The sequence below is a fragment of the Poromitra crassiceps genome (assembly GCF_964638095.1).
Source record: "Poromitra crassiceps genome assembly, chromosome: 10".
In the NCBI taxonomy this organism is placed as follows: Eukaryota; Metazoa; Chordata; class Actinopteri; order Beryciformes; family Melamphaidae; genus Poromitra; species Poromitra crassiceps.
The window spans coordinates 13,607,161-13,679,249 of record NC_139631.1 but is presented as its reverse complement, the minus strand read 5'-3'; the positions used below and the strand labels follow the sequence as shown (position 1 = coordinate 13,679,249).

The following is a 72,089-nucleotide window of genomic DNA, read 5'->3' as shown; positions in this document are numbered from 1 at the left end:
ATGCGTGTTCTTTACCCTGCAAAGAAAACACTGCGGTGGATCCATGCACATACAAATAGGCTAAATCCATACAAAATATATTTGAGATTGTCACTGAATTGTCTGTTTGGCCTTGGCCTTTTTTTTCCCTCACCCCCCCGAAAGGTGATTAGATTATTAATACATTCTCTAATCAGGATACTTTCTAGTGAATAAATTATATTTGCATTCAACTATTCCTCCTTTCGAACCCTGCTTGTAGAACCACTGATCTCTGCATTGCCATCATTGTGGTATTTTGATTATATGATTAATATTCTATTTATGCTTACACTGTATTACCACCTGAGTAAATTGGCTATAGCAAGTGTAAGCAAGAACTCACACTTCATTCATCCCTGCACTTGTAATATTTCACCAAATAGTACATTTGATAATGGAGTATCAGTTGAGTAGTGCAGCTTCAACACCAAATAAAGGAAATGTGACAAACCTTAAGATAGTGGTTCCCAACCTTGGGGTCACAACCTGGAATTCAAATAGGGTCACCTGATTTAAAAAATAAATAAATTACACCACAATTTAAAACAACCAAAGAGGATTAGGGCCACTTGTTTTTTTCTCTCTTTTTTTAAAAGTTTAAATCTGATTCTGAGAATAAAGTCAGAATTCTGAAAATAAAGTTAGAATTCTGAGTTTAATGTCAGAATATTCTGAAAAAAAGTCCGAATTCTGGGGGGGGGGGGATCTGAATTCTGAGATTATTGTCAGAATTCTGAATAAAAAGTCAGCATATACATGTGACATCGCTGATGATGTCACTGATGATATTGCTGATGTTGGAATTTGAATGTCTGACGTCGCTAGATTTTTGTGACGTCAAAGTGGGGTCACAAGCCAAAAAAGGTTGGGAACCCCCTCCCTGCCTTAGACTACTGCACACTGAAAGAATGAACACCATTAAGGGTTGGGAGATGACACCGATTGGTTGGGTTCGTGTTACGCCCAAAACACACCAATTAATACAGCCCATTTGGACCGTGCACCCTTGTTTGCGCTCAGATTGTGCATCGCTAAACTGTACTGCATCATTAACGGTGTTCTGGCTCAATACCATCACACACAAAAAGAAAAAATTTCAAATTATGATGCCATACCAATTACAATTAGCCTGGTAAACCAGCTGGTCACGTGACCGGCTGGTTTACCAGGCTTAAATTACAATGCCATACCAAACTACAATAATGCAATAAAATAAGCATTTATACACAATAATTTGTTGCAAAGTCTGTATTGTAATATAAAATATATATATTCTGGAGAAGAAGAAAATAATTTTACATGAACAGCAATATTTGATATATTACATTTCAAAAAGTGATGTTTTACCATACACAAATTATACATAATACTCTAGTCTAGTGTCTACTTTAGAGTCTATCAAGACTATTGTTTGATTTGGGGAGGGAGGTTGTTGATTGTAGATAGGGCTCAGAATAATGATAAGAGCTTGCTATTGTGTGCCTTCTATGGAATATCCACAATTTACCTTTTCCACAGCAGCCATTTTGTTTCTAAAAGGCAGGGTAAAAACACAGGTGCAACCAAAACATTAGTGAGGGTTTCCAACTTCCAATCCATTTAGGTGTTTGAGTGCTGGGGCCCTCATTAATGTTTTGGTTGCGCCTGTGGTTACCCTGCTTTTTAGACACATAATGGCTGCTGTGAAAAAGGCCTATTAAATAAAGTTTTTTTTTAAATTACCTCTCCGAATGAAGAGTGGCTTAAAGCTTTCATTGACAATGTATTGGTAGAGTAGCCTACATTGTGCATTTTGTACTACTGTACTAGTGGAGACTCGAGATGATGCGCCATGGATACAGTTATGGAAATCGCCCGCTCCGTGTGCTCCCAAAATCGTGACAGATAGACAGACACCGCCCACCCACCTAGGCACCATCGTGCAACTGTGCGCCACCGGCTCATACTATCACAGTTGCTCGAGTGACATCACTGGTGACATCACAACTGCCTGAGTGACATCCCAATTGCTCGAGTGACATCACTGATGACATCACAATTGCTCAAGTGACATCACTTCCGTCACAAATCGTGACTCACACCACCACAGACACCACAGCCAATTTGAACTAAGAAGATTAATAGGCTACTGAAGTTGAACTAACTTATATAGTCCCTTGTACACAAATGCAGCCAAGTTTTAAATAGTGCTAATAAATATATTTTAGCAGACAGGAAAACATTTTACATGTAGGCATTTTATAGCAAACAAACAGTAGAAGGGTTTGTTATCTTGAAGAGAACAAAATCAGTCGAAAAGTTATTCAAAAAGGCCATGGTCCCATGTCAAATTATTGAAAATGTCTCTTAATCATAACATCCTCAACTAATAAATAGCCTAGCAGCATATTCACACAGCTTAGGAAACTGCAGTTCAAGTGATTCCATCAGAAATGTTCAATGAGCTTTTCGAACAAGTTGAGGAAGCGTTCCTTCCTGTCCACCAGCTCAGAGGGTTTTATGTTGCAGATGTCTTCACCCCACTCTGTAACCTCCTCTGTCTTTCCCTTGGCTGCTGCCAGTCTGGCTCTCTCTTGGTCCACAGCCAGCCGGTCCCTGCCCACTGCATCTCTGTCCTTCTCCACGATGGCCTTCTCTCTCTCCATCACTGCCTTCTCCCTCTCCATGATGGCCCTCTCTCTCTCCAGCGAGGCGCGGTCTCGGTCCAGAGCGGCCAGCTCCCTGTCCAGCGCCGCTCTCTCCCTCTGTAGCACCTGCCTCTCCCTTTCCATCACCTGCTTCTCCTTGTCCATCTCCTGTCTTTCGCTCTCCATCATGGTCCTCTCGCTCTCCAGCTCTCTCCTCTCGTTCTCCACCTCTTGCATGATGCGCTCTATCTCCCTGCTTCCTCCCTGCTGCCATTCCTCCGCCTCCCCCTCCCCCTCCTCGCCGTCGTTGAGCGAGACCTCGATTTCCGGCCTGGCTGCCGTCAAAACTGAAGGCGTGGATTCCATCATGGAAATCTTCCTCTTCTTGGATCTGGAGCTGGGTAAGAAATCGGCGTCGTCTTCGTCGTTGTGGAAGGCCTTAATGATGGGGGCGCTGCCCTGCAGCCGGCCCTCCATGGCATCGTCCATTAGGGTGAAATGACGCCACATTGCTGGGAACACTTGCACCCCTTCTGGGGGGTTCTTCAGCTCCTGGAGAGACAGAGAAAGCACCAACAGTCAGGACTTACTGGAATAAAATCTCTCGCAATACTCGATGAATCCAAGTGGGATAAAACGGAGTACCTTGTATTTCTTCTTCATGTTTTCCCATTTTCTGGCTGCCTGAATGTGTGTCATCTTGTGGTGCAAGCCCATATGTTTCAGGATGGCCCTATAATCAGCAGAGTGGTTTAGAAATGCAATTCAGTAGAACAACAATACTGTACCCCATCTTCCCTGTGGTAATGAATTCCTTATAGTATTTATCACCATCAATCAAAGGTAAGGTCTTTCCAGGTTAACAAAAATGTATTAATAAGATATTTATTTTCATAAGATAGAAGTAAGCTCCACAATAGATTACAGCAAAGACAAAGTGAATATAAACATGAATAAAGCAGTAGAACTCAACTCAATGAGAAAATAAAACTTTCGATTCTATTACTGCACCAGTCTGCTAAAAAAAAAACATAATTCATGTTCATACATCTTTGAGAATTTTAATTTGCTGACTTACCTCCATGCCCACATGGAGGAATTTCTCTTGCCAGAGAAGAGGTAATTATTTGAAACCTTCAGCTTCACAAAGTCTTCAATCTCCTTGGGACTCCCTGAGAGAAAAGAAAATATTGCATGGGAGCTGTTGTATAAAGATATTGTTATAAAACGGACCTGGTCTTCAGTGTTTGGCGGAATCTGCTGTAAAATACCCAATAAAGCATACTAATATCTGAATGGGACATGATTGAGTGAAAGGTGGGTTAAATTCCTACGCGTTAGTGTGTAGGGTCCTTTCACCATGAAGGCCACTTGCTAGGCAGCCTAGCTAAACGGTGTCAACTCAAGATGTGTCGAATATGGCATTTCCTCTCGCCTATACTTACATTTATATGTGAATTCCACGGGGTTCATCGTAATTTTATCACAAGTGGTGCACGTATAAGCGTGATCCATGTTCTCTATCTTGTTTGTTTGTTTTAGCACTTCAGTCAACCTAGATTGTATGAAAGTACACTAGGAAAATACCGCTTCGCTTGTTCCTCCTTCAGAGGGACCCTACCTTTTTCTTCTTGTCCTGAACGAGCGAAGAGAAACGCTCAATATCGCCATCTACTGTATGGAGGTTCCATCACGTTTCACCACAGTTCAGCATAATAATCACAATCATCGTCATCATAATTTAGTTTAGTGATCAAAATGCATTGTGCTGCTGCTGTTGTTGAAAACGTTGGAATATCTTGCTTGATATGTGCTTGCTTGTCTTGTCTTGTAAAGATGTTTTTGCTCATTAAAAAAGACAAGCCGGCAGGGGAAGGACCCGCCCTACTCCTCTGATTGGGTTGGGTAGGCACGCGTCAGGCACACGGCTCATACGTCATCACCGTGTGCCTGTGTTTACAGCAGATACTCGTCCCATACACGAGCGTCAAATGAGCAGGAATTTCACTTCCGGCCAGCAGGAATTTCACTCGGGTTTAATGATTTTGCCTTCAAAGTAAAAGCATGATAAAGTTCGTTTTTTTTAACCATAAAAATTGAAGTAGAAATGTAACTATGTCCAATATAATGAACATACGAACACTAAGATAAACCTCTAGTTTAATGTTTGAATGAAAATAGACATACTGTACAAAGGAGACCGTGTGTTATTTCTTGAAAGGCTTAACAGGGTGTGTCGATAGCTCACACTGGTCAATAGAGGCTAGGCCTACCTCTCACCTGATTATGGCCTCTATAGGGAAGACATCAATAGAAGAGATTATCAAGCTATAGGCTAGGCTAGGTGACCCATTATGCAAAGCATGAACAATGTGGTCTTGTGAGAAGTAGGTAGCCTATTAAATGTTCTTTGTATCCTTCTTGGGACCACAGTGAAAATCAGTTGAACAACTGTCTGTGTTCTTTATCCTTGTACTACTTTTTGTCACATACTTTATGTAATACTATTGTACTAAATATAAATCAATCAATCAATCTATCATAGGGAAGTCATCTTGAGGCTGGATGGGTGTCAATGTTTGTGTTTTGGACATGTATGTACAGTGTCAAGTGAGCAGGAATTTTATAGCTGTCCGCTCCCATTCAGAACACAATGAAAACGCTCCGATTTTGAATAAAGATTAAAAATCTAAAGTCAATTGTGCCAGGGCAAACTCACTTGATCCATGTAGAGACATAGCCCAGCTATCATAAGGAAGTCATCTTGAGGCTGGATGGGTGTCAATTTTTCTGTTTTGGACATGTATGTACAGTGTCAAGTGAGCAGGAATTTTATAGCTGTCCGCTCCCATTCAGAACACAATGAAAACGCTCCGATTTCGAATAAAGATTAAAAATCTAAAGTCAATTGTACCAGGGCAAACTCACTTGATCCATGTAGAGACATAGCCCAGCTATCATAGCAAAGTCATCTTGAGGCTGGATGGGTGTCAATTTTTCTGTTTTGGACATGTATGTACAGTGTCAAGTGAGCAGGAATTTTATAGCTGTCCGCTCCCATTCAGAACACAATGAAAACGCTCCGATTTTGAATAAAGATTAAAAATCTAAAGTCAATTGTTCCAGGGCAAACTCACTTGATCCATGTAGAGACATAGCCCAGCTATCATAAGGAAGTCATCTTGAGGCTGGATGGGTGTCAATTTTTCTGTTTTGGACATGTATGTACAGTGTCAAGTGAGCAGGAATTTTATAGCTGTCCGCTCCCATTCAGAACACAATGAAAACGCTCCGATTTCGAATAAAGATTAAAAATCTAAAGTCAATTGTACCAGGGCAAACTCACTTGATCCATGTAGAGACATAGCCCAGCTATCATAGCAAAGTCATCTTGAGGCTGGATGGGTGTCAATTTTTCTGTTTTGGACATGTATGTACAGTGTCAAGTGAGCAGGAATTTTATAGCTGTCCACTCCCATTCAGAACACAATGAAAACGCTCCGATTTCGAATAAAGATTAAAAATCTAAAGTCAATTGTTCCAGGGCAAACTCACTTGATCCATGTAGAGACATAGCCCAGCTATCATAAGGAAGTCATCTTGAGGCTGGATGGGTGTCAATTTTTCTGTTTTGGACATGTATGTACAGTGTCAAGTGAGCAGGAATTTTATAGCTGTCCGCTCCCATTCAGAACACAATGAAAACGCTCCGATTTCGAATAAAGATTAAAAATCTAAAGTCAATTGTACCAGGGCAAACTCACTTGATCCATGTAGAGACATAGCCCAGCTATCATAGCAAAGTCATCTTGAGGCTGGGTGGGTGTCAATTTTTCTGTTTTGGACATGTATGTACAGTGTCAAGTGAGCAGGAATTTTATAGCTGTCCGCTCCCATTCAGAACACAATGAAAACGCTCCGATTTCGAATAAAGATTAAAAATCTAAAGTCAATTGTACCAGGGCAAACTCACTTGATCCATGTAGAGACATAGCCCAGCTATCATAGCAAAGTCATCTTGAGGCTGGTTGGGTGTCAATTTTTCTGTTTTGGACATGTATGTACAGTGTCAAGTGAGCAGGAATTTTATAGCTGTCCGCTCCCATTCAGAACACAATGAAAACGCTCCGATTTTGAATAAAGATTAAAAATCTAAAGTCAATTGTTCCAGGGCAAACTCACTTGATCCATGTAGAGACATAGCCCAGCTATCATAAGGAAGTCATCTTGAGGCTGGATGGGTGTCAATTTTTCTGTTTTGGACATGTATGTACAGTGTCAAGTGAGCAGGAATTTTATAGCTGTCCACTCCCATTCAGAACACAATGAAAACGCTCCGATTTCGAATAAAGATTAAAAATCTAAAGTCAATTGTTCCAGGGCAAACTCACTTGATCCATGTAGAGACATAGCCCAGCTATCATAGCAAAGTCATCTTGAGGCTGGATGGGTGTCAATTTTTCTGTTTTGGACATGTATGTACAGTGTCAAGTGAGCAGGAATTTTATAGCTGTCCGCTCCCATTCAGAACACAATGAAAACGCTCCGATTTCGAATAAAGATTAAAAATCTAAAGTCAATTGTACCAGGGCAAACTCACTTGATCCATGTAGAGACATAGCCCAGCTATCATAGCAAAGTCATCTTGAGGCTGGTTGGGTGTCAATTTTTCTGTTTTGGACATGTATGTACAGTGTCAAGTGAGCAGGAATTTTATAGCTGTCCGCTCCCATTCAGAACACAATGAAAACGCTCCGATTTTGAATAAAGATTAAAAATCTAAAGTCAATTGTTCCAGGGCAAACTCACTTGATCCATGTAGAGACATAGCCCAGCTATCATAAGGAAGTCATCTTGAGGCTGGATGGGTGTCAATTTTTCTGTTTTGGACTTGTATGTACAGTGTCAAGTGAGCAGGAATTTTATAGCTGTCCGCTCCCATTCAGAACACAATGAAAACGCTCCGATTTCGAATAAAGATTAAAAATCTAAAGTCAATTGTTCTAGGGCAAACTCACTTGATCCATGTAGAGACATAGCCCAGCTATCATAAGGAAGTCATCTTGAGGCTGGATGGGTGTCAATTTTTCTGTTTTGGACATGTATGTACAGTGTCAAGTGAGCAGGAATTTTATAGCTGTCCACTCCCATTCAGAACACAATGAAAACGCTCCGATTTCGAATAAAGATTAAAAATCTAAAGTACTAGGTGTGCTTTTATTTTACTTTTATCCTGTGTTTACTTGATCCATTTTCTGCTGGAAAACTGCTGCCATGCTCCATGTTTGTTTTAATTTGTTGATGTTTTGTTTTTTCATGTATTCGCTATGCTTTTTATATCTGCTTGCACACAAATTGCCCTTCTGGGACAAATAATAAACTTGAATCTTGAATCTTGAATCTTGAATCTTGTATGTACAGTGTCAAGTGAGCGCACGTTTCATTTTTTTTACACTATATATAACATGTAGTATGAACATACGAACACTAAGATAAACCTCTAGTTTAATGTTTGAATGAAAATAGACATACTGTACAAAGGAGACCGTGTGTTATTTCTTGAAAGGCTTAACAGGGTGTGTCGATAGCTCACACTGGTCAATAGAGGCTAGGCCTACCTCTCACCTGATTATGGCCTCTATAGGGAAGACATCAATAGAAGAGATTATCAAGCTATAGGCTAGGCTAGGTGACCCATTATGCAAAGCATGAACAATGTGGTCTTGTGAGAAGTAGGTAGCCTATTAAATGTTCTTTGTATCCTTCTTGGGACCACAGTGAAAATCAGTTGAACAACTGTCTGTGTTCTTTATCCTTGTACTACTTTTTGTCACATAATTTATGTAATACTATTGTACTAAATATAAATCAATCAATCAATCAATCTATCATAAGGAAGTCATCTTGAGGCTGGATGGGTGTCAATGTTTGTGTTTCGGACAGTGTTGTCCATGGGCAACCAGTAGACTTGGTGACCAATTATAAATATCTTGGCACTATTTTTGACAGCAAGTTGAAGTTCGATCTAAACTGTGAAATGCTGTGCAAAAAAGGTCAACAACGTCTCTTTTGCCTAAGGAAGCTTGCCAGATTCCAGGTTGACAGGACTCTGATGAAACTGTTTTATTGTGCCTATATCGAGTCTGTAATCTCATTCTCTATTATCTGTTGGTATGGAAACCTTGGTATTCAAGGGAGGAACTCTCTCGGGAGGATTGTGAGAGCGGCATCTAAAATAGCCGGAGTAAATTTGAGTAGCCTGGACCACATTTTTAACAAACAGGTGCTTAAAAAGGCCATGTCCATTCGCATGGACGATACTCATCCTCTCTGCCCAGAGTATGTGCTGCTCCCTTCGGGCCTTCGGCTAAAAGTTCAGAGGGCTACGAAAAACAGATATAAATTGTCTTTCGTTCCTGTTTCCATCACAGCTTTAAATGCTGCTGAGAGGAGGAGATAGTGCACTCTCTCTCTCTCTCTCTCTCTCTGTCTCGCTCCCTTTTCTCTGTCTCTCATGCAGCTTAAACGCTGCTGGGCGGAGGAGATGATGCACTCTCTCTCTCTGTCTCTCTTTAGGTATTGCTGCTACAAATATTCTTTATATATTTTATATTCGAGATATATCTTTATTTATTTTTTACCTACCTATTTATGCGAGCTCAAATAGTCCTGGACTCTTATTACTTTTAAGTTCATGTACGTGTCTTTTACTACTTTTAAGTACATTGTACGTGTCTTTATTACTTTTAAGTACATTGTACAGATCCCTTGAGGTGTGTTTTTATTTTACTTTTATCCTGTGTTTACTTGATCCATTTTCTGCTGGAAAACTGCTGCCATGCTCCATGTTTGTTTTAATTTGTTCATGTTTTGTTTTGTCATGTATTCGCTATGCTTTTTATATCTGCTTGCACACAAATTGCCCTTCTGGGACAAATAATAAACTTGAATCTTGAATCTTGAATCTTGTATGTACAGTGTCAAGTGAGCGCACGTTTCATTTTTTTTACACTATATATAACATGTAGTATGAACATACGAACACTAAGATAAACCTCTAGTTTAATGTTTGAATGAAAATAGACAAAGGAGATGTCTCTCAAATAATAACTTGCTCACCCTATAGTGAAGTAGTTGGTAGCTTCCTAAACTATGCTTTTAAAGTAGTTTCCCCAACACTGCTCATTATGCAAAATGATGTGATCTTGTGAAAGGTAGGTACTTCACGTGTGTGAATGGGCAATTTTATATCTTTCCTCTGATTGGCCACCTGTATTGAGGAGGCCTGGTCATCTCTGAGCATAAAGCCTCACCTGAGACCCCACAGATCACACTAACTGGAAACAAGGAAAAGCACATCTTGGAAACCAGAGGTCATCTCTCCACTGACTCTTCATGGAAAAAGTGAGTTTGACATTGATCTTGGTTTTGGTCTTTTATTTCTTGTTAGACATGTATCCCATGGATACATGGATTATGATCACAAACGCCTCAGTTTTCTGGATTTATGGAAAATCAGAGAGAATAATTACTTTTATACAGATCTATTCAGGGAACCTAATAAAAAATAAATGCAATCCGTGACAGAAAAAAGAATAAGATTGATTGTTTATTCACTGGCCCCTGGCCTCTTGTCATTTTACAAAAGTGGCCCTGGGGCAAAGCAAGACCCCAATTAGTTGGCATTCTATGCACACAAAATGTTCTGGTTTATCTGCACTGTTTGCACTGTGTTTTGTGAAATGGCGGTAGCCTACTATACTGATTTGTTTTTCTTTTTGAACAGCCACGTCATGGAAAACGACATACACCTCAAGCATGGCTGTCGTCACCCCACTCTGGGCGGTCTCATCGGACTGTTCTTCCATCTATGGGTTTTCATTGTGTTCTGAATGGGAGTGGACAGCTATAAAATTCCTGCTCACTTGACACTGTACATACATGTCCAAAACAGAAAAATTGACACCCATCCAGCCTCAAGATGACTTCCTTATGATAGCTGGGCTATGTCTCTACATGGATCAAGTGAGTTTGCCCTGGAACAATTGACTTTAGATTTTTAATCTTTATTCGAAATCGGAGCGTTTTCATTGTGTTCTGAATGGGAGCGGACAGCTATAAAATTCCTGCTCACTTGACACTGTACATACATGTCCAAAACAGAAAAATTGACACCCATCCAGCCTCAAGATGACTTCCTTATGATAGCTGGGCTATGTCTCTACATGGATCAAGTGAGTTTGCCCTGGTACAATTGACTTTAGATTTTTAATCTTTATTCGAAATCGGAGCGTTTTCATTGTGTTCTGAATGGGAGCGGACAGCTATAAAATTCCTGCTCACTTGACACTGTACATACATGTCCAAAACAGAAAAATTGACACCCATCCAGCCTCAAGATGACTTCCTTATGATAGCTGGGCTATGTCTCTACATGGATCAAGTGAGTTTGCCCTGGAACAATTGACTTTAGATTTTTAATCTTTATTCAAAATCGGAGCGTTTTCATTGTGTTCTGAATGGGAGCGGACAGCTATAAAATTCCTGCTCACTTGACACTGTACATACATGTCCAAAACAGAAAAATTGACACCCAACCAGCCTCAAGATGACTTTGCTATGATAGCTGGGCTATGTCTCTACATGGATCAAGTGAGTTTGCCCTGGTACAATTGACTTTAGATTTTTAATCTTTATTCGAAATCGGAGCGTTTTCATTGTGTTCTGAATGGGAGCGGACAGCTATAAAATTCCTGCTCACTTGACACTGTACATACATGTCCAAAACAGAAAAATTGACACCCACCCAGCCTCAAGATGACTTTGCTATGATAGCTGGGCTATGTCTCTACATGGATCAAGTGAGTTTGCCCTGGAACAATTGACTTTAGATTTTTAATCTTTATTCGAAATCGGAGCGTTTTCATTGTGTTCTGAATGGGAGCGGACAGCTATAAAATTCCTGCTCACTTGACACTGTACATACATGTCCAAAACAGAAAAATTGACACCCATCCAGCCTCAAGATGACTTCCTTATGATAGCTGGGCTATGTCTCTACATGGATCAAGTGAGTTTGCCCTGGAACAATTGACTTTAGATTTTTAATCTTTATTCAAAATCGGAGCGTTTTCATTGTGTTCTGAATGGGAGCGGACAGCTATAAAATTCCTGCTCACTTGACACTGTACATACATGTCCAAAACAGAAAAATTGACACCCAACCAGCCTCAAGATGACTTTGCTATGATAGCTGGGCTATGTCTCTACATGGATCAAGTGAGTTTGCCCTGGTACAATTGACTTTAGATTTTTAATCTTTATTTGGAATCGGAGCGTTTTCATTGTGTTCTGAATGGGAGCGGACAGCTATAAAATTCCTGCTCACTTGACACTGTACATACATGTCCAAAACAGAAAAATTGACACCCATCCAGCCTCAAGATGACTTCGCTATGATAGCTGGGCTATGTCTCTACATGGATCAAGTGAGTTTGCCCTGGAACAATTGACTTTAGATTTTTAATCTTTATTCAAAATCGGAGCGTTTTCATTGTGTTCTGAATGGGAGCGGACAGCTATAAAATTCCTGCTCACTTGACACTGTACATACATGTCCAAAACAGAAAAATTGACACCCAACCAGCCTCAAGATGACTTTGCTATGATAGCTGGGCTATGTCTCTACATGGATCAAGTGAGTTTGCCCTGGTACAATTGACTTTAGATTTTTAATCTTTATTCGAAATCGGAGCGTTTTCATTGTGTTCTGAATGGGAGCGGACAGCTATAAAATTCCTGCTCACTTGACACTGTACATACATGTCCAAAACAGAAAAATTGACACCCACCCAGCCTCAAGATGACTTTGCTATGATAGCTGGGCTATGTCTCTACATGGATCAAGTGAGTTTGCCCTGGAACAATTGACTTTAGATTTTTAATCTTTATTCGAAATCGGAGCGTTTTCATTGTGTTCTGAATGGGAGCGGACAGCTATAAAATTCCTGCTCACTTGACACTGTACATACATGTCCAAAACAGAAAAATTGACACCCATCCAGCCTCAAGATGACTTCCTTATGATAGCTGGGCTATGTCTCTACATGGATCAAGTGAGTTTGCCCTGGAACAATTGACTTTAGATTTTTAATCTTTATTCAAAATCGGAGCGTTTTCATTGTGTTCTGAATGGGAGCGGACAGCTATAAAATTCCTGCTCACTTGACACTGTACATACATGTCCAAAACAGAAAAATTGACACCCAACCAGCCTCAAGATGACTTTGCTATGATAGCTGGGCTATGTCTCTACATGGATCAAGTGAGTTTGCCCTGGTACAATTGACTTTAGATTTTTAATCTTTATTCGAAATCGGAGCGTTTTCATTGTGTTCTGAATGGGAGCGGACAGCTATAAAATTCCTGCTCACTTGACACTGTACATACATGTCCAAAACAGAAAAATTGACACCCATCCAGCCTCAAGATGACTTTGCTATGATAGCTGGGCTATGTCTCTACATGGATCAAGTGAGTTTGCCCTGGTACAATTGACTTTAGATTTTTAATCTTTATTCGAAATCGGAGCGTTTTCATTGTGTTCTGAATGGGAGCGGACAGCTATAAAATTCCTGCTCACTTGACACTGTACATACATGTCCAAAACAGAAAAATTGACACCCAACCAGCCTCAAGATGACTTTGCTATGATAGCTGGGCTATGTCTCTACATGGATCAAGTGAGTTTGCCCTGGTACAATTGACTTTAGATTTTTAATCTTTATTCGAAATCGGAGCGTTTTCATTGTGTTCTGAATGGGAGCGGACAGCTATAAAATTCCTGCTCACTTGACACTGTACATACATGTCCAAAACAGAAAAATTGACACCCATCCAGCCTCAAGATGACTTCCTTATGATAGCTGGGCTATGTCTCTACATGGATCAAGTGAGTTTGCCCTGGAACAATTGACTTTAGATTTTTAATCTTTATTCAAAATCGGAGCGTTTTCATTGTGTTCTGAATGGGAGCGGACAGCTATAAAATTCCTGCTCACTTGACACTGTACATACATGTCCAAAACAGAAAAATTGACACCCATCCAGCCTCAAGATGACTTCCTTATGATAGCTGGGCTATGTCTCTACATGGATCAAGTGAGTTTGCCCTGGTACAATTGACTTTAGATTTTTAATCTTTATTCGAAATCGGAGCGTTTTCATTGTGTTCTGAATGGGAGCGGACAGCTATAAAATTCCTGCTCACTTGACACTGTACATACATGTCCAAAACAGAAAAATTGACACCCATCCAGCCTCAAGATGACTTTGCTATGATAGCTGGGCTATGTCTCTACATGGATCAAGTGAGTTTGCCCTGGTACAATTGACTTTAGATTTTTAATCTTTATTCGAAATCGGAGCGTTTTCATTGTGTTCTGAATGGGAGCGGACAGCTATAAAATTCCTGCTCACTTGACACTGTACATACATGTCCAAAACAGAAAAATTGACACCCATCCAGCCTCAAGATGACTTCCTTATGATAGCTGGGCTATGTCTCTACATGGATCAAGTGAGTTTGCCCTGGAACAATTGACTTTAGATTTTTAATCTTTATTCAAAATCGGAGCGTTTTCATTGTGTTCTGAATGGGAGCGGACAGCTATAAAATTCCTGCTCACTTGACACTGTACATACATGTCCAAAACAGAAAAATTGACACCCAACCAGCCTCAAGATGACTTTGCTATGATAGCTGGGCTATGTCTCTACATGGATCAAGTGAGTTTGCCCTGGTACAATTGACTTTAGATTTTTAATCTTTATTCGAAATCGGAGCGTTTTCATTGTGTTCTGAATGGGAGCGGACAGCTATAAAATTCCTGCTCACTTGACACTGTACATACATGTCCAAAACAGAAAAATTGACACCCACCCAGCCTCAAGATGACTTCCTTATGATAGCTGGGCTATGTCTCTACATGGATCAAGTGAGTTTGCCCTGGACCAATTGACTTTAGATTTTTAATCTTTATTCAAAATCGGAGCGTTTTCATTGTGTTCTGACTGATTGGAGCAAGCTTAATATAATAATATAGAAGTAGTTAGTACTACAATACCAAAGGATATATAGATCTAAATGGAATATAACCTTTTCCATGTGTATTGTTATTCAATTTGTGTGATATCACTTAAATTTGTGTATTTTATCGAGTTTGAATGATCGCTTTTATTCTGAAAAATCCTGACCGGAAGTAAGAAATTCCTGCTCAGAAATTCAGCTGTGTTCTATGAACAAAAATAAGACTTCCGCTTTACTTCCGGTTTGCGGAGCTAGCAAATATAAGACTTCCGGTTACCTTCAGAGTAAAAGCGGCGTAATTCATGTTTTTATAAGCCATAGAAAAATGGTTAGTTCGCAGATTAAAACAATAAAAAAAGCATCTAAACGAAGGTATACAATACAAATTATGTTTCTGTTTAACACCAACTGTTTTAATAACATTGAGAAAGCTCTTCTCAGTATGTAAATGGCTAAAACCTGTTCACTGGAGTGCTAGCCTTTACAAATTGGACACTGGACAGGTTTGTGTTCAGAGTGGGAGCTTCCCAAACATATGCACGTGCTCAGGAAGACCTCCTCTATGAGATCCCACTCTCCGCTAAGGCCATTATGAGTTAAAAAAAATATGGCGGCCCATCAAACCCACCCAAACACACTACGGTGACATTTCTGGACAGCTTTTGGACAGTGGACACCCCTGTGTCCAAGATGTCGGCACAAACTATATATGCACGCGCTCAGGAAGACCTCCTCTATGACATCCCACCCTCCGCTAAGGCCATTAGGAGTAAAAACAAATATGGCGGCCCATCAAACCCCATCAAACACACTACGGTGACATTTCTGGACAGCTTTTGGACAGTGGACACCCCTGTGTCCAAGATGTCGGCACAAACTATATATGCACGCGCTCAGGAAGACCTCCTCTATGACATCCCACCCTCCGCTAAGGCCATTAGGAGTAAAAACAAATATGGCGGCCCATCAAACCCCATCAAACACACTACGGTGACATTTCTGGACAGCTTTTGGACAGTGGACACCCCCGTGTCCAAGATGTCGGCACAAACTATATATGCACGCGCTCAGGAAGACCTCCTCTATGACATCCCACCCTCCGCTAAGGCCATTAGGAGTAAAAACAAATATGGCGGCCCATCAAACCCCATCAAACACACTACGGTGACATTTCTGGACAGCTTTTGAACAGTGGACACCCCCGTGTCCAAGATGTCGCCACAAACCATATGTGCACGCACTCAGGGAGACCTCCTCTATGACATCCCACCCTCCGCTAAGGCCATTAGGAGTAAAAACAAATATGGCGGCCCATCAAACCCCATCAAACACACTACGGTGACATTTCTAGACAGCTTTTGAACAGTGGACACCCCCGTGTCCAAGATGTCGCCACAAACCATATGTGCACGCGCTCAGGGAGACCTCCTCTATGACATCCCACCCTCCGCTAAGGCCATTAGGAGTAAAAAAAAATATGGCGGCCCATCAAACCCCATCAAACACACTACGGTGACATTTCTGGACAGCTTTTGACACAGTGGACACCCCCGTGTCCAAGATGTCGCCACAAACCATATGTGCACGCGCTCAGGGAGACCTCCTCTATGACATCCCACCCTCCGCTAAGGCCATTAGGAGTAAAAACAAATATGGCGGCCCATCAAACCCCATCAAACACACTACGGTGACATTTCTGGACAGCTTTTGAACAGTGGACACCCCCGTGTCCAAGATGTCGCCACAAACCATATGTGCACGCGCTCAGGGAGACCTCCTCTATGACATCCCACCCTCCGCTAAGGCCATTAGGAGTAAAAAAAAATGGCGGCATTAAAGCCTGGCAGGATAAGAAGGTTGGAAGAATTATAGAGAGACAATTATCCTCTCTCTCACCAATATGGGTAACATAGACTTCCCTCCTTGTCAGTTTTTCAGATTGGATGGATCATTTTCAGATTGGATGTTCATCATTCAAAATAAATGGTGAGAACCGGTCCACAAAACTTAACAACTGGGTGTGATTTTTTTATGTTACCCTAACCTTGACTGAACTGTTTTACTCATGCAACTTGTTTATCTTTTAAACTTTTAACTGTTTTGCTTGACTGGCCTAAGCCCTTAAACTCAAATGTTTTTACTTTACATTTCCCCTTAAGTATCTTCATAGTTGTTTAACTAAATAAATAAATATGTTCAATTGTGTACAACACTGTCACGTCCAGATTGTGTCTGCTGGTTGCAGCTCCAGTGACTATTTCACTCAAGCTACTTAAAAGTTAATCAAGACTTTATTCTTACACATAAGAACCTAAATCATAATTCCTCTCACCACGGCTCTGACAATGGCTCTGAAGACGGACCTGATGTCACCCATGTTGCTGTAAGTATAGTGTACATTTTATGTTTATTAAGGTTTTGTCTTAAGAACCAACAATGTTGCATCTTGGTAAATTTGGTCACATGCAGATTTGTAGACTATGTGCTGGTATTTATTTTGTGTAGATGAAAAACAAAGTAGCCTTTTCTTGTGTGAATGTGTGCGATGAAGTGAAACTGCTTTATTTGAAAATTTGTTGATCATTGTTCTCACAAAACAACTTGATGGTTAATGATAATAATGATAATATTTCTGATCAGAATTTGCTTTTTATTTTCTCCCTATTACAGAGCCTGGATGCTGACTGTGGTGATTCTATACCCAGATATCCAACATCCCCACTCTTATTTGAGGATGAACTTTCCACAGAGAGTGAACTTCACTTCAATGATCAACCTAATTGTAGCCCGAGTCACAAAATACCGGTAACTTCGTTCCTGATGACAGTGTTGGCATCGGTGTGTTAGAATCAAGGCAGTCTTTTACGGACTCTGACTCTGAATCCATTATTGGCAGTGGAGAACAACTTCCCCTTGTATATGACAGTCCTGATGAGTCAGTAAATGAGGAATCACATTTGGGAGAAGTCGGTCATGAAAAGTTTCCTCTGGGAAATGAAGACCCACTTTACACTGGTTCACGACTAACCCAAGCTCAGAATTTTTTACTTATACTTTCATTTGTTTTGAGACAAGGATGTTATTACAACAGAGGACTTAAAAAGATGTGAAAAACTCGTCGTAGATTTTGTCAAACAATTCGAAACACTGTATGGAAAGCAAAATGTGTCATTTAATGTACATTTATGTCTCCATTTGCCAGAATCTGTAAAGAATTGGGGACCTTTGTGGGCTCATTCTGGGTGCACGGTGGCTCAGTGGTAGAGCTGTCGCCTCACAGTCAGAAGGTCCTGAGTTCGATTCTCGCCTGGGACACTGTGGGCGCTGTGGTTGTGTTCCCCCCCATATCTTCAGTACCTACTGCCCAGGTGGGGTATCTCGTCGTAAGGGCCTTTCTCTCTGTGTGGAGTTTGCATGTTCTCCCCGTGCTCCCCCAGGGGGTTCCTCCGTATATAACCCCCCCCACTAAAAACATGCAGAAGATCAGATCGTCATCGTCATCCGACCAGTGACGACAACACCCGAAGTTGGTCCCCGGGCGCTGTACGAGAAAGCGACCACTGCTCCTGGCCTGCCCCCCGGAGGAAAGGACATGCCTGGATGGGTTAAATGCAGAGGACACTTTTCACCGGCCACCGTCAGCATGAGTGTGTTGTGGCCGCATGCATGTGTTGTGGTGTTCGTGTGACAATAAAAGACTTGTAAAAGGCTTGTCCCGTTACGAGAGTTTTTTTTTATATATTTGAGTCATTTAATGGAGAAATACTAAAAATGTTTCATGGCACTCAATGTGTTCCTTTACAGATAATGAAAGAATTCACATATCGGCAAGTATTGCCTCTTTTGAGGAATGATGCACTGAGAAATGCTGTGCCTGAATGCATCCAACTGTATAAAAACTTAACTGGTCAAAAAAGACTGAAGCAGTTTGAAAGAGTAGGCGATCAGGTTATTACCCTTGGTTTGCATTATTCACGAAAACTTAGTAGTGAAGAGACACTGGTCATGAGCAACTTCCAGTCACCGCGGATACAGTTGTGAAAATATTCAGTAGACTTCTAGTCAGCGGAGAACTGTATTACTCACAGGAGTTCACAAGAGTAGTGAAAAGGAACAGCTTCACTGTTTTGTTGCTGAATGGACACATAATCACTGTATACTATTACGTTGTAGTAGAGCAACATGGTAACAGGAAATGCTTTGCTCTTGGAAGAGAGTATGATATATCACACAGTACATTGATTAATGTTGAAAATGTAGTTGGTCTGAAAAGGGTTTTGCAGGGCAGGAAACAGATATTTGATGTGACAATGTTCAAAAGAAAATGTATGCTAATTGATCTGCCACAATATGCAAGCCTCTATGCATGCATTCCTCCAAGATCCAGTGTGGAGGATTGAACAGTGAAGGGCAAAGTAAATGTCTATTGGAAAAACTAATAGCATAATAGTATCCTATTGACACTAATAAGGCGGCCCACAGCACACATTTGCTTGAGTGACATCACTGATGACATCACAATTGCTGAAGTGACATCTCTGACTTCAGCCAGAGAAACTGAGCGTGCAAAGCTAAATCACACCCCAAAAAAGTGCACCCATGACACATCCTCTCTAGTCTCCACGCACAGATTTCTAGTACTAGAAGGGGTTAGGGTTAGGCTCACCCGCTGTGCGGATTCGCATTCACATCACTGATGACATCTCTCACTGATGACATCGCAATTGCTCAAGGTGACATCACTCAGCGCACAATTGCTCAACTTTGCATGTCATAGACATTGTGACATCAGTGAAACAATTGTTTTTTTTCCTCATTCCTGGTTAATCCTTGTCACATTCATGTTCTTACTATGCAAGGATATTATAACAGTTAAAAATATATGAAAAACTGATTGTATATTTTGTCAAACAATTTGAAACACTATGGAAAAAATGTCATTGTACAATTTGTCTTTTTATTTGCCAGAATCTGTAAAGAATTACAGACCTTTGTGGTCACATTGAGGATATATCTTTGAATAATTTAATGGGGAAATACTCAACTGTTTCATAAACAGTCTGAAAATGAGAACTCTATTAAGGTCTTTTCCTCCCACCATGTTGCCAACATGACGAACAAGGCATACAATTGTGTCCAATTGAGTATTGGTTTCAGTAAACACATTTTTTCATTTTGATATATGAAATGTGTAACTGCAAAGAATAAACATGTCTGTATATTAATATCTGTAAAGTTATGTCTTAACTCAAAGAAAAATCAATTGTTTCAATAAAACTATTACACGTAAACATGTTATGCAGTTTTTTGTCTTCATTACAATATCTTTTTTATAGCCTATGTATCAATATAAGCATGGATCCATGCTTAATTATGTTTATTGGAAAATATACAAGGTAAAAATGTGCAGTTCTTTATCCCAATATATTTTTTATATATGTTGCAATATATATCCATACATGTATGTACATGCATATATTGCAAAATATAAAGACAAACTATTACATGAAAAAATATAGTGCAGTTTTTGGTCTTCATTGCAATATATCTTTTTATATGTATCAATATATAGCCATGCATGGTCTATGCATATATTGCAGTATATTGGAAAATATAAACAGTATTTTCCATATATGGGAATGTATTATCTAATATATCCCATGATATTTTCCAATATACTGCAATATATTTTTGTTCCATAAGGGAGTGCCCAGTATAGTATTATATGTTCTAATACTAGATTTACTACGTGTGTATGAGCATGTACTGTGGCTTACCTTGGACAAATTACATAAAAGGCTATCTATGTTGTAGGAGAATGTCGCAAATGGAGCGACCTGAAATGTCACGATGCGTGTGTTTGGGTGGGTTTGATGGGCCGCCATATTTGTTTTTACTCCTAATGGCCTTAGCGGAGAGTGGGATGTCATAGAGGAGGTCTCCCCGAGCGCGTGCATATATGGTTTGTGCCGACATCTTGGACACGGGGGTGTCCACTGTGTCAAAAGCTGTCCAGAAATGTCACCGTAGTGTGTTTGATGGGGTTTGATGGGCCGCCATATTTGTTTTTACTCCTAATGGCCTTAGCGGAGGGTGGGATGTCATAGAGGAGGGTTCCCTGAGCGCGTGCACATATGGTTTGTGGCGACATCTTGGACACGGGGGTGTCCACTGTTCAAAAGCTGTCCAGAAATGTCACCGTAGTGTGTTTGATGGGGTTTGATGGGCCGCCATATTTGTTTTTACTCCTAATGGCCTTAGCGGAGGGTGGGATGTCATAGAGGAGGGTTCCCTGAGCGCGTGCACATATGGTTTGTGGCGACATCTTGGACACGGGGGTGTCCACTGTTCAAAAGCTGTCCAGAAATGTCACCGTAGTGTGTTTGATGGGGTTTGATGGGCCGCCATATTTGTTTTTACTCCTAATGGCCTTAGCGGAGGGTGGGATGTCATAGGGGAGGTCTCCCTGAGCGCGTGCACATATGGTTTGTGGCGACATCTTGGACACGGGGGTGTCCACTGTTCAAAAGCTGTCCAGAAATGTCACTGTAGTGTGTTTGATGGGGTTTGATGGGCAGCCATATTTGTTTTTACTCCTAATGGCCTTAGCGGAGGGTGGGATGTCATAGAGGAGGGTTCCCTGAGCGCGTGCACATATGGTTTGTGGCGACATCTTGGACACGGGGGTGTCCACTGTTCAAAAGCTGTCCAGAAATGTCACCGTAGTGTGTTTGATGGGGTTTGATGGGCCGCCATATTTGTTTTTACTCCTAATGGCCTTAGCGGAGGGTGGGATGTCATAGGGGAGGTCTCCCTGAGCGCGTGCACATATGGTTTGTGGCGACATCTTGGACACGGGGGTGTCCACTGTTCAAAAGCTGTCCAGAAATGTCACTGTAGTGTGTTTGATGGGGTTTGATGGGCCGCCATATTTGTTTTTACTCCTAATGGCCTTAGCGGAGGGTGGGATGTCATAGAGGAGGTCTCCCTGAGCGCGTGCACATATGGTTTGTGGCGACATCTTGGACACGGGGGTGTCCACTGTGTCAAAAGCTGTCCAGAAATGTCACGATGCGTGTGTTTGGGTGGGTTTGATGGGCCGCCATATTTGTTTTTACTCCTAATGGCCTTAGCGGAGGGTGGGATGTCATAGAGGAGGTCTCCCTGAGCGTGTGCACATATGGTTTGTGGCGACATCTTGGACACGGGGGTGTCCACTGTTCAAAAGCTGTCCAGAAATGTCACCGTAGTGTGTTTGATGGGGTTTGATGGGCCGCCATATTTGTTTTTACTCCTAATGGCCTTAGCGGAGGGTGGGATGTCATAGAGGAGGCCTCCCTGAGCGCGTGCACATATGGTTTGTGGCGACATCTTGGACACGGGGGTGTCCACTGTTCAAAAGCTGTCCAGAAATGTCACCGTAGTGTGTTTGATGGGGTTTGATGGGCCGCCATATTTGTTTTTACTCCTAATGGCCTTAGCGGAGGGTGGGATGTCATAGAGGAGGTCTCCCTGAGCGCGTGCACATATGGTTTGTGGCGACATCTTGGACACGGGGGTGTCCACTGTTCAAAAGCTGTCCAGAAATGTCACCGTAGTGTGTTTGATGGGGTTTGATGGGCCGCCATATTTGTTTTTACTCCTAATGGCCTTAGCGGAGGGTGGGATGTCATAGGGGAGGTCTCCCTGAGCGCGTGCACATATGGTTTGTGGCGATATCTTGGACACGGGGGTGTCCACTGTGTCAAAAGCTGTCCAGAAATGTCACGATGCGTGTGTTTGGGTGGGTTTGATGGGCCGCCATATTTGTTTTTACTCCAAATGGCCTTAGCAGAGGGTGGGATGTCATAGAGGAGGTCTCCCTGAGCGTGTGCACATATGGTTTGTGGCGACATCTTGGACACGGGGGTGTCCACTGTTCAAAAGCTGTCCAGAAATGTCACCGTAGTGTGTTTGATGGGGTTTGATGGGCCGCCATATTTGTTTTTACTCCTAATGGCCTTAGCGGAGGGTGGGATGTCATAGAGGAGGTCTCCCTGAGCGCGTGCACATATGGTTTGTGGCGACATCTTGGACACGGGGGTGTCCACTGTGTCAAAAGCTGTCCAGAAATGTCACCGTAGTGTGTTTGATGGGGTTTGATGGGCCGCCATATTTGTTTTTACTCCTAATGGCCTTAGCGGAGGGTGGGATGTCATAGAGGAGGTCTCCCTGAGCGCGTGCACATATGGTTTGTGGCGACATCTTGGACACGGGGGTGTCCACTGTTCAAAAGCTGTCCAGAAATGTCACCGTAGTGTGTTTGGGTGGGTTTGATGGGCCGCCGTATTTGTTTTTACTCCTAATGGCCTTAGCTGAGAGTGGGATGTCATAGAGGAGGTCTACCCGAGTGTGTGCATATGTTTGGCAAACTCCCATTTTGAACACAAACCTGTCCAGTGTCCAATTTGTAAAGGCTATGCACTCCAGTGAACAGCTTTTATCTATTAAGATACTGAGAAGAAAGTTCTCAATGTTATTGAAACAGTTATTGTCATACAGAAACATCATTTGTATTGTATAGCTTCATTTAAATGCTTAGTTTATTAGTTTAATGTGGAAAATAATCATTTTTCATTCGCCCCTGTCTGCTCTATAATTGTGCAGAATCGTTCTTTTACTTTGAAATTTTTTGAAAAATCTCACTGGAACTTCTTATATTTGCTAGCTCTTATATTTGCTCATAGAACGCAGCTCAGAAATTCCTGCTCATTTGACACTGGCGTCCCATACCACGCTTGCTTGCATCATGGAGACGTCGGTTTCAAGATAAGACTTTCTGTGAAGTTACTTTCTTATTTTGGAGGGGGACATGAGCATGGACGTGACTTTCCTCGGGACCGGCTCCGCCTACCCGTCGCCTCACCGCGGCGCCTCGGCGGTCGTGCTGCGGACGGAGGGGGAGTGCTGGCTGTTTGACTGCGGAGAGGGAACCCAGACCCAGCTGATGAGGAGCCCGCTGAGAGCCAGTGAGTTACACAGGGTCCCCACCCCACAAAAGTTAAATAAAGCCTTGGCTGGGAGTTCTTGAAAACGATTGGTTGGCCTTGATGGTGCGTTCTTGTTTTTCTAACAGGGAATATGGTGATGATATAATGAGACTATTAAAGCTAGCTAGATATGACTATAGTTGTTGGATATGGTAATATGCTGATATGAGACTGTTTTAGGTCTTAGGGACTTGTGTCGAACACGGCACAAGTCCCTAAAGGGGCTAGGTCTTAGATGTTGATATGGTGATATGAGACTAGATACTGTCTTAGAATAGATGATACTGTAACGTGTTTGGGTAATCCAGGTATTACCTGTATGTGATGTGCAACCTAAGTGTCTGGATCGCAGCTAGGAACTGATGTGTGTGGGTGTGTTCCTAGGGGGAAGGGGATGTATGTGACCAGCGGCCGGGGCGGAGGCCAGTCAGGCCAGGGTGGGCGAGCTGACCGGGTGGTTTAGAGCTAGCAGCGAAGCTAGCTGCTAGGAGCGTGTATTGTGAAGACAAGAATAAAGAGCCTGTACCAACTTCAAGTCTCCAGTTCCTTGGACGAATACCTACTTCGTTACATTGGTGCCAGACAGTAAAGCGGTAACGCCTCTGATTCGGCCGAGAGGGGAGAGGGTGAGAAGGAACGGCAAAAGAGACGGGTGGTGCGGCTTTTTGGCTCTAGAAACTAGCGCTAGTAAGTTAGCTACCAGGGGTGCTAACTGCTAACTGCTAGCTGCAACCACGTGCGATGGTGCGCGGAGAATCAAGTATCTCCGGAGAATGGCCATCGGTGAACGGGAGGAAAGGAGAGCTGACGGCGGGGATCAGCTCGATGCTGGCGGGCATGGAGGCCCGTGTGTTGAGAGAGGTCGGACGGCTGGTGCAAGAGACTCCTGCCTGGGCAGTGGAGGTGATGCGGGCGCTGCGAGAAGTCATGCAGCGGGTGGACTTGATGAGCGCGGAGGTAATGCAGCGGGGAGAGCGGCCGGAAGAGCCACGAAAGAGACTGTGTTGGACCTGCAGAGAGCCGGGCCACGTGGCGAGGTGGTGCCGATGCGGTTCCGGGAGACGGACCGGGTATGCGGGACAACGACATGGACAGCAGGGAGCCTGCTGGACATGTAGCGAGATTGGACATCTAGCCAGAGAGTGTCCAAAGGCTGTCGGAGATCGGGGGACAGCGGGAGAAGAGAGACGTGCAGGCGGCAGACAGGTGAGACTCTGCTGGACTTGCCAGTCACCGGAGCACTTGGCCAGGGACTGCACTGAGAGTGTGGAGGCCGGAGGTGAGACGCAGGCTGGGAAGAGCGTGAACAGCCAGAGGGAAGAGAGGGACATCGTCTGCAGCGTTGTTACAGTCGGGAGAGCGACGCTCGTGTCTCCGAGTGAGCGAGAGGGGTTACCGGCGGGGGAACCGGCCCAGCCTAACCGCTATACACCCCCTAACGTTGCACTGCGGAGAGCCGAGGGGAAGATCGACGCCGGTGGTGTTCGCTCTGCTGTCCTCAACCCTGGAGGAGGGGGACGGAAAAACGAGCGAGTGCGAGGCCGGGAGGACGACGCCAGGGTCAGCTGGAGAGTCGACGGGCGCGAGTGGAGACCGGAGGACGAGGATGTCGATCCGGTGCTCGTTCGTGCATTTGCTACTGGAACAAGCAAAAAGGGGGGACCGAAAAGAGTGCTTCAGGGGAATTGGTGAAGCTGGGAAAAGGGGGGATGGAAATGGGGTTTAAAAGAAAAGCTAAGGAAAATGTGGGGGGCTTGTGTTTGAATTGAAATGTGTGAAAAAGAAGGAAATAATGAAAAACTAGACATTATGGAGTGCCTAATGGGAAACTAGACAGTATGGGGGTACCTAATGGAAAACTAGACATTACGGAGTACCTAATGAAAAACTGGACATTATGACGGGGGTGCTGAAAAGAAAAGACTGGTTGTTGGGGAATTATAATTTGATGTGGTGATGGGAAAAATGTTGTGTTGGTGTGTTTTGGTACAGGGGGATATGTGTGGGTTGTGGGTGTCGACGTGGGCGTCGAGCTAATGTTGGGTGAGGAGTATGTAACGTGTTTGGGTAATCCAGGTATTACCTGTATGTGATGTGCAACCTAAGTGTCTGGATCGCAGCTAGGAACTGATGTGTGTGGGTGTGTTCCTAGGGGGAAGGGGATGTATGTGACCAGCGGCCGGGGCGGAGGCCAGTCAGGCCAGGGTGGGCGAGCTGACCGGGTGGTTTAGAGCTAGCAGCGAAGCTAGCTGCTAGGAGCGTGTATTGTGAAGACAAGAATAAAGAGCCTGTACCAACTTCAAGTCTCCAGTTCCTTGGACGAATACCTACTTCGTTACAATACATTAAATGCATTGATGTTCAGTCAGGTGAACGCCCCAGAATAGCTGACAGCGTGGGGCTGACGCATCGCGAGTTGACGTGAAAAGCCAGTTAATCCAGAACACCTGTAACCCCTCCTTTCATAGTTGAGGAGCACCAGGTTAGAGCCCTTACTATGTAAGCAACATGTCAGGAAAGCTGCAGGGCCAGACAATGTTTTTACCTTTACTTTGAAAAACTGTGCTGACCAACTTGCCCCCGTTCTTACTGATCTTTTTAACTGTTTTTTGTGCACACTTAAAATCCCGGCATTGTATAAATCTGCCACTGTCATTCCTGTGCCCAAAAATTCTTGCCTAAATGATTACAGGCCCATCGCGCTGACCCCTGTGATAATGAAGGTTTTTGAACGGCTTGTATGCGACCACCTGTCTAGCATTGTAAAACTAGACAAATATCAGTTCGCCTACCAGCCCAACAGGTCTGTAGAGGATGCTGTGTCCATGTGCCTCCACACCATCCTGCTGCATCTAGAGGCCTCTGCCACTTACGCCAGAATTATTTTTATTGATTTTAGTTCCGTGTTTAATAGATTGTGCCTTTTAAATTATTTGAAAAACTTAAACTGCTAGGTATTGATGACTCTCTGTGCCACCTGATCTTAGACTTTCTCTCAGACCGAGAACAGGTGGTTAAAATTGGCAACCTGCTCTCTAAGTCTCTGACCCTGAACACCGGGACCCCCCAGGGCTGTGTTCTCTCTGCTTTCCTCTATCTTGTTTACACAAATGACTGCGTCTCCCACTCCAACTCTGTCCATTTCTTTAAATACGCTGACGACACAACAGTAGTGGGTCTAATCAAGAACGACGATGAATCAGCCTACAGAGCTGAAGTACACAGGCTTGTCGACTGGTGTAAAGAAAACGACCTGCTCCTAAACACTTCCAAAACAAAAGAAGTGATTGTAGATTTCCGGCACGGTGAAGCAGTTCACCCTCCTCTGCTCATCAATGGCCAGCAGGTGGAGTGAGTGAACAGTTTTAAATTCCTTGGCACAACCATTTGTGAAAACTTAAAATGGGAGGCCAACACCGACCTCATTATTAGCAAGGCCCACCAGAGGCTCCACTCACTGCAACAGCTCAGGAGGTTTGGAGTGTCCAAGGAGGGGAAGCTCAGCTTTTATAGAGCCACTGTTGAGAGTGTCCTCACTTTCTCAGTGTCTGTGTGGCACGGCAACACAAGCGAGCACGACAAGGCTCGGCTAGAGAGAATAGTGCGCACGGCGTCAAAGATAATTGGCTGCGACCTTCCTTCTGTGGCCTCCCTATACGCCACACGCATCAAGCGAAAGGGGGAGAAGGTGATGCGAGACCCCTCGCACCCCGCTTACTCCTTCTTCAAGCCCCTCCCCTCTGGTAGGAGGCTCCAGAGCATAAGGTGTAGGACATCTCGCTTCAAAAACTGTACATATCCTGAGGCTGTCCGACACCTCAACTCTAGCCCAAGAGCACAGACACTTTGTGCTAGAAGGGTCAACACCAGCTACGCTAGGCTTCTTTGCACTTTATGACCAAAAGCACTTTAAAAAATAGTTTAGCACTTTCTTTTTAAATACTTTGTAAGCACTTTTTATCGAGCATTTTTTAGCTCCCTGTGGCACTGTGGCACTCTGCTTTTCAAGATTCAAGATTCAAGATTTTTATTGTCACTCCATGGTACAAGTATCACGTGTGAAATTCTTGTGCTGTGGACTCCGTTTACAACATAGTACAAATATAACAGGGCATATGAGTGCAAAAACAACAAGAGACACAACAAGCAATAACAACAAGCAATAACAAGCAATAACAGGTTCCATGAATTGTTTTTTAAAATGTCGTTATTATCCTTTTTATTACTTCCTTGTTTTTGTATGTATGGAACTCTCTGCATCTATGTCTCCTCTCCTGTGATTCTATCTGATTCTATGTGAGCATTTCTGCACCAAGACAATTTCCAATCAACCATGTGTTGAAATGGCAAATAAAGTTCTATTCTATTCTATGTTGGATATCATGGTAGTATGCTGATATGATATGAGACTAGAATATACTGTCTTAGATGTTGAGTATGTAGCTGATATGAGACTAGATACTGTCTTAGATGTTGTATGGTGATATGAGACTAGATACTGTATTATTGTTTAAATATTTTGTGAAAGCACTAATAGTCATCCCTGCAATATTGTCGCAATATCGACATTGATGTATACTATTTGGTCAAAAATATTGTGATATTTGATTTTGTCCATATACAACTGAACATTTCACACTTGTAGAAAATACAGACATATAGCTTGTTTGCAACCACGTGATTCCGATGGCATCGCTGGGGGGCAGCTTTCCCAGAGCTACTATAGAGAATGGAGGAAAGCGAGTATGCAAGAGGGTTGGATGCTGCTCCACACTGCAGGTATCACCAGATTATTGCAAAACATATAGGATAATATGATCCATATAGAATAAAGAGAAGCGATTTTTTCAGCAACCTGTCTGATTTTGCTGTGCTTTCCTATGTAGCCTGCCCAGCATGATCACGTGGTTTGCAAACAAGCCAATGGTCAATGGGCCCCTTGACGTGACGTCACCTGAAAACCAGCTATAATATCATGTATCACCATTCAGCCTAAAAATACAGAGATATGATTTTTCATCCATAATATTGACCAGTTCTATGCCAGAGGAAGTGGGGTGTAGCTCACCCAGATAAAGATATTCATGTGGTGCAGAAGGTTGGTGGTTCAATCCCTGCATCAGACTCTGGCTTCAGAAATGTTCACAAGATAAGCTGCTGACTGTAAGATACAAGCAGTGGTCCATCTTTATCATCAGTAGTTTGAACACCGATATCAATAAGCTGATGAAGGAAACTGGACAGTCCCTGGCTTTAGCTCAGTGAGATAAACAGCTGCTTGGTGCGTAGTTCTTCACTGGTTCAAATCCCACCTGTCTCATATCTCTGTGGAACAGTCCCCTGACTGTCAGCAAGTACCTCATACAACCCCACATCAAAAAATCGATCGATCGAACGAACAATCCCTATAACAATATCCCAGCTCTACCATAAGAAATGTGGGCAAATTGCCCTCCGACCAACCATGTAACTATGACCTCAGTGCTGTATGTCCGTAGCACCTACTCGAGTGTTACCATACTATGTCATGATTTCCATCCAGGCCGAATCACCAAAGTGTTCATCTCCCACCTGCATGGCGACCACCTGTTCGGCCTTCCTGGTCTGCTGTGCACCGTCAGCCTGAACAGCAGCCCCAGCCCCACGCAGGACCCCCCCACTGTGGACATCTACGGCCCACGGGGGCTCCGCCACTTCCTGAGGGTCACGCTGGGACTCACAGGGTCACAGCTTCTCTTCCCTTATGCAGGCAGGTCCATCACATACACACTCAGTGCCAATGTCCACACTGCAGAGGACAGACATGAAGACAGAAAAACACAGGCACAGCCAGAGTCATGTTTTGTACATTAAACTTTTCCAGTTGCCCACTACAGCATCCTCAATGCAATAGTGTTAATTTCGTCAACAAAAACGAAAAATGTTTGTCAACTACCTGTTTTTTTCCAAGACTAAGACGAGACTCAAATGCTCAAACTTTTAGTCGACTGAAACTTGACTAAATAAAAACGGGATGAGGTTCACTAAATATAAAAACTAACGAGGACATTTGAGACAGGACTTAGACTAAGAATTAAAAAAAAATAGACAACAAAATTAACACTACAATACAACACTGATTATATTTCTGAAAACAGAAAATCAGGCTGCGCATCGGTGGCAGCCTGTGTCTGTATTGTGGAATTGTGATTCAGAATCAAGCCATCATGCATCCCCATACTATGGAATCCATAGTGCGTGGATATTAGGATTCATCCATATATATTGATTTGACTCTGGTTGTTGTATACTGTACAATGTTATGTATTTTTTAATGTTTTCTTATACCATAACTTGGCTACAAAAATGTTGTCCATGAAGACTTTATCTATTTGCTGTATTCCCCCCATTATTATCGGTTCTGCTATGGTCTACTTTATTCTTGATTATCTTTATTGTATGGTACTCTAATGCAGGGGTTCTCAACCTTTTGTAACTTAAGCCTTTGGCATACTCTTCGCGCCCAGCCAAGCGCATAGGGCGCGCGGCGATTTTGACATCATCGCACGGGGCGTGTCGGGGGGCGAGGCCTGAGCGCCGCGCGGCGCATCCATGGAGATTTTTCTATCAGCGCGTCGGTTTTTGCTGCCTGTGTCTGTGAGATCTCCGTGGTAGCTATCAGCGGATATCTGCTGTGATTGAGTCCTCACCGTCCTCATCGTCGTAAAGTCGCCTTCGAAGCATGACGTTCGATTATAACGAACTACGTAGTTGTGTGGCTTAGCCTTACCAAATGTTGAGGGTCGTTTTTTAGAATTTAATACATAGAATTGGGAACGTTACATTCAATTTGATTCAGACTGCCTGGCACAAATCGCTGCCATTTTCCCCTGGAGCTTCCACAGGAGGAGGGGGGTGGGAGGAGCGAGCTGCGCACTTACTATGTTCTGTTTTGGCCCGCAAAGAGTGCGCGCGCCCTCCGTGGAGCCCCGCCTCCAGCGCGTGCGCGAAGAGTATGCCAGGCGCTTAAAGGCCCACTTCTGATTGTTAAAACAGTTCCGAGGACCACCTTCCCAGATAAATGAAGGAGAGAGGAAAAAAAGTCAATTATGCATTTTAATTGGAAGTTTTTGATCCATGTAATTCTTGAGGACATTAAGATGTAACAATAAATAAATAACTACGGTAGCTGTAATCACACTTTTTTATTTTATTCGTATTAATATATTTGGCAATACCACTGCCTCCGTGACCCACTACTACACGGTGCTCTGAGGCCCACCAGTGGGCCGCGACCCAGTGGTTTAGAATAGCTGCTCTAATGTACTCTACCCTGATCTACTCTACTCCCCTCTGCTTTATGCTACTGTCCTTCACTCCAGTCCATGAGCTGGAGCCCACTCCTGACCAGAGTCCACCAGAGGGGCAGCTCAGCCTCGAGGTTTGTGATTGATTTTCATGTTATTTCTTTTCAATAACAAATCACATCTTACTCCTCGGCGGAGAGGACAGCTTTGAATGCTGTGCGTTTACACACCTGGCTGAAAGGGTCCTTTAATGCAGTGGTTCCCAACCACCGGGCCGCGGACCAGTACCGGGCCGCAACGCATTTAGTACCGGGCCGCGAGCCCGGTCCAATTTTTTTTTTTTTTTTTTACAAACTTCAACTTGAAACTATGTTTCAACTACCACACAGCCTATACTATTATAGCCTATGTTTATAAAATATATATATATATATATATATATTATTATTATTAAAATTGACAACCGGTCCGCAACTTTTTTTCCATCTATTTACCGGTCCTTGGTACAAAAAAGGATGGGAACCCCTGCTTTAATGTTTTTATAACACTTCATGTAATCTCAGATATCTGGTAAGAAAAACAAACAAACAAACAAACAAACAAACACAAATGTGGAATTTCACAGTATTTAATTGACTACTTGCACAACTCCACTACTTCCTGAAATGAGTAGGGCATCTTGGTTTCCTGTCCTACACTATTGGATGAACTGATTCATGTCAGGTGTTGCCTGACTGCTGCAGTCACAACAACAGTGATCAGGCACACCTGACATTAATCAGTTCATCCAATAGTGTAGGACAGGAAACCAAGATGCCCTACTCATTTCAGGAAGTAGTGGAGTTGTGCAAGTAGTCTATTGAATTCAACTTCCAATCCAATTCCTGTAGGTTTTTCAAATTCCAATCTCAATTCTTCAGTTGATGCAGTTAATTCATGAATATCAGCGTGACGTGACTTGACACCCAGAAATGCGGAGACAATAGTATGAGTTGTGCCAAACAAATGTTAATATCTCAAAAACTATACATGACATCGCTTATATTTTGACATTCTGAGTGAGAGCAGAAGTAGCTCAAGAGTTTGATGTATGACATGCATGTCGTGTTAAAGTTGTGTGAACTGTCGCAGTTTTTATAATGTAAACAGAGTTAACTGGCTAGAGTCAGACATTCAAGCCTCGCGTTGGGCTCCATAGGGTTCCATTGCCTTTGCCACCCAGTGACGCGGTTTGTTTACCAAAATGCTGCTCGGCTGATCCCTCGTATTGACACCAACCCTGGTGTGTATTGTGCTTTTTCTTTTCTTTTCCTTCCTTTAGATGACAGCAGAGTCTGGTCCTCTCCACCCCCAGGAGCGCCCGGGGCAGACCATCACCCTGGACGTCTCCACTGACTGTTACCTCCTCTTTGAAGACAAGAGGTTTGTGGTCAAGGCCTTCAGGCTGTTCCACCGCATTCCCTCCTTCGGCTTCTCCGTTCAAGAGCAGGATCGGCCTGGGAGACTGAACAGCGAGCTACTAAAGGAACTAGGTAAATCCACTTGAGACACTTTGTAGCTTTTTCAATGCTGATGGAGGGAAATAAAGTATAACCACTCAGATTCAAACCTGTGCAGTGACAGTACATGAAAGCTTTACACTCTCGCATGCACTTTGCTGTTTCCATATTTTTCTTTTTTTCTTTGCTCTCTAAACTTAATTTAATTCTATTTCAGGATCATTTTAGGCCAGAATATTTGCACTAACATGGCCATGGTTAGGAGGGAGTGTGACTCCCACTGCGGTTGCCCACCTACTTTGACTGGTCCAACTTTGTGTCCCCTAGGCCTGAAACCAGGACCGCTGTACGGCCGGCTGAAAGCCGGAGAGTCGGTGACATTAGAGAACGGGCGCGTGGTGTCGCCTAGCGAGGTCCTGGAGGAGCCCATACCAGGGAGGAAAGTCTGTGTTTTGGGGGACTGCAGCTCTGTCATGGGGGAAGGGCCGCTGAAGGCGTGCAGCCGAGCGGACGTCTTGGTGCACGAGGCCACGCTGGGCGACGAGCACCGGGAGAAAGCAGTGGAGCACGGGCACAGCACTCCTCAGATGGCGGCGGCGGTGGCCCGGGCCTGCTGCGCGCGGCGGCTGGTGCTGTCCCACTTCAGCCAGAGGTACAAGCCCAGCGCCCTGCACAGGGACGGGGACCAGGACGCCGTGGAGGAGCTGAAGAGACAGGCCGAAGACGCTCTGCAGGGCAGCGGGGTGGACGTGACGCTGGCTGAGGACTTTCTCACTCTGACCGTACCGCTCAGAAGGCCGCAGTAACGCTATTCAACACAGAGTGAGTCGGTGAATGTCTGGCTGCGACATGCTGCTTCAGCTGGCTGTCTGTCACCATGGAAGTGAAGAGATTGTTTAAAAGTTAACAAGCCAACTACATATTCCCTCACATCCACATTGCATCCACGCCATTATTCAACTCTCTGTCTTGTTGATATGTAATCCGAAATGTATAGCCTTTTATTTTTTTGCTGAATTCTATATCCAAATCAAAGTGAATAGTCTGAATTAAAGGAGGTTTATTTCAGACTTAAAGATGATACATCTTAAATTAGGGCTTCTCAACGGTGGCAGTATTGAAATAATTAATCATCAAAACTGGAAATGAGCGTAAATTATGTATTAGTGAGGCTGAAACCAGGAAATTGTTATGCTGTATTCTTGCTTTTAGTCAATTTAGAAAGGTGATCTAGAGCCTAAGTCTATGTTTAGATGTCCAGAAATTAATCTCTTGCCATAACAAAGTCTATTTAACAGTTTCTAAATTGACTAGGCAAAGGCATGACCCGCCCCTCTCTGCCTCTGATTGGCTGACTGTACTCGGCTGCTCCCACCTTCTTTCCAGGCGAGCCAGAAGTATCTCAAACGTGAGCAGCAGGTGCAAAACAATCATTAAATCAACAAGCATGAGATACTTCATTATATGGAATGTTACAATTGCAAACCCTATATCTGAGTTATTTAGCCCTACTTAGCCTATTGCACAGACGTGTAATTTTTTCTTGTCATTCCAAATTTAATCATATTGTTGCTCTGATCTTCCTTCATGTACATCGGTACATTCAGCTTGGGGGGTGGTGGTGGTTGCTTAAACCTGTGCTAAAACTCTGGTGTCACTCCACAATTACTCTTTAGGCTTTAGGGCAAGGTGCCACAACAGTCTACTGGAAATTTCTTCGACCCAGTAATGTTGTTTCTTATTAACTTTTATGATTGAAATGTCATATGTATGCCTAGTGGATGAAATTCAACTTGGTTGCTAAGAGTTGCATGCTGGGCAATTTAAATGACCATAATGAGATAATTAATCGCTAAAGATGGAAATTAGCATGAATTATATAAATAGTTGGGCTGAAACCAGGAAATTGTTGTACTGTATTGTTGCTTTTAATCCATTTAGAATGGTGATCTAGAGTCTAAATTGATGTTTGGATGTCCAGAAATTCATCTCTTGTCATAACCGAGTCTACTTAACTATTTCTAAATTGACTAAAAGCTCGAATATACAGTAGCCTTTTCCAGATTTTGACCTATAGCCAGACACTTCAAAAGTCATGCAGAGAGAAATAAAGTCATACAGAGAGAAATACAGCATCAGTGGCAGTGCCTTTGTGCTTCACTGTGTATGTCAGCTGCCTTCAGAGGGAGAGGTTGTGAGTTCTAACCTGCGATGTGCACAGATTGAATTTTCATCAGTTTTTTAGGCAGCAAAGTTATTTTTATTTGAATAAAAGTGGAAATAGGCATAACAATCTTCTTTTAGAATTCTACTAGAATTCTCCACCACCACAGTCAGTACATTTTGAAAGTTGACAGCCAGAGGGAGAAACTGATAAGCTCTGAGAAAAACCTGCGTTAAGCATTATGGCCCAGTAGCTCAGCACATTGAAGCTTGTGGGTTCGAGCCTCAGTGTCTTTTGAGGCTGTGGGTTCGATCCTCAGTCAGTTTTGAATGTTGACAGCCAGGAGAAGGAGTGATTTAAAGTCCTGAGAAAACCTCTCTTGAGAAGTCAGACCTGGTGGCGCAGTGAGTTGGCATGGTGCCCAGCATTATTGAGGTCTGAAATAATTTTGAGGTCGTGGTTTCGAGTCTCAGTCAGTCTTGAGTGGTGAAAGCCAGACAAAAGAAAGAAAAGGGAGCTGGTGGTACGATGGACTTTTTGACCACATAGATGCGGGAACATACGTGTGGCAGGTTTGATTCCCGCTCCACCACCACAGTCAGTACATTTTGAAAGTTGACAGCCAGAGGAAAAACTGATAAGCTCTGAGAAAAACCCATCTCTGGCACACACACACACACTCTCTCTTTCTCACACACACACACGCACACGCACATTTGGGACGGCACGGTGGCACAGTGGTTGCCTCACAGCAAGAAGGTCCCAGGTTCGAACCCTGGTCTGTTCCAGGTCCTTTCTGTGTGGAGTTTGCATGTTCTCCCCGTGTCCGTGTGGGTTTTTTCTCCGGGTGCTCCGGTTTCCTCCCACCATCAAAGAAAGACATGTATGTTAGGGTTAATACTCCTGTCAGTGCCCCTGTCCAAGGTACTGGCAAAATAACTGGAGTTGGTCCCCGGGCGCTGCACAGTGGCTGCCCACTGCTCCTAGTTCTAGGAAGGTTCCTAGTAGAGGATGGGTCAAATGCAGAGGATGAATTTCCCCATGGTGCTAAAACTCTGGTGTCACTCCACATTTACTCTTTAGTCTTTAGTTTAGGGCATACATGGGCATACATGGGCAACATAGCATGCGGCCGTATGTGGCCCGCGGTGGAATTGCACAATTTTTTTATTTATTTTATTTATTTTTTACAGTGCACTTGAACGCAACATGCAATATACCCGCTGAATAAGTGTCCAAATGTTCATGTCATTCTGGGCAATACTCTTCTGTTATAGCATTTCAGTCTGAAATATGGAATATCTTTCAATAATATTTATGACTAAAAGGCTAAAAGTAATCTCATGTGTAAGAAATGACTGTTCTACATTGAAGTAGAAATTTAAATAATTAACTTGTTGGTTTTGGATTTATTTAGCTTCAAGAGTGCATTTGTGTTCTTGTGTGACCCTCAACACAGGCTTTGAGAATCCCGGGCCACTTACTGATACTTATGCTTAAATTAACCCACTCATATTCTGGTTTATTTCAAGAAAAACATTTCGGCTAGTGGAAATTCTAATTGGCTGGTAACTTTAAAATCTAGCAGCCATATTGGCAGGTGGTGAAAAAAGTTAATTTCAAGCCCTGCAGGGAGAGCAGGTGGTGACATAGGAGTGAGTGAGGAAAAGGATCAAATATTGGTGGACTGAATAATGACATCACAATTGTTAATTTAAAATGAGTTATTCCTCTAAACCTGGCTTCGAATGCCCCAAATTTTTCGTGCTGGCGCGGCGCCGTTCAGCCCTCAGCAAAATCTGGTAGCGAGGACATTTTTTTGTGGCCCTCTATCATCAAAGTTGCCCATCCATGGGTTACGGCATGACAATATTTGTTCGGCCCCCGGCAACAATCTGGGTTTCTCATGTGGCCCCCCATGAAAAATAGTTGCCCACCCCTGCCTTAGATGGTAAATCATCTCTTAGTCCTCTGTGACAGTATTTTCCTGTGTGTACCCTCTAACCCAGGGGTGCCCAATACGTCGATCGCGATCGACCGGTCGCTCGCGAAGGTAGTGTGGTCGATCGCATGGCATTGAGGAGGGGATTTTTTTTTTTTACTGTTTTTCCACTGGTTCCACTGTTTCCACTGTTTTTCCACTGTTCCACTGTTTTCCACTGTATACTCAGTGTATATATATATAAATAAATATGTTTGGTAGATCACTTTGACTTGGTCATTTTAAAAGTAGCTCCCAAGCTGAAAAAGTGTGGGCACCCCTGCTCTAACACATACCCGCCACACAGGGGGGCCGTATGTTGCCCATGTGTGCTTTATAGTAACGTTCAGTCAGAACTCATTTATAATTAAGCCCATAGTTAATGAACTAATCATGTACAAAACACACACACAGTCACATATTTTATATACTGTATATGTTGTAAGCCTAATTTTTGCCCTCACAGCTGCTTTTTACATGTATGGGATAATACAGGCTAATATACAAGGTGTCCCAAGCTCTGAGTCATTATAAACTCAATTAGCTACAGAAGCTAATGTTCACATTCAGTCCTTGTATATTTCTCTCATGTGTTCATCATTCCTTTCCTCCTCTGTGTGTGTGTGTGATTGAGAAATTAATTGCAGGTGGTGTTCATCCTAATTGGCCTGGTCAGGTGTCAGATTGCTGCTGGCTGATTGGCTGGTGGAGAGCATTTAAGCCAGCTGATGCCATCCTGTCGCCCCTTGCTCTCCTCATTCCCAACGATGATGGCTGCTGTGCTGACTGCTGTGTTCTGTCAGGTAGGAACTGTGTGTAGACCTACTTTAGTAGTTCTGCAGAACTTTATTAAGATGTGTCTTTATCTTGGTAGACCTGTGCAGTCTAAACTGTAAATAGTTACCTTCCAGATCTACACTTTTGTACACTGTAAATAACACTTACCCAAGTAGCAGAAAGTAGGGGGAGAAGCCCTTTAGTTTTTTGTAACATTTTCTGATGTTTATTTTGTAGGAGCTTATAGGTAAGAGCTGTGTCTCTTATTTAATCCATCATTTTCTTTTCTTAGGTAAATTTAAGGTTGGGGATTAGTTTGATTGGTTAGTTGTGTTGGGGCCATGCTGTGCTCTGAAACTAAACCTGCTACTTGTGAACTTGTGATGGTGGTTTGGCTGATCATCCTTGGGAGTGGGAAGAGTGGGGGCACTTTTGTGTTGCGGTCCCGTTCCCCGAGGCCGGTTCCTAACATAATTGGGTGCTCGTCTGCTTTTCTCATTCGTCAGCACGTCGTCTGTGAGTGTGTGTATATATTTTATGTTTGTCTGGTGGGCAGTCTTTGTGCAGGTGGTAAATGGTGTTAGTCAAGGTGGCTTTGCATGGAGCTGAGGAAGCTCATGGTGGTAAAGCTGGTGGAGATGTTTGTTGGAGGAGGAGCCGGTCAGAGGGGACCAGTAAGACTGAGGAGGGGCGTGACAAGGCAGGGCCGTCAGTAGCACCGTTTCTCCTCTTTCTGTGTAGACTGCTGCCCTACAAGAGTCTCCGTACATAGACTTGCCTGTCACTCTGACTCCCAAGCCGTCTAAATCAGCGATACAGACGTATTTACAAGTGTCACAGAAACATTTCAAAGCCACATATTGAGAAGAAGAGTTCATAGCTTCTCGACATCGGGGTTAGAAAGCTCGATGCTGCTCATAAATGCCTCTTTTCATCTGAAGTCTGTGCTGGTGATATTTTTTACCGAGCCTTTGGCCAGAGTGGCGCTGTGACGGCTGAGAGCTCTAACCTGGAAAAGATATCACCAGCACAGACTTCAGATGAAAAGAGGCATTTATGAGCAGCGTCGAGCTTTCTAACTCCAACGTCGAGAAGCGATGAACCCTTCTCCTCAATATGTGGCTTTGAAATGTTTCTGTGACACTTGTAAATACGTCTGTATCACTGATTTAGACGGCTTGGGAGTCAGAGTCACAGGCAAGTCTATGTACGGAGACGGGACTCTTGTAGGGTAGCATAGTCTACACAGAAAGAGGAGAAATGGTGCTACTGACGGCCCTGCCTTGTCACGCCCCTCCTCAGTCTTACTGGTCCCCTCTGACCGGCTCCTCCTCCAACATACAGCTCCACCAGCTTTACCACCATGAGCTTCCTCAGCTCCATGCACACCATTTACCACCTGCACAAAGACTGCCCACCAGACAAACATAAAATATATATATACTCAGACGACGTTCCGACGAAGGAGAAAAGCGGGCGACCCCCTAATTATGTTAGGAACCGGCCTCGGGGAAGAGGACGGCAACACAAAAGTGCCCCCACTCTTCCCACTCCCAAAGATGATCAGCCAAACCACCATCACAAGTTCACAAGTAGCAGGTTTAGTTTCAGAGCACAGCATGGCCCCAACATCAACAAATCAAACTAATCGCCAACCTTAAACTTACCTAAGAAAAGGATGGATTAAAAAAATAGACACAGCTCTCACCTATAAGCTCCTACAAAATAAACATTAGAATGTTACAAAACTAAAGGGCTTCTCCCTCCTACTACTTGGGTAAGAGTTATTATTAGTGTAAAAAAGTATAGATTTGGAAGGTAGCTATTTACAGTTTGGACTGCACAAGTCTACCTAGACATGGACAGATCTTCAAGTTCTAAAGAACTGCGAAAGTAGGCCTACACACAGTGCCTACCTGACAGACCAAAGAGTCGGCAGAGCAGCCATCATCGGTGGCAATGACTGCAAGGGATGGCATCCCCAAACTCATGTAACAGTGCAGACACAGGAAGTTGGTGAAATAAAAGTTTGGGGGTGTCATTCAAAACTTTATTTGCTATTGCATTTAAACGTTTGAGTGTGTGTCATGTGTTCACATCATTATTTCCTCCGTGTGTAATTGAACTGTGAGTCCACTCATTGTACTCCCAACTATGATGACTCTTTCCTGTGTTCTAGGAACTGTGTATGCCTACTTAGTTCTTCAGAACTTTAAGATGTGTTATCTTGGTGGACCTGTGCAGTCTAAACTGTAAATAGCTACTTCCAGCTCTACACTTTTGTACACTAACATCTTACCCAAGTAAAGTAGGAGGGAGAAGCCCTTTAGTTTTTTGTAACATTTTCTCATGTTTATTTTGTAGGAGCTTATAGGTGAGAGCTGTCTTTTATTTAATCCATCCTTTTCTTAGGTAAGTTTAAGGTTGGGGATTAGTTTGTTGTTGGGGCCATGCTGTGCTCTGAAACTAAACCTGCAAACTTGTGATGGTGGTTTGGCTGATCATCCTTGGGAGTGGGAAGAGTGGGGGCACTTTTGTGTTGCGGTCCCGTTCCGAGGCCGGTTCCTAACATAATTGGGGGCTCGTCCGCTTTTCTCGTTCGTCAGCACGTCGTCTGAGTATATATATATTTTATATGTTTGTCTGGTGGGCAGTCTTTGTGCAGGTGGTAAATTGTGTGCATGGAGAAGCTCATGGTGGTAAAGCTGGTGGAGATGTTTGTTGGAGGTGGAGCCGGTCAGAGGGGACCAGTAAGACTGAGGAGGGGAATGACAAGGCAGGGCCGTCAGTAGCACCGTTTCTCCTCTTTCTGTGTAGACTATGCTACCCTACAAGAGTCCGGTCTCCGTACATAGACTTGCCTGTGACTCTGACTCCCAAGCCGTCTAAATCAGTGATACAGACGTATTTATGTGTCACAGAAACATTTCAAAGCCACATATTGAGAAGAAGGGTTCATCGCTTCTCGACGTCGGGGTTAGAAAGCTCGACGCTGCTCATAAATGCCTCTTTTCATCTGAAGTCTGTGCTGGTGATATTTTTTCCAGGTTAGAGCTCCCAGCCGTCAGAGCGCTCAACAGCGCCACTCTGGCCGAAAGCGCGGTAAAAAATATCACCAGCACAGGCTTCAGATGAAAAGAGGCATTTATGAGCAGCGACGAGCTTTCTAACCCCGATGTCGAGAAGCTATGAACTCTTCTTCTCAATATGTGGCTTTGAAATGTTTCTGTGACACTTGTAAATACGTCTGTATCGCTGATTTAGACGACTTGGGAGTCAGAGTGACAGGCAAGTCTATGTACGGAGACGGGACTCTTGTAGGGTACCAGTCTACACAGAAAGAGGAGAAACGGTGCTACTGACGGCCCTGCCTTGTCACGCCCCTCCTCAGTCTTACTGGTCCCCTCTGACCGGCTCCTCCTCCAACAAACATCTCCACCAGCTTTACCACCATGAGCTTCCTCAGCTCCATGCAAAGCCACCTTGACTAACACCATTTACCACCTGCACAAAGACTGCCCACCAGACAAACATATAAAATATATACACACACTCACAGACGACGTGCTGAGGAATGAGAAAAGCAGACGAGCACCCAATTATGTTAGGAACCGGCCTCAGGGAACGGGACCGCAACACAAAAGTGCCCCCACTCTTCCCACTCCCAAGGATGATCAGCCAAACCACCATCACAAGTTCACAAGTAGCAGGTTTAGTTTCAGAGCACAGCATGGCCCCAACACAACTAACCAATCAAACTAATCCCCAACCTTAAATTTACCTAAGAAAAGAAAATGATGGATTAAATAAGAGACACAGCTCTTACCTATAAGCTCCTACAAAATAAACATCAGAAAATGTTACAAAAAACTAAAGGGCTTCTCCCCCTACTTTCTGCTACTTGGGTAAGTGTTATTTACAGTGTACAAAAGTGTAGATCTGGAAGGTAACTATTTACAGTTTAGACTGCACAGGTCTACCAAGATAAAGACACATCTTAATAAAGTTCTGCAGAACTACTAAAGTAGGTCTACACAGTTCCTACCTGACAGAACACAGCAGTCAGCACAGCAGCCATCAAGGTTGGGAATGAGGAGAGCAAGGGGCGACAGGATGGCATCAGCTGGCTTAAATGCTCTCCACCAGCCAATCAGCCAGCAGCAATCTGACACCTGACCAGGCCAATTAGGATGAACACCACCTGCATCTCATTTCTCAATCACACACACACAGAGGAGGAAAGGAATGATGAACACATGAGAGAAATATACAAGGACTGAATGTGAACATTAGCTTCTGTAGCTAATTGAGTTTATAATGACTCAGAGCTTGGGACACCTTGTATAGAATAAATAAGTATCAGTAATATATTACATATCATGTAATATGTCTCCTCCATCGGGAATCAAACCAACAGTCTACCTATCAGACAAAGGCAGTGACACAGCCGCTCAGCCGACTGAGCTTGGGAGTCAAGCTTCTGATTTCTACACACTGTATTCAGGCCTGCATTCACAAATCATTTTATCTTACCACGAAGAGGGCTCCTATTTAGCACTAAAAGTTCCTAGCTAAGAGTTTCCTTTTAAAACCTATTCATAAGGCTGCTGAGACCAACTTTTACTAAGGAACGGGGAGAACTCTTAAGCTAAAAGAAAGGGCGGGGTTGACCCTGTTGCTATGCATGATGTTATGCTTCATGAAACGGATTGGCTGTCTTGGATCTCTGTCAGTGAAGTCATCATAGCAGGGGTCCTACACATTTTCCATTTCAAAATTCCACACTTTTCCAGACTTCTCTGTCAGACCATATTTGACATCAGAGTAGATAAGGGCGTAATTTTGTGTTGAAAAGTGGTGGGGACATGTCCCCATTGTAAATTAAACTATGGCCACACCACAATCTGGAGGTTTTGGGGTTGAGCCACAGTGAAAGCTCGGACTTTTGAAGAACTATCAAGTGAAGACTGAACAGCTCTGACAGAAATGACTCAGTGGCTCAAGGGGGATGGGGGGTGTTGGTGCTGGTCATAGGAAACAACATTGTTGGGTTTCATATCAGTAGACTACAGTCTGAAACCACAAACACAAAATGAGATCCCCCCTAAAAACAGTAAAAAAGCAGTCGAGGTAAAATAATAATAATCTGCACTTTTAATAACATGTACTTGAAACAGCACAAAGATGCATTATGTTAAGGCAATATTACTGTGTAACAAAAATAAACTTCAGGAAAATGTATAAGTAGGCTGCAATGCACACTAGTGAAACTGGAGGGGAATTACACTATGGAGACGTAACTTCTGGACACAGGAATCGAATGAACACAACATATTAACCAGTAAATTAAAATACAACACAGTGAAACTATTACTGTAAGTAACAGGTACTGGAGAGACAGATGGCCCAACACTTAAAGGGTGTAAATTGTTCCTTCAAAAAACAAATGATAAAAAAAGGTTTAGACAACAACTTAACCTGAGGCAGTAGGCTACAGTCTATCGATTTTGTATAACACTATGTACTAAAGTACATTTTTGTCTATGCTAATAGCCTCTAGGGTCTTTGGCTATACCTGCAGGGTGGTATTATGTGTATTACATGGAGAGTCTTTAAGTGAAGAGATACTGAACATTGTGCAGACAAATGCGCTCCTAGCAGAATATTCTGAGGTTAAAATAACAGTGGCCTTCTCTAGCCCACCTCCTCACCCAAGACTGCTGTGTAGATCTGAATATCATATAGGACAGACTGCTGTGTAGATCTGAATATCATAGTGCGGTGGTAGCATGGAGGGCGGTGTTTCCAGGACCCTGGATTACACCGTTAAGCCTTCTTGAGGTGTCGTGGGCCTAACTTAACGAAACATCGGTGAAGGAAGGTGCCCATTTGAAAACCCCAATGACATGCTTCATACTGCTGTTGGCTAGGGTAGGTAACTGGTGATTTGTGTCTTGTTTATTAGCTTGTTAGCCTGTTAGCTTGTTTTATTCTGGATTGGGCTTCTAAATGTGTTTTTCCTCGGATTTTGGCACAAAGGAGTAACATCTTGTCCTGTGTATTAATTAATAGGACAGGGGTGGGCAATTTTTTTCCCCAGAGGGCCATACTGTCACAAGCGAAGGGCCACACATTGGACATCATACATGCCAACTCTCCCGATTTCCGTGGGAGTCTCCCTATTTTTAACCCTCTCCCCTGTTGTTATTGGTAATTTCTCGTTAATCTCTCCATATAATGGTGATACAAATCCAATGGCTGTAGCAGATGGGATTTACTAACATAATTCTGCCTTTTATTGATTTTTTGGGGGTTGTTTTGTTTTTCTTTGAGGACATTGGGGGCCGGATTGATGGTCCAGGGGACGAGGCCGGCCCTGGGGCCGCATTTTGCCCATGTATGATCCAGGATTTTACATCCGTTACTTGTTCACTAATTATTTTATAAAAGCCAGAACATAAAACAATAAATGAGGAACTTGCAGCCAACCTCATCTATGACACATTTAGATTGCTTGAATTGAGATTGCTTCCCAGCATGTGTGGCTTGTGAGTAGTAGGGTGTGTGTGTGTTGGGGGGGTCATTGATCCGTGCCATGAATCAAACTGACATATGGATAGAAAATGTGCTTTAAAGAAGACATTAGAAAGGAGTAAAGTATACTTGGAAAACTCACTTAGCAGCCTCAAATTTCATTTAAATATGCTATGACCTTGTGGAGAGTTTGAGTTTGTGATGTAAGTGTGACAAGCGTCTGCTAACTGAGGTACAGCTGTTCAGGGTCACTGAGTTTGCAGTGTTAATCTTTTCAGTGCCTAACATTAGCAGAGCTGCCATGCTAAAAAGGAATGGTGCAACAATCTGGAAAAATACCAGAAGGTATTTTCTATGTTGACACTTCAGGTAGTTGGCCCGTCTCATTTAGAGCTACAAACGATTAATCGATTAGTTGTCGTCAACTATTAAACTAATGACCAACTATTTTGATAATCGATTAATCGGTTAGAGTAATTTTTTAATCTTTGTTTTTCCAAAATTATCTGATTCCAGCTTATATCTTCTGGTTTCTTTACTCCTCTATGACAGTAAACTGAATATCTTTGGGTTGTGGAGAAAATAATTTTGAGGACGTCATCTTGGGCTTTGGGAAACACTGATCGAATTTGTCATCATTTTCTGACATTTTATAGACCAAACAACTAATCGATTAATCGAGAAAATAATCAACCGATTAATCGGCAATGAAAATAATCGTAAATTGCAGCCCTAGCCTCATTATAAAAGGAACTGTCAGTTACAATCCATTTGATTAGCATGTATTCAGGACCCTTTAGTTTCAATTAAGTTGGGTTTTTGTAGTAGAAACTGTTTTCTCACCACGTGCCCAGTTTCTGGTAAAGACAATGTCATATCATAAGGTCACCATAAGGACCATAAAGATGTGGTCACCATCTCCACCAAGAATTTTGAATAGTCCACAGTGTAAATTACAAACCAAGTAGCGAGTATAATTTCCATCCCCAACTATAGAGAAAAGCAGGTGGCATCACTGACTGACCTCAAGTCATTTACAGCTGCTCTGTAGAGACAAGAGCAGGGTGATTTACAAGCAGCTTACTATTTACAGTAACCGGTTTGCTTTCCATATTTCACCTAGCATAAACTAGATTAACTGCGTCAAGAAAAGCTCTGATAGTGATTATAGGTGGCATCAAAATGAATAAAAACTGATTTTAACTTCATCCTCTGGCTGAATATGGTCAGAAGAGCGAGACAGACATGTCAACATGGACGTAATTAACACAACTCAACCAATACTCTTTCAACATAGTAATCTCATCTTTAATTTGTATACTATAGTAAGTTTTGAAAATCTTTTCACTTTCATACTAGGGGTAAACTTTCATAGGGGTAATGAGAGTTTACAAAACAAGGAGTGTTACTTTAACACTGGAGTTTGTGAAATGCTCCTGTCTAGCTGCAGTTTCCCATGAGGAGTGTTGAACACAAATGTAAAATGTATAAAACAATGAAAGAGCTGTTTCTTAATACACAGCACAATGGCAAAACATCTAAACAGGGGGGGGGGAGATAGAAACCTGAGTGTGGATGCTCAGAGAAATACATAAAATGTGATAAAATACTAAGGAGTGAATGCTGGCTTCTCAAGTATCATCTGGCTCTAGGATTCCTAGAGTGTTTTTAAATATAAATTTAATTTCCCTTCATATAATGTCTTCATTATTTTCCATTAAAGGGATAGTTCGGATTTTTTTTAATGTAGGGTTGTATGAGCTACTTGCCGACAGTCTATGTACTTACTACATCCAGTAGAATGCCCCACTGCAGCCCCAGTTTGGAGAAATGGAGACCGGCCGTGTCAGGCAAGTAGAGTTGTCTGCTGAGTGTGAACAGGGCCATGAGCAAAAACGGGGAAAATAATAATAAGCTGAAACCTTCACTGTAGCAGGCTACAGGAGCTGCACCCGATATTATTTGAGCACCTGGCTCTGAGGCCGGTTTCCATTTCTCCAAACTGGGAGTGCGCTGGCTGCATTCTACTCCCCTTGCTGCAGGAACTCAGCATGTAGTTTGAGGATTGGTAAATTGTGCGCATTGGTTTAAAAACGGAGCATGGATTGTTAAACTGTACGTATGCGTTTCAAAACTGACAGATTTACATATTTCCACACTGACTTTCTGTTCCAGCACCAAGTGGCCATTGAAAGAAGAGGTGATGAAGAACTGGGATGCGAAGTAAGACTGTCCATCCCCTTTTAAGTGCCATTTTCTGCTCCAACTTCTCACAGATCTAATAAGAATTGCTTACTGCTGCACTAAGCCTTAGTGCAAATAAAAGGTGGCAACAGTGAGAGGCTGGTATGATCATTATTCTAAGCTGATGTTTGCAGTAAGGTGCCTCTGATTATCTCAAAGATCTATGATGACCAGTGACGTAGGAAGCAAAGGAAGAGAGTGACATAATGAAATGGGACACAGTCAGTCCGTCAGTCAGGATAGAGTGGGTTATGTTTCTAGTCCGTCTTGGGGCTGAAGTTGACACCTGGCCAGTCGTAGACGTCTGGCAGCAAGGAGTCGTACTCAGTGTTCCAGACAGTAGCACGCACAAAGCTGTTCTTGTCCACAGGCTCGGGGTAGCGGAACGCCATTCCGTTAGCATAGACATACTGCATCACCTATAGCAAGACAGACAGTTTAGTACTGACTTATACTGAGAAACGGATACAGAGACAATTCAGACAGAGAGACACAGTAGCCACATAAGTACTACAGAGAGAACAACAGGAAATGAAGTCAAATCGGCCAAAGATATGGGATAACCACAACCAAATCTGATTTGAGAGCAGTTTTCTGGCATCTGGTCCGGCATCATGTCATCAAAATGTCACTTTATGAACAATGTAAGCTAGCTGCCATTATTCTTAGTGGCTAACTAAGTTGTCTGGGGTCATGGTGAGGTTGGACATGGGAAGGGATTAGCTAAGATTATGGGTAGAAAAGGTCAAATTTAGGCTGGTTTGGTTAGGTTAGGGGCCGCATTAACTGGGCTAGCTTTAGCAAAAACATTTGTCTAAGGTTGAGCTCAAACTAGGGACATTTAGCTTCACAGACAAGAGAGCTTAAAAGCTTCCAGAGGAATATTTTCAGGAGACTTGCCTTCACAGCCATCTGGACTGAGACCTCTCTGATGTTAGAGAGGGGAGGGTAGAGTCTGCCTTCTGCAAGCTCGTTATCCGTCAACTGCTCTGAAAGGGTCTGGAAGGAAAGGAAAACAGTGTTAGAAGGTTTGATTGGTATCAAATGCCAGGGCTCGACATACAGAGGCATGCCAACTACCTGTTGATCTTCAGTCTCTTATCAGTATCAGCATTTTTTCTGTAACAACTGTAGTGAGTGATGCAATGAGCTGACAAACTACAACCACAAGCTATCAGGGGGTAAGTTGCATATAAGCAATTATGCTTCCTAATTAGTAGTGAATCCAAACTTGACCTGTATGAGTCTGTCAATCTAAGTTCTGGATGAAAGTACAAGATCTAGCACAAAAAATATCAAAGTCAATTCAATAAGACCGAGACTTTAGAATTGTTGCATGTAGTCAGGTCAAATGCAGTTCAAGGCCAGACTCAAGTTCTACAGCCAAAGAGGGAAGTGCAGAGTAAAAAAAGAGGAAGTTAGAATCAGCATTTTGCTAGCTTCTCATCTGTTAGCTGTTACACCAGGGTCTAGAGAGAGAGAGGGGGGGGGGTGGTGGGCAGGAGACACCACAAGGTTATAGAGGGTTTTGAATTAGCACATATAAGCATACTGTTCGTGACAGCAAGGTCAGAAAGAGGGAGCAGCATGGGGTGGGATGTGGCAAGGAGTAAAGAAGAGCCAGATGGTGAAAGAGTTGGAGATGAGATGGTCCAGACCTTAGCTGCCTCCAAGAAGACTGTGTCACTGATGTGCCTCACTCCACTCAGGATCACAGCCAGGGCCACACCTGCAACACACACAATACTCAAGCTCAGCATTTCTACTTGTTGACAAGTTCATGTGTTTAATTATAGCAAACTGTGTTTCTTTTTTAATTTGAATTTGAATGATTTGTAATTTACATTCAAGAAAGAAGAGACACACCCCTACATAGGTGAGGTGCTGGCTGCTAGAGCAGACATATTGGAGTGCATTATTGAATAGATTCTACTTTTCTCTATTTATATACTTTATTGTAATATGTACTTGTATTCTAACTAGGCATCTCTCGTACTACGCACGCTCGATTCCTAGGCTCTCCAGCGAGCCCTGCAGCTCGCATATGCGGCCTCACCCGCCCTGCAGCTCGACCGCTGTGCGGGCTCACTTGCTCCCTCACCTGCCCTGCAGCTCGACCACTGTGAGTGTGCGGGTTCACATGCTCTTATGACATCACTGATGATGTCACAACTTCGCATCACTGATGACATCACAACTGCTCTTATGCCATCACTGATGATGTCACAATGCCTACGACATCATGAGTGAAGTTACAATGCACATTTGCTCCAGTGACATCACTGATGACAGTTGAGTGACATCACTTCCGGGACAGGGACAAAAATCGCAGAGCCCACATGCTCCCTTTTATATATGATGATGATGATGATGTTTTATACTGTTATTATATTCTGTGAATATATACATTGAATGGATCCTTGAATATTATAGACATAAGGATGTGAATGGCCTTTCCTAGTAATGAATGGCCTTTCTAGACACTCTGTTTCTAGGTTCATGCTGATTGCCCGGTGATGTCAATGATTTGGAACACACGTTTAGTAAACAATATTTGTCACAGACATGTGATATTTTTATGCTGAAGAAGACTTGTGCTGAAATGTTGATCCATAATATACAATAAAACCAATGCATCAGAGTTTTGAGTGCAGCTTCCCCCCTCTTGTTGTAATTTACATTCATTATCAGAGACACTTACTTTGACGCCTGCTAACAAGGCTTATGTTGCTTCTTAACACTACGATACCACTATGTATGTCCAGGAAGCTGTACATTTCTCATAAACTCTCCTAGTCCATAATAGTAATACATAGATTTTCCATTCCCTCTGACCTGGGAAGATGTAAGCGTTGTTCCCTTGTCCAGGAGTGAAGACACGGCCGTCACTCAGAGTCACTGGATTAAACGGACTGCCACTGGCAAAAAGACATCTACCCTGGAGGACACAGAAGATGAAGGGAAAGAGTGATGGATGGAGAAAGAAAATGATAAAAAGAGGAACTTATTTGATACTATAGCACAAGAACTCAAGTATGTTTAGAACGGTTCAATTTCAGAGTGAGTCAAAAAGAGCAAGGATGAAGGAGCAGTGTTTCCCCTAGAAAAAATTTCAGGCCTGGAGGGATTTCGAAACGTACCCCAACGGCTATGGTGGGGGCCCTCGCTGGCGACGCTAAACTTTTAGCTAACCTGTTCGCATCTATGCTCACAATGGCATCCCAAGTATCATCATACTATTATGGGATGCGATGCGAACAGTTGTATTATGGGATGTGTGTTTCCCAGGAAACAACACGTTGACATGTTTTGTAACAGCACCGCACGCTGGCACGATGCACCTAAAAGAAAACACCAGTGTCAACACCAGTATTATTGTATTGTAATAATATGCCAAAAAGGTGTATTGAAATTTTGGGGAGAGCGGGGGGTGGGGGGGGGGGGGAGATTTGGTTGCAATTTTTTCTGGCCTGGCGGGGGCGCCGTTGGCCTGCCAGGCCTGTAGAATGGTAGGGGAAACACTGAGGAGTGAAGATGCACAAAGGACAGACTCGTTAGAATGTGAAAAAGAAAGAAGAAAAGAGAGACATAAGGAAACTAAATAGCAAAGCGTACATCAGTGAGTGTGTAGGCGTCCTCTGCTGTGCACTCTGCTTTGATGGTGGGGTTGCTCAGGGCGAAGATGATGGGCCGTTCGTTCAGGGTTCCCATGGCCTTGATGACATCATGGGTGAACAGCCGTCCAGCTCCTGACACACCTGAGAGAGGACAGACAGCAAGAACAGTTGGTGCCTCTGTCATTTTCTTCAATAGTTCATAAGGGATCATGTAAAGTGAACTGGTCATTACCACCAAAATAAGTCATGACAGAGTGACGTAATACCATATTTACTTACCAAAGACATTAATCAGTTGATACAAAATGTTGATTTAAAATAATTTCATTACAAAGATCAATACAAAAAAAGTCCAAAGTCTGCAGTAATGAGTAACATCTTTATAAAATCATTTGATGTAATTTGATTGGAAATAAAGAAAAATCGACCAGACTTCTTGACTGCACAGTGATATGATTAGCTCTGAAACAGTGGTCTTATGTGAAACAGTGGTGTGGTATTCAGAAACAACAGACTTCAGAGTGTTCATTGGACTATCAGAACTGAGTATTCAACAAAGCCAAGTAATAAAGTCATATGAATTGATAAAGTTCATCCATTTGGTTTGATCCATCTAATTAAATAAAACACACAAAACATTTTTATTACACCATTCCATTTCTGGTTCTTCTCATACTCCAACTTAAAATTGCACCTTCCAAACAGGACTGTGAAGAGTTACACAGATAGACAGAAGGTCCCTACCGATGATGGCGGTGGGTTTGATGGTGTTGACAGCATCGAGGAAGCTCTGAACACTGCCTGGACTGTCGTGGACAAACACCTCCTGGTTAGCGTCCGTTTCCTCAGCTCTGCCCTGGAGACAGATGAGCAGTGTTATTGTTATTGATCACAATCAATAACAATATAGTCAAACCACAACATGCCAGTTATACACTAACAGTCAGATGGACAGGAAGGCAGGCAGACAGCTACTGTAAGTTCTGGTTATTGTCTGTCTCCTAGGGTCAGACCTAGTCACAATATCGTGAGCTTGGAATTATAAAGTTATATATGACCTCCCCCCCATTCAAATTAAGTTATCCACTTGTTTTTTTTCTCCCATCTTCTCCCCAGTTGTACTTGGCCAATAGATGCCTTTCACAGTGGCCATTTTGACATGGCAAAGCAGGAGAAACAACACAGGTGTAACCGATAACATTGAGATGCTCTATTCCATTTAGGTGTTGCAGTGCCAGGGCCCTCATTAATGTTATTGGTAATTGGTTACACCTGCATTTACCCTGCTTTGACACGTCAAAATGGCTGCTGCAGACCGTCTCTGTCGATCTGGAGAGAGTTGTAGACTAGCACATGCTTCCTCCGATACATATTAGCGCATGGGAGGATCACGCTATTTTCCCAAGTTCCCCTCCCCCCTAAGCTCGAGGGCAACGACCAGGACACATACCCTTAATCCAGCTTCCCACCCGCCACTGACACGGACAATTGTTCCTGTATGGAAGCCAGACCAAGCCAGAGGTAACAAGGGGGCTCGAACCTGTAACTCTGGTGTTGATAGGCAGGGAATCTACCACTGCGCTACCTGGACGCCCATTGGTCATTTTTTTAAACACCCTTTTGGGCACGCAGACAAATTTCCTTTCACCCCTCTTACATTCAACATTAAATCTGTCTCTCTGTACTCACGCACGCACGCACGCACGCACGCACGCACGCACAAACCTTCACTAGTAGCCCATGTTTGTCATACATCCAGATTTTCTGTCTGGCGTCAGCATGGGTCATCCCCATCTCCATCATCGCCATGACAATCAGGTTAGCAATACCCAGGGCAGCCTATGGAGAAATTGACAACATTTACATTTTAAATCTTTTTTGATGGTGCATCAAAAGTAAAAAAGACATTGTGACAGGTTCAACAGATCTTTATAAAAAAAATATCACAAATACATAGGGTCACTTAACTTGATATCATTCTGCTTGCATGAATATTGTTTTGTCTGAACATTCCCTTATTTTAAATTGTGTGTTTCTCCTTAGTTCCTCATGGTTAATCCAGAAAAAAAAGAGCAGGAAGGAGGCAAAGAATGAAACAAATGGGACAGCTAATTAGATGTATGGAAGGACACAGCCTACCTCTCCAGCTCCCAGGAAAAGCACCCTGTGCTCAGTGATGGGCTTGCCGGTGGCTCTCTGAGCTGTTAACAGACCAGCCAGGGCTACGGACGCAGTGCCTGAAAGCACACACACACAGAAATAAGTTGTGCTATACTGAACTGAAATACATTAAACCTAACAAAAAATATAAATAAATACATGTAATATCTTCAATGTTGTCATTGGGAGTGCACTCCTTCAAATACAGATCAACATTGAGACAGAACCATGTCCCATAGTACAACATCTAGAACGTTCTTCTAGTCCCAAGTGAAAAGGGTTATGTGCGAACCTTGGATGTCGTCGTTGAACGTGCAGTACTTCTCCTTGTACCTCCTGATTAAGCGGAAGGCGTTGTGGTTCCCGAAGTCCTCAAACTGGATCAGTGTGTCCTGGCCATATTTCTCCACCACAGCCTCCATGAACTCATCAATCAGATCGTCGTACGCTTGAGAGCGGTCCCTCTTCTGGTACAGGCCCATGTAGAACGGATCCCTGAGGAGGGTCTGAGCGGAGGGCAAGGAGGACATAGAGACATACGTGCACAGGTTGATGAGAGACAATTGAACGTGCAGGATGAAGTTATAGGCGCGCTTCGACCCAAGCAGCCCAGCAGGCTGGTCCGGTGCTCTCAGGAGAGGGCAAGTCTTGGAAGAGAGGCTTTGCATCAAATCCAAAAGTACTGTAGCACACAGATCTGCACAAAACTTTTATTAAACTCAAAGTTCAATAAAAGTTTCTATATACACTTGATCCCTGTGCTACAGTACGTAATTTAACGTGGTTTCTCACTTTCTCTCACACACTTCACAGGTGAAATTCTGTCTCTTTCTTGCACATTTCTGACTTCAATCTCAGAATTTCTGAGTTTTAGTACCCCCCCAGAAGAAGAAGAAGAAAATCTCTTCCGTACACACACACACACACACACACACACACACACGCGCGCGCGTGCATATAAAACAACACACACACAGACTGCGTTCTTACCTCGTTGTCTGTGCCCACGTCTATCACCACTGGCAGACACCTCTCAGGTCTGATGCCTGCACAGGCAGTGTAGAGGCAAAGCTTTCCCACGGGGATGCCCATGCCATAAACGCCCAGGTCGCCTAAACCTAAAATTCGCTCTCCATCAGTTACTACGACCGCCTAGACAGAGAGTGGAGTGTGAAGGAGAGATGCATTAGTAAGCAACACAGCAGATGATAATTTTAAAAGCCACACAACCTAGCTAGGTGGATAAGGGGGGGGGGGGGGGGGGGGGGGGGGGTGTAGGGAGCATGGGAGTGGGGGGCAATCAGATAGACCTTTAGTCATTTCTTTAATCCAGATTTTAATTTCTTCATAGTCGCATGGCCACATCTGCCTATCAGTGTTTCAGTTCTAACATACTCTGGGATAAGTTGGGGTAGATGACCCTCACAGTCTCTTCTAGGTTGTGATAATAGCAATACTCAGGTGGAGGGCTAGGTACTCACTGCAATTTTAGTCTCTGGCCAGTTGTCCAGGATGGAGCGGATGTGTCCTTTGTCACGAATGGAGATGAACAAGCCTCTGGTGAGAGAAACAGGATGGTGGTTCGCTATTTTAAGGTGATCCCCCTGGTGGTCCGTGAAGGCATTGTAGGTGGTCCATGACCATGTATTCAATAATTTCGTAGTATATTTCCACGTATTAATTATTGTTTTGCGAATAATCAAATTCATGCAAATATATACAATTTAATTAGAAAAGCCAAGGTGACTCTCAGGATTAAAATAGTGGCCATCCGGTCTATCCTTGATAGCATGTGCTACCCTGCTTTATGGCACAAGGGATTGGTACATCACATGCTACTACATTAGTATTGTATTAGTGTATTAGTGCTGCTTCTTCTTCTACTGCTTCTGATTTTACTACTAGGACTACTACAACTGCTACTGCTTCTTCATCTTCATCCTACATCTTATCATCACTTGTTACTGCTACAACTACCACCCCTTCATTCTTACTTGGGTCTCCTGAAGATGTGTCCATACTGTGTGCAGGCCAGGCCTACAGTGGGAGTGTAGACTATAGGCATCAGTTCTTCGATGTCTTCCATCAACACTCTATAGAACAGCCTCTCGTTCCTCTCCTGGATGCCCATCAGGTAGATGTACCTGCGTAGGAGGAGGAGGAGGAGGGAAGGGGGAGGAGAAGGAGAGATGATGTTGAGGGGGGGAGAGAGGCGGGGATGGAGAGAAAGAGGAAGGAAGGGCGGAGAGTTGAAGAATAACAAGAGAAGAGTTGTACAACAGGAAAGAGGAAGAGATAATGATTCATTTCACTCTTTGCTGTAACTACACTGCTTCCCTTTTTTTAAGATGATCAGAAGCAGGCCTTTAAATATGCAGGGATAGATAGGATACATTATGAATAACAAATACTTCAAATATCTCCAAAATCCTATCATGTCTACATTGTAGATTGTACCATGCTTTGAGCAGACTACGCTCTTACTTCTCCAGGGGGTCGGTCATCCTTTTGAGGTTATTCTGGAAACGCATAGCCTGAATGTCCTGAGTCTCCACCTTGGGAGGCAGCAGACCATGCATCCCCAAAATCTGTCGCTCCTGTAGGGAGAAGGCCATGCCCTGAGGAGAGAGGGACGCAAAGACAGAAAGAGAGAAGGATGAGTGCTGGTGGCGGTGAGGGGCGTGGCTCACCTAGAACAGGTACCACAAAGGCTTAGTACTTCACGTGGGCGACCCGGGTTCAAATCCGACCCGTGGTCCTTTGCCGCGTGTCGTCCCCTCTCTTTCTCCCCACCTTTCCTGTTTGCTTACTGTCCTATCAAATAAAGGCAAAAATGCCCCAAAAATATTGCTGCCCATAGCTGTGAACAAGAACTTCCAACATGGCCAGCAGAGGGTGCTGGTGGTTACGTCGCTTGAAAGCCCTCCATACAGTATGTATGTGCGTGCGTGCGTGCGTGTGTGAAATGTGAGTCATCATAACAGGGAACACATGGTTTGGTTTAGAGGGAGATGATGTCTAACTGTTGTGGGAGTAATGAGTTGTGGGGCTCCGCTGCCATAATGCCGAGTCATGCTGATGATGCAGTTCACTTCACTCGACTTCACCTAAACCCAAAAGATTCCTCCCACTAAAATGAAAAATGTTGTAAACCCTGGAAGTCCAACTTTTGTCTTTCTCTTTTTTGACTTGAATTGAAACAAACTTTAAATCCTTCAGGGTTTCCCATAGGACATAGGATCTTTACCCTTCTTCAAAACTGTGTTCATGAAATTTTCTGAAACAGATCAGACCCCCTGCCAACCTACAAAAGACTCTTGAATGGTAATGCAGTTTCCAACCCTGTCTGCACATAAATAACACGTCCCAGAAAGCAGTTACAGCCTCGTGTTCCACCACCACTAGACAGAAAAATAGCCTAAGTATTTCCATTGTTTGAATTAATCTCGTGGACAGTGTGATTTAATATACAAACAGCATTACAGACTGTGGCAGGTCTTTGAAACTAGTCATGTATTTCTGTATACTACTGACCAGTCATGATGATGCACTCCGCTCACTCCAGCCAAATAAAGGTCAATGAGTAAAGCAACACGTTGCTGTTTTTGTCTTGTTTCATCACAGTTTGAACAGTCAGATGGTTTTACACAGTGACGGCCAGCTACCCGAACTCAATGAGGAAAGCACACAAACGTGAAAGAGTTCAATGTATTTTAAACACAATGCAAATTTAAGTTCAGTTTCCCCAATGCATAGACTGTTAAACTGGATGCAAACTGCAAAGAGGTAAAATAACAGCATGATTAGTAGGGGTGGGGGGAAAAATCGATACACCATAGTATCGCGATATTTTGCCTGACGATATTGTATCGATATCGCAAAAAAAGAAAAAATGCCGGCCATGCCAGGCCACCAGGCTACTATAAACTGTAGTTCCAAGGCCAGCAGTAAACAAATGGTAGCATATTTTCATTTTGTTTTAACAGTAACAGTTTTATCATAACAGTAATTTACAAATTCACCAGTTACTGAATGGGCTGCACAAGATGTTTTGTGCAAGTGAAGTGAAGTTGCATTGTTCAACTAGAACGACCGCAACGCGGACTTATGCCTCCGCCATTAGTTCATTCTTGAGTCCAAGTGGATGTTGGAGCCAAATTGGAAGAAATTGCATCAAGGCGTTTCTTTGCAGAATTGGATATTTGAGCCAAATGTGAAGAAATTTAGTCAAGGTGTTACTGAGATATGGCGTTACCGAGCTTGAAAATGGCATTTGTTAGGTCACTGTGACCTTGACCTTTGACCTTTGATAACCAAAATGGAATCAGTTCATCCTTGAGCCTAAGTGAATGTTTAAGGCGAATCTGATGAAATTCCGTCCAGGCGTTCCTCAGATATCACGTTAACAAGCTTGAAAATGGCGTTTGAGAGGTCACAGTGACCTTGACCTTTGACCTTTGACCACCAAAATCTAATCAGATCATCCTTGAGCCTAATTGAATGTTTAAGGTGAATGTGATGAAATTCCGTCCAGGCGTTCCTCAGATATCGCGTTAACAAGCTTGAAAATGGCGTTGGAGAGGTCACAGTGACCTTGACCTTTGACCTTTGACCCAATAAAATCTAATCAGATCATCCTTGAGCCTAAGTGAATGTTTAAGGCGAATCTGATGAAATTCCGTCCAGGCGTTCCTCAGATATCGCGTTAACAAGCTTGAAAATGGTGTTCGAGAGGTCACAGTGACCTTGACCTTTGACCACCAAAATCTAATCAGATCATCCTTGAGCCTAAGTGAATGTTTAAGGCGAATCTGATGAAATTCCGTCCAGGCGTTCCTCAGATATCGCGTTAACAAGCTTGAAAATGGCGTTCGAGAGGTCACAGTGACCTTGACCTTTGACCTTTGACCACCAAAATGTAATCAGATCATCCTTGAGCCTAAGTGAATGTTTAAGGCGAATCTGATGAAATTCCGTCCAGGCGTTCCTCAGATATCGCGTTAACAAGCTTGAAAATGGCGTTCGAGAGGTCACAGTGACCTTGACCTTTGACCTTTGACCACCAAAATCTAATCAGATCATCCTTGAGCCTAAGTGAATGTTTAAGGCGAATCTGATGAAATTCCGTCAAGGCGTTCCTCAGATATCGCGTTAACAAACATCCGTACGGACGGACGGACATCCGTACGGACGGCCGTACGTACGTACGGACGGACAACCCGGATCCATAATGCCTTCGGCCTGGCTTCGCCGGCGGAGGCATAAAAACTACCTAAGTACAGTAGTCCACACACACATCCTGTTAAGGTGGACTGTAAGTAGACTGTAACAAACAGTTCAGTTTGTCAGGTGCATGCAACTATGACATGACTTATGAAAGTTGTTGGTCTGTCTACTTGACAATGTTGCTGCAATAAAATGGTTGAAGTCAGACTGGAAAATTGTTCTTATATAAACCAGATGTTGAAAGTTTTCCTTTGGGGACATCATTTGCAGTTGAAAAAGTAACAAATCGCAATATATCGAAATATCGCAATACTCAATATATCGCAATATTCAATATATCGCAATATCGGCGATATCGCAATACTATCGTATCAAGTATCGTTTTAGTATCGTATCGTGGGCATCTGGTGATTCCCACCCCTATTAGGCCTACTGTATGTTATGTAGAGTGTTTTAATATAGCCCAGTCATTTTATATTTTTCAGACACTAAAGTCTCAATCGAGTATAAGCTAATGGCATTAACATTAAGCGTTATACTTTCATCTGATTACCGAGGCTACCTTTCAAATGGTCACAACTGCAATGAGCAATCCACAGATGCGCTGTGTCACAGGTGCAATGGATTATGCTCACTACAGTTCACCAACATGCTTTTAGCACTTGGCAGCAGATGGTTTGAAAACTACATCTGCAGCTTCATGCATCACAGGACTCAAAGTTATTCCAGAGCAAAGTTTTACTTGGCAGGTCGCCCAAATAAATACTGATGGACACAGTGTGCATACAGCTTCCATGCATGTGTCTAGAGATGTCAGTCAGCTCATTATGACTAGTTTAGCTGTAGGCTGTGTGGAGCTATTTAGCCAACATCACGTCTACAGGGACGCCCAGTGTAGAGAGACCGTCCTCCAAGCAGGGAAACCGCGGGTCCCACTCCTCTGTACTGACGACAAGTACCTGTGAGACTGGAAGTGACCCTCGGAGTAGAAGTATGTTTATTCCTATTCACTTGTACTTTCAATGTATGCTTCTGAATATTTCAAAAATCTAAGTGTCTTTTGGATAGACTAAAGTGACACGTATCGTTTAAGCTTCAATGCATTGCATACCTTATATTATATCCATGTATGGTATGAAATGCCTAAGCTCACTCACTGTATCAATTACACAGTTTCAAAAGAAGAACCGGCCAACAGGATGGAAGCAGTTCATCATCACATAGCAGAGCTGGTGGGCGGGGCTACAGCAACACATCTGTAGAAAGGGGGAGGGGCAGAGCAGCGAGCCTTCTCATGGTCCACAGTTTATGTTTAGAAGTGGCTTATGACACATGTAACAGCAGCAGTCTTGTGTTTGGCTCTGGACTTCTGGTGACCTTTCTATTCTTCTATTCAGTGTTTCCACTCAATTCAATGAACTGCAACAGCCAACCACTGGTGGAAAACTAGACCTACTTCCCTACTAGAAAACAATGACAGTATAGATCAAAGAAAAACACAAATGAAAAAAAAAAGTCCTGGGTTTATTTGTGACTATAGAGAATGGATGCAGCAATTACGAGATGTCACTATACTAACTGTGCTTTAAAGCTGCAGTATCAATGCTAGTTCTATGCTGTTTGAATGCAGCCTTGTGTTTGCACAGGTTTGCGCGTGCCAAAACCTCTCACCAGAGTGAATCACACATTCCTTTTCCACTGTGTGAGTCTATTTGTCTTCCCTTGCCTGCAACTTGCACAAATGACCTCAAAACACCAGGGAAACTCCATAGTGCTGCCTGCCTGTTACCATAGCACAGTGTGTCATTATAATCTAAGAAAGCAAATTAAAATTCTTAGCATGACATAACAAATGTCGTAGTAGATTAATGATTTTTAATCAATATTGTGAATATTGTGAGGGAAATAAGTAATGAATCACTCTGGCAAGCACAAGGCTTGTGCCACTTAGCCTACTTTATATCATTACATAATTGGTGTAGATTGAGAACAAATGGAGTGACACAACATTGCAAACATGTTCATAAATGCTGCCATCAGCTTACACACCATGTCTTTTCAAATGCTCATCTTGGCTCTCTCCCTAACACACACATGCTTTGCACACGAGTGTTTGTCTTTGCCATTGAAAAGGGTGGGGTGAGCCACATTGCAGAGGAGATGCCACCCCACCTGAAAAACAACAACCGTTTATAGTTGAGTAAAGCACATTTTGAATGCTGAGTGAGTGAGTGTACATGCACAGTGCCCAGTGCCCACATGTGCACCCATGTACAAACACCATCAACCATGAAGCCACCCATTGGTTAGGTTTGGAAGCCTGTGGCCCCCTCGGGGTTCTTGCGCAGCTCGCGCAACACGGCACAGGCTGGGACCGGGGGGGGTTTCCCAGAGCCGCAGCTCCGCCTGCTATTGGTCTGTGATCGACAAACTGCGTGTTCACTGGACAGGCGACCTGTCAATCACCCCCAAAACATGGTCGTTTTAATAGTCTATTTTACTCTAAACAGGTGAGTTATATGAAAATCTCCCCCCCCCCCCCGTACAGTTGTTATGAAAGGTGAAAGTTGATATAGAGCAAAACTGTGTTTTGAACCAGGCTGTAAACATGCTTTTTTTTATATATATATAATTGGGCATTTTTGCCTTTATTTAGATAGGACAGTAGGCAGACAGGAAAGGTGGGAAGAGAGAGGGGATGAGATGCGGCAAAGGACCTTGTGGGTTGGGTGGGGTCGGATCCGAACCCGCGTCGGCCGCGTGAGGGACTGAGCCTCCGTGGCGTGCTACCAGGTGAGCCACGGGTGTAAACATGCTTAATCCTGTTTTAAAGACGGGCATTTTAACATGGGGGGTGAACGGGGAACGATTCCCTTCTGGAGCGAGCCTCAAATGGCCATTCGAGGAACTACAGCTTTCAGTATCACTTCCGCAGTTTTCTCTGTAAAATCCCAAGCTTGCCGCCTGACAAACACTCACACTCTGTCTCACACTCACACACGCGCACCCACCCACCCACCCACCCACACACACACACACACACACACACACACACACACACACAGTAGTCCACTCACCTTGTTGGTGCGAGGGTTGAGCATGAGGGGCTTGCCCTTCTCTTTGGTGTGTGCCCATCTGCAAACAGAGACACAGGACCGCAGGGTGGAGGCGGTCCTCAACCTGGACAGCATGCTGGACAGTCACTGGTCTCTTAGCTGCACTGGAAACAAAGCCTCTGAGGAGGAAAAGAGAAACTAAATGACAGACTAAACTGGACTGGTGTTTTTCAGAGACTGGGTTGACACCGAGAGTAGGGCCGTCTGAAGATTAAAATGAGCTCACAAATGTCTGCTGTGGAGGCGGTTGTTCTGAGGATGCCAGAGCTTACCCTTGAGCCGTATGTAGGTTTATTAAAAATAATAATCATAAGCTAGTTGAACCAGCTGGGCATATGCTTCACCACAAAAGTAGGTGGGAGGTAGAATGCACGCCGCCTAGCATAGAAATGATACCAGTTCCCCACCTGGGTGTAGCACTAAGTGTGGGTGTAAATGTTACGCCTACCTCGGTAGGTGTATCTGTTGGCAAGGTGCCATTTGTAAAGATAACACAACAGGGGATATCTTACAAGGAGGCATGGAAATAATAATACAAAGCCCTATCTTACACGTATGAGCTTTCCAAAAAGAAATCCATATAAGCTAAAACAACGGGGGAAGAGGAGAAGAAGAAAAAAGCTTTTATAAACAAACTTAAAGTTGTGTTTGAAGGCCAGAGCAAGAATGAGAGAGAGTGAGAAAGCAATGTGGCAAAAATGGAGGAGATCATGACCATAAAGCAAACATTTATTGTTAGCCATCCCTTCATAGTTAGTACTAGTGTCCTCTAGTAAGAGAGTGGCGTCAGCGGAGGACCAAAATGCGAGACTCATTAGCCAATGAACAGCCAGGAATGGGTCTCGCGCTACTTTTGCATGCGAAAATAAAGCCGATAATGTACAATTTGATTCATTTCAAGCGATGAAAAACCCTTTCAAAGTACAACACTGTCTATTTGCAACTCGACAGTGCTGCTTTTTTTACTCAAGAGTTCCACTTTCTACTTCCTGGAAAAAAACTGGTCCATTGGAGTGAATGGAGATGTCCGAACTCTTCTATTATACGGCTCTGGTTAGTACCTCACAAGAGTCAAAAATGGGATGTATGTGGCTGCAAGTGAAGCTATTCCCGGGTGTAAAAGATAGTTCAAGTTATTGCTTCATAGCTAAACTAGTACACACTTTGCTTCTGAGAATCCAAATCTGACCTTTCAAAGTATGACATCATCAACACCCTCACTACGTCAATTTTCTATATTACTGCACATGGCTACTTTTTCATCAATTAATACAAGCAGTCAGTGCTTTAAAATGCGATTGTCAACATACATTTTAAACATAAGCGTTTCATCTGTCAACGATTCGATGCATCTTATAAACGATTAATCTTGACCTCCCCCCCCCCATCAAGTCGACTCATCATCAGTAAAGACTGTCAGGCACAGAAGCCCACTATAGAGACACTGCATGAAATAGGCCACGCCCATCATGGGGGAAAGCTCTCCATTCAGCTCCATACACCAGCGTCATTTTCCTTGAATTAAACATAGCTAAAAGCTGTTGTGTGGTGGGCTGCGCAGACAACAAATGTAAAAAATCAGCAATTAAAGTTTTTTTGTACTCCCGAGCAAAACAAGGAAGCCATTGAACCGCATGACACTGCCACATGCAGGATTACAAGCGATAACATCAGTGAAGTCATTAATCTGGATGTGTGGAGAGAAGTAATTTAGTGTGTAATCTGAAAAACAAAGCCTTGAAAAGATTGCCATAATCCTTTATGCAATAAGCACGAAAAGAAGAAACGGAAATAAACACACGCTCAGAACAAGACACAGTGCATCCTGGTCAGGCCATTAGACAGAAGACAAGGACGGGAACATGTAACAGGTTGGGAGAAAGGTTAAGCTCAAAATGTTGGAAATGCGTCCATTACCACACCTCAGTATTGACTATATTAGTCTATATTACTTCTACAGACCAAATCTGCAACAACAACAAAAAGTCAATGATTTTGACTATTTGTGTGGTACTTCTTTCACTGTGATGATGTCTGATGTCTGATGTGACATCACATTGATTTACAAGCGCAGCTACAATGGAGTTTAATGGGAACATTTTTCAACTATCTAAAACATCTACCGTACTGTATGGTAAATGTAAGGTATCAGTCCTTCAGAATCAAAGAAAATGTGTTTCATTCTAGACTACCTATTTGGCATCTATGTTGAAAAATCATACAAGGAGAAATCCATTGTAGAAGAGGCAGAGGTACACGTTTTTCCACCGACACAGTTCGCATCAATGGTCCATAATGCAACTCGACCACAAAACATGCTGCATTTTTAGTAAGAGACCTGACACCCACTCCCCATTTACACCTGCCATTAAAATGTGATCTGTATCTGGATAAAGAAACACTCATTGTTGATGCAACGTGTAAACACGTCGTGATCAGTATGTGATCGCATCTGCCTGACCACATCTGGATCTCTTAACACCCCATTTATTTTACACCTGGTTTTTAAATGTGACCCATTTCCAGATAACTTATCCAGATTCAGGTCGCATTTAAAAACCAGGTGTAAATGGGGTGTCACTTGTGGAAATGACTAACTGAAGTAGAAGTGGATATAACAAAAAGCTAAATTACAACAATTCGACACAACATAGTCCTTGAATGCAGTGAATATCTGAGATTGATAACTATGTGTAAGAGTGAATATCACAGATTGAGAACTGTGTGTAAGAGAGTGAATATCACAGATTGAGAACTACTGTGTGTGACTGTGTGGAATTTTCCTTTGTAGAGTGAGTCATGTCACATGTCAGGCACAAGCACTATCACTTCGCATGAGGGCCTCTATCCTACTTGTAGCTGCTGCTGGTTGGCCTGGAATAGGCTCAGTCATTGTAACTGGTATGTCATGCGTACTAACTCACTAGAACGCTGGTTTATTGCTATATTGTGTTGTGTTGTCCTATGCTGGGTGCAGAAAGAGGCCAGTCACAGCTCGCTTGATGTGCCTTTGTATAAGTTACAGACACTATAGTGTACAGTCTAGCTTTTGGTTGTATTGAACAAGGATATTGGTTGTTGCTCCCCAAACTAAGGCGAACAGTAGCAAAACCCTGCCATCCTTCTACAAAGCCAATACGTCAATAAACAACAGTTCATTTCAGCAATAAATACCACATTGCACCAGCATCGCCCTGTCAGAGAAAGAGCAGAGTCACAGGAGAGGAGGATCACAGGAGCAGAATCACAGGAGATGGGAAAATTTCTCAAGCCAGCTGTTGTCAAGTGTAGTTCCTGCTCACTTTCTTATGTCTCATTAACTGTGTTATCTAGTGTAAATTCCTTTCACAATTGCACTGATAGCAGGCCTTGTTTGGAAACAGGATCTGCCTCAGAGGAAATGAAACTGGACCTGGCTCTAAGTTATTTGGGGAACAGAAACATGTGCATCACTGCATGCAATTTCTATTTTAAAAGCTCTTCAACAAATCTTCCATGCTGGCCTAAGGCTGAGCAAAAAAGCTGTGGTTTAGCGATAAAGGCTAGCAGAACTCCGATGGAATAACTTGTTTTTTTTCCTATTTAAGCATGATTTACATCAGCTTCTACATCAGCTAACCCTATAGGCTGTCTGACCACACCTCAGTGTCTACATCAGCTAACCCTATAGGCCAGGGGTGGGCAATTATTTTTCATGGGGGGCCACATGAGAAACCCAGATTGTTGCCGGGGGCCGAACAAATATTGTCATGCCGTAACCCATGGATGGGTAACTTTGATGATAGAGAGGGCCACAAAAAATGTATTCGCTACCAGGTTTTGCTGAGGGCCGAACGGGGCCAGCGTGAAAAATTTGGTGCATTTGAAGCCACGTTTAGAGGAATAACTAATTTTAAATTAACAGTTGTGATGTCATTATTCAGTCTTAACCACCAATATTTCATCCTTTTCTCACTCACTCCTATGTCACCACCTGCTCTCAGGGCTTGAAATTAAGTTTTTTGACCACCTGCCAATATGGCTGCTAGATTTTAAAGTTACCAGCCAATTAGAATTTCCACTAGCCAAAATGTTTTTCTTGAAATAAATCAGAATATGAGTGGGTTAATTTAAGCATAAGTATCAGTAAGTGGCCCTGGATAATCAAAGAGGGTCACACAAACAAAAATGCAGTCTTGAAGCTAAATAAATCCAAAACCAATGAGTTAATTATTTAAATTTCTAATTCAATGTAGCCTTTTAGTCATAAAGATTATTGAAAGATATTCCATATTCCAGACTGAAATGCTATAACAGAAGTGGAGTATTGGCCAGAATGACATGAACATTTGGACATTTATTCAGCGGGTATCTTGCATGTTGCGTTCAGGTGCACTGTGTAAAAAAAAAAAAAAAAAAAAAAAAAAATTTTTTTTTTTTTTGCAATTCCATGGCGGGCCACACAGGTGGCGTCCGCGGGCCGCATCCGGCCCGCGGGCCGTAATTTGCCCATGTATGCTATAGGCTGACTACACCTCAATGTCTACATCAGCTAACCCTATAGGCTGACCACACCATGGAAAAGGCCTAATGACATAATCCCATTGAATGATTTGGAAGTGGAAACTGAGCTCAGGTGGCTAGCTATAGAACAAGGCCAAGGCCAGTTAATGGCAAACTGCCTTTGCTGGATTTGATGATTCCCTGTATTTAATCACCCTACATTTGTTTGGTATGAATAAAACAAAACCGGATGATGAACTTCAATTGATCTTAATACTTATTTGCAAATGTGGGGGTTAATTTCCTGTTAGTCTGCACGAGTCTTGGTCTTGGAGCAAATTGTCTGATGAATGAATTTTCTTTTACAAGCGTACTAGTGTAGCCAACTAATCTTGTAATATGCTTATGAGCACAGCACATCTCCAGGAAACATTACTAGAAAGCAGAGCTAAGCCAGAGCCAAATAGGCCGGCTTGTATATAAATAACAAGCAGTGAGAACAATCAGCAGACGTTTTATACTCAGTTGATTTTATATTTAGAGGGAGGAGCAGCTGGAAGACAGTGTGAATTCCAGCCTATTTCCGCTGAATGGCTGGTAAACATTATACTTTGGCCTTGTGGTTTCCTCACCTTTTCTTTATGCAACTACGACTAGCATGCCTAATACAACTTTTCAACGCATAACTGATTTTGCAGGCTACTTCTTAATTGAGTAATATGAGTATTTTCATTAGCTTCTAGCCTTAAAGACAAACTGAAATTAGCATCACTAAAGGTCGAGCAGCCCCGAGGAATTGAATGTTCATTCCTACCGGGAATCAAACTCACTTTTGAACAACTGCTCCCCGTATTATGTTCCGCCCGACTGCCCCAATATTAAGGAAGCAAGATGGATGCTTTCAAAATGAAGTTTAATTGTGACTTTAACTGACATTGGATGGATTTTTGTAGAACAACAATGGCTACCCTTTTTAATTAAAACGTTCTAGTTAGTTATCTGCATCCCACTTTTGGTTCCCAGTCCTAGTTTTAGCGTACTTTAGCCCCAATAGTTAAGATGAAGTCATTCTGTATTTTGGGGGGGGCTAAAACCTCTTTGAGGGGCGGTAAAAATTCCGCTATGCTGTAAAAAAAAAAAAAACTGTTCAGACGCAACCTAGCAAGTAAGTGTGATGCCATTATCATACTTTGTCCATCAATGAAGGGAACCAACTCAAATCTAGCATGTGGACTTCCTCAATGTAGAACAAAAATTATAGTAAACTGGTCATCTAACATAGAAATAATTTGATATTGACTGAACTAGACATAATGCAATCACTATGGGTTTCAATCAGGAAATGGCTAAGTAAAGGGAAAGTCACTCCTCTCTTTTATATCCGGTGTGCAGCCTCTCTAATCTAACAAGTAAGCAACCACCCACACACTGTGTAGCATTATTATGGTTATTACAGGGAGCAGAGTACACTGGCAGAAACACACATAAGTAGTTCAGACAGTACATAGTGTCATTATTCAATGTGTCATTATTATTCAAGGTGTGGCTTTAGTGACAGTTGTAATTTTTTTCTCTCACTCACACACAGACAGACAATATTGTCATATCGCCTTTCATCCGCATCTATCTATCTATCTATCTAATATCGATTTATCTATCTATCCATCTATCTATCTATCGGGCAATGTTAGTCTGTCTGTTTCAATTTTGGCCCCACTGATGATGTTATTCATAAGCATTCATTTGTGACATCAATGATTATGTCATAGGGCATTGTGACATGATCAGTGATGTCATAAGAGCAATGGTGGGGGGTGACGTTAGTGAACATAACGACAGAGATTACACTAAACACTGAGTACTATGTGGGGGGGGGGGGCGATAGTGGTGAGACAAGACAGTAGACAGAGACAGCACACAAACAAGAATGGGGGGAGGGAGCAGAGGGACTAAGGGAAGGCGGTGGAAAAGAGATGGGTTTTGAGGCGGGAGTGGAAGACTGTGAGGGACTCTGAGGTTCTGATTTCTTGGGGAAGGGCGTTCCAGAGTCTGGGAGCTGTCCGAGAGAAAGCTCTGTCCCCAAAGCTGCGGAGTTTGGACTTGGGGGTGGAAAGGAGGTCGGCTGAGGAGGATCTGAGGGACCGGGAGGGTTGGTAGGGGGAGAGGAGGTCTGTGAGGTAAGGGGGGGCCAGTTGATGAAGGGCTTTGTAGGTGATGACCAGGATTTTGTAGTTGATGCGGAAGGAGATGGGAAGCCAGTGGAGTTCTTTGAGGACAGGGGTGATGTGGTGCCAGGATTTGGTGTGGGTGAGGAGTCGAGCTGCTGCGTTCTGAACCAGTTGGAGTCTATTGATGAGGGTGGAGTTGATGCCATGAAGGAGTGAGTTGCAGTAGTCCAGGCGGGAGGAGATGAAGGCGTGAATGAGTTTCAGCAGTGGAGTGTGAGAGGGAGGGGCGAATTTTGGCAATATTACGGAGGTGGTAGAAGGAGGATTTGACAATTTGACGGATGTGGGGTTCAAGGGAAAGGGTGGGGTCGATGATGACGCCGAGATTGCGTGCCTGGGAGGAAGGGGAAACAGTGGTGTTATCGATGGTGAGGGAGGGGTTGTTGGTTTTGGAGAGAGTGGACTTGGAGCCGATGAGGAGAAGTTCTGTTTTATCACTGTTGAGTTGTAGAAAGTTTTCTTGCATCCAGGATTTAATAGCAGACAGGCAGGAGTTGATGTGGGAGAGGGGTGGGTTGTGGGGGGAGGTGGTGCTGAGGTAGATCTGGGTGTCGTCGGCATAACAGTGAAAGTCCAGGTTGAAGTGACGGAGGATCTGACCGAGGGGGAGGATGTAAGTGATGAACAGAAATGGACCGAGTACAGAACCTTGGGGGACACCATGTGAGACTATAGAGGGAGCAGAGGAGTGGTTGTGTAGGGAAATGAACTGAGAACGGTTGAGAGGTAGGAGTGAATCCACCTGAGTGCAGTACCTTCGATACTAGGGATGTTCATTTTGAAAAATTTCCAAAATCGATAATCGGTGAGAATTAACGATCAATTATCGATTATCGATTTTATTAATACTTTCAAATTTTCAATATTTTCATTTTTTTTTTTTTTTTTTTTTTTTTTTTTTTAACAAAATGAATGCCTATGGCAGAAAATACGAAAGACAACGTGTTCTCCTCAATGAACTCTTTATTTCAATGTGTCTCCTCTCCAACACTGCTGTCCCGGGCGCATGCCGGTGTGAATTTCTCATGTTTAAAACAGTTTTGTTGGCACAAAGGCCCGTGCCCAGCCAGAAAACTAGAGACTATATGAAGCTCCACCTCACGTTAGTCGGATGTGCAATGGAGTGGGGCGAGGAGGAACGAATTCCACCCAAACCTAGTCCAAAAAAAAAAAAAAAAAAAAAAAAAAAAAAAATTTTTTTTTTTTTTTTAAATAATTAAAAAATCGATCCAAATGCCACAGGATCGATTCCAATCCTTAACGATCGATTATCGATTTTCGATAATTGATGAACATCCCTATTCGATACCGAGATCTTCCAATCTGGAGAGCAGGATGTTATGGTTCACGGTATCGAAGGCTGCACTCAGGTCGAGGAGGATGAGGATGGTGAGGGATCCGGAGTCGGCAGAGGTGAGGAGGTCGTTGAAGACTTTAATGAGTGCTGTTTCAGTGCTGTGGAGGGGGCGGAAACCAGATTGGAGGGGTTCGAATAAATCATTGGAGTGCAGGTGGTGTTGAAGTTGGGTGGCTACTATGCGTTCCAGGGTTTTTGAGAGGAAGGGGAGGTTGGAGATAGGCCGGTAGTGATTGAGGCAGGATGGGTCAAGACCGGGTTTCTTCAGGATGAGAGTGACAGCAGCAGTTTTGAAAGCAGAGGGGACAGTGCCATGGGAGAGTGAGGAGTTGAAGAGGTTTGTGAGGTAGGGGCAGATGACAGGAAGGCATGATTTCAGAAGGGGGTGGGGAGGGGGTCAAGGGAGCAGGTTGTGGGTTTGGATGAGCTGATGAGTTTGGAGACGGTGGAGGCAGTGACAGGGGTGAACCGGGAAAGACGGCGGTGGGGGGGGAGGCTAGGAAAGGCAAGCGGGATGGAGAGGAGAGAAGCAGGGGTAGGGGCAGCTGGGGGGGACAGAGGGGACAGTGATTGGTAGATGGTGGTGATTTTGTCAGCAAAGAATTGAAGGAAGGCAGTGCATTGTTCAGATGAGGAGGTAGGGAAGGCGTCGGTACGGGGCTTGAGGAGGCTGTTGACGGTGGAAAAGAGGGTTTTGGGATTACGGCTGGGGTCGTTGATGATGGAGGAGAAATAGGCAGACTTGGCGGCAGTGAGGGCATCTTTGTAGGTTGAGAGGTGGAGTTTGTAGGCTTCGAGGTGAACGGTGATGTCATCATCACTGATGCGAAGTTGAGCAATATGTGCTGCGCATGCTGAGCTGCGGGCGAGGTGATGTCATGCCAATAGGGGTGAGGCCAAGCAGCAGCCGAGCTGCGGGCGAGGCCGCGTCATCAGTGACATCATTATTATTGACCAAAATCCATCAGTGATGTCATAGCACTGATGATGTCATAGGCATTGTGACATCATCAGTGATGTCAAAAAAGAGCAGTAGCGAGCACACTACAAAATAAAGTAAATGAAGGTCCAGGGCCAAGGTAGAAACTTAAAAAGGAGAAAAGGCCAGCACTCCAGAATGTCCTTTATGCGTTTAATAAGGTCTTGTTTCAGCAGGTAGCCTTCATCAGCGATGTGAAACTGATGAAGGCTACCTGCTGAAACGCGTACGTTGTTGCTGTGCTGTACAAGACCTTATTAAACGCATAAAGGACATTCTGGAGTGCTGGCCTTTTCACATCATCAAGTCAAGTCTAGTTTATTTATATAGCCCTAATTCACAAGCATCAGTGATGTCATAGGCATTGTGAAGTCATCAGTGATGCAAAGTTGCGCAATTGTGTGCTGCGCATGCCAATAGAGCAGGCGATAGTGCGCTGTGCATGCCAATAGCGCAGGCGAGGCCACACAGCGGCCAAGCTGTGTGCGGCGACCCCGCGCAGCGGGTATGGGGCCGAAACCCTATTGTAACAAAAATACCGAGAGCAACGTGTCCTACCGTTGACAATCATAGCATATCTATCTAGCACAAAATTAAATTACATGGCTTCAGACAGGCTATTCCTGTTAGCTGTGTATGCAACACTTGACCTTTGGTGACATTTGAATGAACTGGTTATTTTGGAAGTGGTGGAGCTGTCTACGACAGGGGGTCCGCAACTTATTCATTTCAGGACCCCCAAAAAGATGTGCATTCACTATCCGAGAAGAATCGATGTTTTGGCTTGACAGTTGTCTGCACTTGTGGTGATAACCACAGTGGGGAGAGTAAAACCTTTACAATGACAGGAGACCAGGAGCATCAGCATTGTGGGAGTGAAACACTGGACGTTACTGTTGAATGAGAATGACAAAATACTATTTTTTAGATCTAGATAAACAGAATGGATTATATAACTGGCAGTCATGACTTGCAGGATCAAGCATGACAGGTTAAACGGTCTGAACCAGGCAGCTCCAATGGACAGCCAATTAGCTAGCTTAGCACCCTCACAGACAAACAGCCACACACACAACTGACAGCTACTGTACTAACGTTAGCAAACGATTAGCTAAGAACAGAACACGCGATGTCGTGCTCCAGCTTCCACGGCACGAATAGCTTGTCAAAAGCCCCCGGCAACGCTATTTATAAAGGTTTCCCGTGTTGGCACAACTGACATGAAAGCGTAGCACTTGTTATAGAGATGTTCATCCTAAAGACTAGCATGCTGCTGCTACTCACATGTTCAGCCACTAACTAGTTGACTCAGAAAAGGAAAAGACGAGTGATGACACATTAACGTTACAGACTTGTAATCGTTGGAGAAAAACGAGTAACCTTACCTCCGCTTGAATAATAATTAATACACGGTTGTGCTTTTCCCTGGTAGTTTACAGTTTATAGAGCATATTTCTATAAGATTTCAGGGGACAACAACCGCAGTCTGGCCGCTTCGTATGTCCCTTGCACAGTCAATGGTCCTTTGACAGCAGCGTCAGATACGAGTGGTGGAGAGATGTGGGAGTGTGGAGGAACCTAGCCACTCAGCCAATCACATGCCAGCATTTCCTCCTCAGCTACCGACAGCTCCTCAGCTAAAGACATGCGCAAGAGGTTTTTGAGAGACCCCCCCCCCCCCCCCCCCCCCACACACACACACACACACACACACACACACACACACACACACACACACACACACACACAATGTATATACACACACATAGGCTACAGTGTATATATACACACAGTATATATATACACAGTATATATACACTAGGGCTGTCAATCTCCCTCTATAATCAAATTCGAATTTCAGTGCTTTATACATTTTAATATTCGAATTATATTCGAATATTTTAATTAATTTTTAATTGAATTAAAAAAAAATATATATATTTTTTTTTGGTCTGAGTGAATTGTTGTCTTCTCTTATGTTATGTTCTGATTCTAAATATAGCTGAATCTTTGGGTTTGACCAAGTAAAACTTTTTCTAAGCATTTTACCAAATGTAGATGGAAAAGTGAATGGTGGATGAATATTCAAAATAATATTAGGCTTATCACAAATAGTCCAGCAATGATGTTTATTTAAGAAAACATGTTCCTTGTACAATGTACATACATTCATTGCATTAGAAAATAGGTCAGATAACCAGAGCTTAGTTAATATTCATCAGTGATGTATTGGTGCTGTCTGAAATGCTAAAATAAAATAATTGATAATAAAAAAAAGACACAGCCTTTGTTTGAGCTCCTTATCAATAAACAAATAAGTAAACTTTGCCAAAACAACAATGAGCCATGAACAAAAAAAAATCAGTCACGTATTGCACTTAAGAGCTACAGGTTTACATTCAGTATAGCAGCTTCAACAGTCAACTTCAGTTAACAATGAATGAACATACATTTTAAGAGCTACAGGTAGGTTTACATCAGTATAGCAGCTTCAACAGTCAACTTCAGTTAACACTCTTTTCTTCAAGTATGTTGTCAGAACTTGTCACTGTTCTAGTGTTCTAAGAAAAAGAAGAAAAAAAAGATTTGTTTAAAAAAAATAATAATAATCGAATTTCGTTCATATTTATTAAATTCGAATAATATTCAAATATCAAAATTTGTTTCAACAGCC

General features: G+C 43.2%; 3 protein-coding genes across 3 annotated transcripts; 1 reads left to right on the top strand and 2 right to left on the bottom strand.

Annotated features, from left to right (window-relative positions):
- Positions 1 to 2,447: 2,447 nt before the first annotated feature.
- On the bottom strand, positions 2,448 to 4,121 carry LOC310784269 (uncharacterized protein; the record flags this gene model as incomplete). Its single annotated transcript, XM_083645286.1, has 4 exons — positions 2,448 to 3,200; positions 3,294 to 3,381; positions 3,727 to 3,820; positions 4,094 to 4,121. 4 exons carry the CDS (start codon positions 4,119 to 4,121, stop codon positions 2,448 to 2,450), a joined length of 963 nt encoding a protein of 320 aa, XP_083501412.1.
- A 19,466-nt stretch (positions 4,122 to 23,587) lies between these two features.
- Positions 23,588 to 33,356, top strand: elac1 (elaC ribonuclease Z 1; the record flags this gene model as incomplete). Its single annotated transcript, XM_083645285.1, has 5 exons — positions 23,588 to 23,744; positions 29,308 to 29,514; positions 31,127 to 31,185; positions 32,373 to 32,583; positions 32,878 to 33,356. The coding sequence occupies 5 exons, from the start codon at positions 23,588 to 23,590 to the stop codon at positions 33,354 to 33,356; spliced, it is 1,113 nt and encodes a 370-aa protein (XP_083501411.1).
- A 9,270-nt stretch (positions 33,357 to 42,626) lies between these two features.
- me2 (malic enzyme 2, NAD(+)-dependent, mitochondrial) lies at positions 42,627 to 70,922 on the bottom strand. The gene is made up of 15 exons (XM_083643896.1): positions 70,801 to 70,922; positions 60,331 to 60,488; positions 54,512 to 54,645; positions 54,022 to 54,171; positions 53,509 to 53,584; positions 53,018 to 53,179; positions 52,320 to 52,533; positions 52,007 to 52,104; positions 51,593 to 51,706; positions 50,612 to 50,723; positions 49,866 to 50,008; positions 49,086 to 49,188; positions 47,909 to 47,979; positions 47,151 to 47,249; positions 42,627 to 46,669 (listed from the first exon to the last, which is right to left on the bottom strand). Exons 2-15 carry the CDS (start codon positions 60,442 to 60,444, stop codon positions 46,508 to 46,510), a joined length of 1,752 nt encoding a protein of 583 aa, XP_083500022.1. The 5' UTR covers positions 60,445 to 60,488; positions 70,801 to 70,922; the 3' UTR covers positions 42,627 to 46,507.
- Between the last annotated feature and the right edge of the window lie 1,167 nt (positions 70,923 to 72,089).

Bases quoted from the DNA above. Each gene is read 5' to 3' on its own strand.
- me2 (XM_083643896.1), bottom strand. From the start codon at position 60,444: ATGCTGTCCAGGTTGAGGACCGCCTCCACCCTGCGGTCCTGTGTCTCT. The intron at 51,707-52,006 runs GTAGGCTGTGTC...ATTTCTCCATAG, and splicing joins TTTTCCTGGGAGCTGGAGAG to GCTGCCCTGGGTATTGCTAA. The intron at 47,980-49,085 runs GTCAGAGGGAAT...TGTGTGTTGCAG, and splicing joins CAACGCTTACATCTTCCCAG to GTGTGGCCCTGGCTGTGATC.